Below are 72,089 nucleotides of genomic sequence, written 5' to 3'. Positions count from 1 at the left end.
CATAGTTTTTAATTAACTAACCCAAAACAGTCCGCGGTGTTACTACGACGGCGTAAATCCGGTTTTACGGTGTTTTTCGTGTTTCCAGGTTTTAAATAATTAAGTTAGCATATCATATAGATATATAACATGTGTTTAGTTGATTTTAAAAGTCAAGTTAGAAGGATTAACTTTTGTTTGCGAACAAGTTTAGAATTAACTAAACTATGTTCTAGTGATTACAAGTTTAAACCTTCGAATAAGATAGCTTTATATGTATGAATCGAATGATGTTATGAACATCATTACTACCTTAAGTTCCTTGGATAAACCTACTGGAAAAGAGAAAAATGGATCTAGCTTCAATGGATCCTTGGATGGCTCGAAGTTCTTGAAGCAGAATCATGACACGAAAACAAGTTCAAGTAAGATCATCACTTGAAATAAGATTGTTATAGTTATAGAAATTGAACCAAAGTTTGAATATGATTATTACCTTGTATTAGAATGATAACCTACTGTAAGAAACAAAGATTTCTTGAGGTTGGATGATCACCTTACAAGATTGGAAGTGAGCTAGCAAACTTGAAAGTATTCTTGATTTTATGAAACTAGAACTTTTGGAATTTATGAAGAACACTTAGAACTTGAAGATAGAACTTGAGAGAGATCAATTAGATGAATAAAATTGAAGAATGAAAGTGTTTGTAGGTGTTTTTGGTCGTTGGTGTATGGATTAGATATAAAGGATATGTAATTTTGTTTTCATGTAAATAAGTCATGAATGATTACTCATATTTTTGTAATTTTATGAGATATTTCATGCTAGTTGCCAAATGATGGTTCCCACATGTGTTAGGTGACTCACATGGGCTGCTAAAAGCTGATCATTGGAGTGTATATACCAATAGTACATACATCTAAAAGCTGTGTATTGTACGATTACGAATACGGGTGCATACAAGTAGAATTGTTGATGAAACTGAACGAGGATGTAATTGTAAGCATTTTTGTTAAGTAGAAGTATTTTGATAAGTGTATTGAAGTCTTTCAAAAGTGTATAAATACATATTAAAACACTACATGTATATACATTTTAACTGAGTCGTTAAGTCATCGTTAGTCGTTACATGTAAGTGTTGTTTTGAAACCTTTAGGTTAACGATCTTGTTAAATGTTGTTAACCCAATGTTTATAATATCAAATGAGATTTTAAATTATTATATTATCATGATATTATCATGTATGAATATCTCTTAATATGATATATATACATTAAATGTCTTTACAACGATAATCGTTACATATATGTCTCGTTTAAAAATCATTAAGTTAGTAGTCTTGTTTTTACATATGTAGTTCATTGTTAATATACTTAATGATATGTTTACTTATCATAGTATCATGTTAACTATATATATATCCATATATATGTCATCATATAGTTTTTACAAGTTTTAACGTTCGTGAATCACCGGTCAACTTGGGTGGTCAATTGTCTATATGAAACATATTTCAATTAATCAAGTCTTAACAAGTTTGATTGCTTAACATGTTGGAAACATTTAATCATGTAAATATCAATCTCAATTAATATATATAAACATGGAAAAGTTCGGGTCACTACAGTACCTACCCGTTAAATAAATTTCGTCCCGAAATTTTAAGCTGTTGAAGGTGTTGACGAATCTTCTGGAAATAGATGCGGGTATTTCTTCTTCATCTAATCTTCACGCTCCCATGTGAACTCGGGTCCTCTACGAGCATTCCATCAAACCTTAACAATTGGTATCTTGTTTTGCTTAAGTCTTTTAACCTCACGATCCATTATTTCGACGGGTTCTTCGATGAATTGAAGTTTTTCGTTGATTTGGATTTCATCTAACGGAATAGTGAGATCTTCTTTAGCAAAACATTTCTTCAAATTCGAGACGTGAAAAGTGTTATGTACAGCCGCGAGTTGTTGAGGTAACTCTAGTCGGTAAGCTACTGGTCCGACACGATCAATAATCTTGAAAGGTCCAATATACCTTGGATTTAATTTCCCTCGTTTACCAAATCGAACAACGCCTTTCCAAGGTGCAACTTTAAGCATGACCATCTCTCCAATTTCAAATTCTATATCTTTTCTTTTAATGTCAGCGTAGCTCTTTTGTCGACTTTGGGCGGTTTTCAACCGTTGTTGAATTTGGATGATCTTCTCGGTAGTTTCTTGTATAATCTCCGGACCCGTAATCTGTCTATCCCCCACTTCACTCCAACAAATCGGATGTAGTGACCCGAACTTTTCCATGTTTATATATATTAATTGAGATTGATATTTACATGATTAAATGTTTCCAACATATTAAGCAATCAAACTTGTTAAGACTTGATTAATTGAAATATGTTTCATATAGACAATTGACCACCCAAGTTGATCGGTGATTCACGAACGTTAAAACTTGTAAAAACTATATGATGACATATATATGGATATATATATATAGTTAACATGATACTATGATAAGAAAACATATCATAAAGTATATTAACAATGAACTACATATGTAAAAACAAGACTACTAACTTAATGATTTTTAAACGAGACATATATGTAACGATTATCGTTGTAAAGACATTTAATGTATATATATCATATTAAGAGATATTCATACATGATAATATCATGATAATATAATAATTTAAAATCTCATTTGATATTATAAACATTGGGTTAACAACATTTAACAAGATCGTTAACCTAAAGGTTTCAAAACAACACTTACATGTAACGACTAACGATGACTTAACGACTCAGTTAAAATGTATATACATGTAGTGTTTTAATATGTATTTATACACTTTTGAAAGACTTCAATACACTTATCAAAATACTTCTACTTAACAAAAATGCTTACAATTACATCCTCGTTCAGTTTCATCAACAATTCTACTCGTATGCACCCGTATTCGTACTCGTACAATACACAGCTTTTAGATGTATGTACTATTGGTATATACACTCCAATGATCAGCTCTTAGCAGCCCATGTGAGTCACCTAACACATGTGGGAACCATCATTTGGCAACTAGCATGAAATATCTCATAAAATTACAAAAATATGAGTAATCATTCATGACTTATTTACATGAAAACAAAATTACATATCCTTTATATCTAATCCATACACCAACGACCAAAAACACCTACAAACACTTTTATTCTTCAATTTTCTTCATCTAATTGATCTCTCTCAAGTTCTATCTTCAAGTTCTAAGTGTTCTTCATAAATTCCAAAAGTTCTAGTTTCATAAAATCAATAATACTTTCAAGTTTGCTAGCTCACTTCCAATCTTGTAAGGTGATCATCCAACCTCAAGAAATCTTTGTTTCTTACAGTAGGTTATCATTCTAATACAAGGTAATAATCATATTCAAACTTTGGTTCAGTTTCTATAACTATAACAATCTTATTTCAAGTGATGATCTTACTTGAACTTGTTTTCGTGTCATGATTCTGCTTCAAGAACTTCGAGCCATCCAAGGATCCATTGAAGCTAGATCCATTTTTCTCTTTTCCAGTAGGTTTATCCAAGGAAATTAAGGTAGTAATGATGTTCATAACATCATTTGATTCATACATATAAAGCTATCTTATTCGAAGGTTTAAACTTGTAATCACTAGAACATAGTTTAGTTAATTCTAAACTTGTTCGCAAACAAAAGTTAATCCTTCTAACTTGACTTTTAAAATCAACTAAACACATGTTCTATATCTATATGATATGCTAACTTAATGATTTAAAACCTGGAAACACGAAAAACACCGTAAAACCGGATTTACGCCGTCGTAGTAACACCGCGGGCTGTTTTGGGTTAGTTAATTAAAAACTATGATAAACTTTGATTTAAAAGTTGTTATTCTGAGAAAATTATTTTTATTATGAACATGAAACTATATCCAAAAATTATGGTTAAACTCAAAGTGGAAGTATGTTTTCTAAAATGGTCATCTAGACGTCGTTCTTTCGACTGAAATGACTACCTTTACAAAAACGACTTGTAACTTATTTTTCCGACTATAAACCTATACTTTTCTGTTTAGATTCATAAAATAGAGTTCAATATGAAACCATAGCAATTTGATTCACTAAAAACGGATTTAAAATGAAGAAGTTATGGGTAAAACAAGATTGGATAATTTTTCTCATTTTAGCTACGTGAAAATTGGTAACAAATCTATTCCAACCATAACTTAATCAACTTGTATTGTATATTATGTAATCTTGAGATACCATAGACACGTATACAATGTTTCGACCTATCATGTCGACACATCTATATATATTTCGGAACAACCATAGACACTCTATATGTGAATGTTGGAGTTAGCTATACAGGGTTGAGGTTGATTCCAAAATATATATAGTTTGAGTTGTGATCAATACTGAGATACGTATACACTGGGTCGTGGATTGATTCAAGATAATATTTATCGATTTATTTCTGTACATCTAACTGTGGACAACTAGTTTTAGGTTACTAACGAGGACAGCTGACTTAATAAACTTAAAACATCAAAATATATTAAAAGTGTTGTAAATATATTTTGAACATACTTTGATATATATGTATATATTGTTATAGGTTCGTGAATCAACCAGTGGCCAAGTCTTACTTCCCGACGAAGTAAAAATCTGTGAAAGTGAGTTATAGTCCCACTTTTAAAATCTAATATTTTTGGGATGAGAATACATGCAGGTTTTATAAATGATTTACAAAATAGACACAAGTACGTGAAACTACATTCTATGGTTGAATTATCGAAATCGAATATGCCCCTTTTTATTAAGTCTGGTAATCTAAGAATTAGGGAACAGACACCCTAATTGACGCGAATCCTAAAGATAGATCTATTGGGCCTAACAAACCCCATCCAAAGTACCGGATGCTTTAGTACTTCAAAATTTATATCATATCCGAAGGGTGTCCCGGAATGATGGGGATATTCTTATATATGCATCTTGTTATTGTCGGTTACCAGGTGTTCACCATATGAATGATTTTTATCTCTATGTATGGGATGTGTATTGAAATATGAAATCTTGTGGTCTATTGTTACGATTTGATATATATAGGTTAAACCTATAACTCACCAACATTTTTGTTGACGTTTTAAGCATGTTTATTCTCAGGTGATTATTAAGAGCTTCCGCTGTCGCATACTTAAATAAGGACGAGATTTGGAGTCCATGCTTGTATGATATTGTGTAAAAACTGCATTCAAGAAACTTATTTTGTTGTAACATATTTGTATTGTAAACCATTATGTAATGGTCGTGTGTAAACAGGATATTTTAGATTATCATTATTTGATAATCTACGTAAAGCTTTTTAAACCTTTATTGATGAAATAAAGGTTATGGTTTGTTTTAAAATGAATGCAGTCTTTGAAAAACGTCTCATATAGAGGTCAAAACCTCGCAACGAAATCAATTAATATGGAACGTTTTTAATCAATAAGAACGGGACATTTCAGTTGGTATCCGAGCGTTGGTCTTAGAGAACCAGAAAATTTGCATTAGTGTGTCTTATCGAGTTTGTTAGGATGCATTAGTGAGTCTGGACTTCGACCGACACTAATTGCTCCGACACTTATAACAAACTACATTGGCATAACTTGCTCCGACACTAATTGCTCCGCCATTACTCGTTCCGACACCATTTGTTCCTTTCGTTCTATTAACCCCTGGTCCGTAGACCTCACACTTCGCCGCGCTATGACCATTTCTTTTACACTTGTTGCAAAATTTGGTGCAGAACCCCGAGTGATTCTTTTCACACCTTTGGCATAGCTGCTTCTGATGTAGTTTGTTATAAGTGTCGGAGCAATTAGTGTCGGTCGAAGTCCAGACTCACTAATGCATCCTAACAAACTCGATAAGACACACTAATGCAAAATTCTGGTTCTCTAAGACCAACGCTCGGATACCAACTGAAATGTCCCGTTCTTATTGATTAAAAACGTTCCATATTAATTGATTTCGTTGCGAGGTTTTGACCTCTATATGAGACGTTTTTCAAAGACTGCATTCATTTTTAGAACAAACCATAACCTTTATTTCATAAATAAAGGTTTAAAAAGCTTTACGTAGATTATCAAATAATGATAATCTAAAATATCCTGTTTACACACGACCATTACATAATGGTTTACAATACAAATATGTTACATCGAAATCAGTTTCTTGAATGCAGTTTTTACACAATATCATACAAACATGGACTCCAAATCTTGTCCTTATTTTAGTATGCAACAGCGGAAGCTCTTAATATTCACCTGAGAATAAACATGCTTTAAACGTCAACAAAAATGTTGGTGAGTTATAGGTTTAACCTATATATATCAAATCGTAACAATAGACCACAAGATTTCATATTTCAATACACATCCCATACATAGAGATAAAAATCATTCATATGGTGAACACCTGGTAACCGACATTAACAAGATGCATATATATGAATATCCCCATCATTCCGGGACACCCTTCGGATATGATATAAATTTCGAAGTACTAAAGCATCCGGTACTTTGGATGGGGTTTGTTAGGCCCAATAGATCTATCTTTAGGATTCGCGTCAATTAGGGTGTCTGTTCCCTAATTCTTAGATTACCAGACTTAATAAAAAGGGGCATATTCGATTTTGATAATTCAACCATAGAATGTAGTTTCACGTACTTGTGTCTATTTTGTAAATCATTTATAAAACCTGCATGTATTCTCATCCCAAAAATATTAGATTTTAAAAGTGGGACTATAACTCACTTTCACAGATTTTTACTTCGTCGGGAAGTAAGACTTGGCCACTGGTTGATTCACGAACCTATAACAATATATACATATATATCAAAGTATGTTCAAAATATATTTACAACACTTTTAATAAATTTTGATGTTTTAAGTTTATTAAGTCAGCTGTCCTCGTTAGTAACCTACAACTAGTTGTCCACAGTTAGATGTACAGAAATAAATCGATAAATATTATCTTGAATCAATCCACGACCCAGTGTATACGTATCTCAGTATTGATCACAACTCAAACTATATATATTTTGGAATCAACCTCAACCCTGTATAGCTAACTCCAACATTCACATATAGAGTGTCTATGGTTGTTCCGAAATATATATAGATGTGTCGACATGATAGGTCAAAACATTGTATACGTGTCTATGGTATCTCAAGATTACATAATATACAATACAAGTTGATTAAGTTATGGTTGGAATAGATTTGTTACCAATTTTCACGTAGCTAAAATGAGAAAAATTATCCAATCTTGTTTTACCCATAACTTCTTCATTTTAAATCCGTTTTGAGTGAATCAAATTGCTATAGTTTCATATTGAACTCTATTTTATGAATCTAAACAGAAAAAGTATAGGTTTATAGTCGGAAAAATAAGTTACAAGTCGTTTTTGTAAAGGTAGTCATTTCAGTCGAAAGAACGACGTCTAGATGACCATTTTAGAAAACATACTTCCACTTTGAGTTTAACCATAATTTTTGGATATAGTTTCATGTTCATAATAAAAATCATTTTCTCAGAATAACAACTTTTAAATCAAAGTTTATCATAGTTTTTAATTAACTAACCCAAAACAGTCCGCGGTGTTACTACGACGGCGTAAATCCGGTTTTACGGTGTTTTTCGTGTTTCCAGGTTTTAAATAATTAAGTTAGCATATCATATAGATATATAACATGTGTTTAGTTGATTTTAAAAGTCAAGTTAGAAGGATTAACTTTTGTTTGCGAACAAGTTTAGAATTAACTAAACTATGTTCTAGTGATTACAAGTTTAAACCTTCGAATAAGATAGCTTTATATGTATGAATCGAATGATGTTATGAACATCATTACTACCTTAAGTTCCTTGGATAAACCTACTGGAAAAGAGAAAAATGGATCTAGCTTCAATGGATCCTTGGATGGCTCGAAGTTCTTGAAGCAGAATCATGACACGAAAACAAGTTCAAGTAAGATCATCACTTGAAATAAGATTGTTATAGTTATAGAAATTGAACCAAAGTTTGAATATGATTATTACCTTGTATTAGAATGATAACCTACTGTAAGAAATAAAGATTTCTTGAGGTTGTATGATCACCTTACAAGATTGGAAGTGAGCTAGCAAACTTGAAAGTATTCTTGATTTTATGAAACTAGAACTTTTGGAATTTATGAAGAACACTTAGAACTTGAAGATAGAACTTGAGAGAGATCAATTAGATGAAGAAAATTGAAGAATGAAAGTGTTTGTAGGTGTTTTTGGTCGTTGGTGTATGGATTAGATATAAAGGATATGTAATTTTGTTTTCATGTAAATAAGTCATGAATGATTACTCATATTTTTGTAATTTTATGAGATATTTCATGCTAGTTGCCAAATGATGGTTCCCACATGTGTTAGGTGACTCACATGGGCTGCTAAGAGCTGATCATTGGAGTGTATATACCAATAGTACATACATCTAAAAGCTGTGTATTGTACGAGTACGAATACGGGTGCATACGAGTAGAATTGTTGATGAAACTGAACGAGGATGTAATTGTAAGTATTTTTGTTAAGTAGAAGTATTTTGATAAGTGTATTGAAGTCTTTCAAAAGTGTATAAATACATATTAAAACACTACATGTATATACATTTTAACTGAGTCGTTAAGTCATCGTTAGTCGTTACATGTAAGTGTTGTTTTGAAACCTTTAGGTTAACGATCTTGTTAAATGTTGTTAACCCAATGTTTATAATATCAAATGAGATTTTAAATTATTATATTATCATGATATTATCATGTATGAATATCTCTTAATATGATATATATACATTAAATGTCTTTACAACGATAATCGTTACATATATGTCTCGTTTAAAAATCATTAAGTTAGTAGTCTTGTTTTTACATATGTAGTTCATTGTTAATATATACTTAATGATATGTTTACTTATCATAGTATCATGTTAACTATATATATATCCATATATATGTCATCATATAGTTTTTACAAGTTTTAACGTTCGTGAATCACCGGTCAACTTGGGTGGTCAATTGTCTATATGAAACATATTTCAATTAATCAAGTCTTAACAAGTTTGATTGCTTAACATGTTGAAAACATTTAATCATGTAAATATCAATCTCAATTAATATATATAAACATGGAAAAGTTCGGGTCACTACAAATTTGAACTGAAGTACTTGGTCTACTGGATGACGATTCTAAAGAAAAATCAACGGCGGTTATATTTGCTAAATGTCTTGATCGAGTTACAGGTGGTGAACGTACAAAAGGTGGTGAACGTCTTGCTCGGTGCATTCACTGAATATCCTATTAGTTTTAAAAAGGAAAGAAAAATTATAATAAGTTATCCAATTAATAGACTTTTCTGATTTTGCCCACGTTTCGAATAGCCAAAAGATGCAGCAGAGGGGCAGGATTCGTTTGGTCTCAATATAATTGAGGACTGTTTGGCTCCAATAACCCGGTCCACGTACAAATCCAACTATTACTACGAACCAAAAAATTTTGATGTCTATTAATTTAACCACTTAAAATAAATTTTCGTAATTTTAAGAAATTTAGATAAGAAGTAGAATAAAAATCTATGTCCTAAAACTAGAATAGCGAGAAATAAGAAAGAAAAAGAGTTCGTCGAAAAAGGTCGAAAAAGAAAAATGGTTGAAAAATAAAAGGTGACGAAAAAATAAAAGAAACTTATAAAACTTAAAAATACTTGACTAACCTAACCTTATTACTACAACTAACTTAAAATTATAATCGCAAATTGAGATTACTAATTGGAATGATAATTGATACATAGTAAAAAGTGTCTAAAAATATTAAAGCTTACAGGAAAAACTAAATCCCAAATAGAAATAACTTAAAAAGAAATTAAAACTTAAAAAGGCGTCGCAAAATTCTAAAGCACCTAAATCTTAGTCTAAAGAAAAAGCACTTAAGGAATTCTACGGCAAAGCCTAAAAATCTAGGAGTAAAAATGACTATGGCAAAAACTAAGTTCAAAATTAAATATGAGCAAAAAAAATACAAATATTACGCTAAAACGATTAAAAAGGGACAAAATATAAAAATATACAAAAAGTTGTAAAAAGTACAATTTTTATAAAAATATTATTTTTATATTATTTATTTAATAAAACTACTAATTTTACAATTTAATTAAATTAATTAAACTAAAAATACAAATTAATTAAAAAGTAAAAGTTAAAATAAAACTAATAATAATAATAATAATTATTAGGGGTTAAATAATAATAATAATTAATAATTATCCGTAATTAATGCAGGATTAGGGTTTTGTCGCCTGTCAGAATGTCTCCGCGAGTCGCGGTATTTATTGCATCAAACCCCGCGAGTCGCGGGGTTCAGAATTTCAACTCTGGAGCAGTTTGAATCGACGTGTTTTTTTTATTTATTTATTTATTTATTTTTTTCTGTTTTTTATATAAATAAAAGATATTTAAATAAAACTTATATTTTTTTATAAACTAAAATAAAAATAAAGAAACTTATAAAACTTAAATATTTAACAAAATCTTAAAAATACTTATATTTTTGTTTTTCTTTTTATATTTTCGAATATTTAAAACGTATTTTTACAAAAGCGACTTTTAATAAAAGTAAAATAAAAATCTTTTTTTTTTTTATATTAGCGTTCCGCTTCCGGCTTTTAAGAGATGTCCCCGGCAGCGGCGCCAAAAATACTTGATGTCAAAGCTAAGGGGTATAAAATACTATTAAATTTTAGCAGGAAATACTATTAAATACGATACAATTTTACACAAGATATTTATTTATTTATAGAATGGATATACTTAAACCTTGCTACAACACTTATAGGCAGTGTACCTAATCGTAAAGTAGTGTAGTTTTTAGTAAGTCCGGTTCGTTCCACAGGGAAATCTTTAAACAAAGCTTAACGCTATATTAGTTTACTTTTATAAAAATACAAATATATATATAAGTAATATTATTATAAAGGGGGGTTTTTACCGTTTAATGACCGGTTTGTCGATTTTAAAACTTTAGTCGCAGTTAAAACCTAATGTAAAATATTAAATAAATAAAAGACTTAATTTAAAGCGTAAAGTAAATAACGATAATGAAATTGCGAATAATAAAAGTGCGATAAAATAAACTTGCGATAACTAAAAAGTACGATAATTAAAAGTGCGATTAAATAACAATAAATAAAAGTGCGATAATTAGAAGTGCAATTAAATATAAAATAAAGGAAATTAAATATGAAATAAAAGAATTATGCTTATTTAAACTTCCGTAATCATGATGTTTGACGTGTTGATTTTAGTTTTATGCCCATGGGTTAATTGTCCTTTGTCCTGGATTATTTAATATGTCCGTCTGGTTTTTGTCCATAACAGTCCATCAGTCATAAATATAAAGTGCGAGTGTCCTCGTCAAATTATCCTTATACCCGAAGTTAAATATTCCAACTAATTGGGGATTCGAATTGTAACAAGGTTTTAATACTTTGTTTAATGAATACACCAGGTTATCAACTACGTGTAAACCAAGGTTTTACTACTTTGTTAACAATTACACCAATTACCCTTGAATGTAATTTCACCCCTGTTTTAATTATTCTAGTGGCTATTAATCCATTCCCGTGTCCGGTTAAATGAACGATTATTCGTACATATAAATACCCCGCCCATCGTGTCCGATCGAGTGTATATGGTAATTTATAAGGACGCCCAATTGTAAATCTTTATATTAACATTAACAAACTATCATTTAGTTAAACAAATATAAAGCCCATTAATAGCCCATAGTCTAATTTCCACAAGTGTCGTTCTTTTGTCCAAACCCCAATTATGGTACAAAGTCCAATTACCCAATTTTAGTAATTAGCCCAACATCATGATTACTTCGTTTTAAATAAGCATAATAATAACTTAGCTACGAGACATTAATGTAAAAAGGTTGAACATGACTTACAATGATTAAAAATAGCGTAGCGTTACACGGACAGAATTTCGACTTACACCCTTACAACATTCGCTAAAATACCCTTATTATTAGAATTATAATTAAAATTAAAATATAAATTATAAATATATATATATGTTTTACGTATGATAAGAGAAGAAAAAGATTATGAATTGCGATCAGAATTCGGTTGCTTTTATAGGAAAAGTCGAATTTTGGGGCTCCGCGACTCGCGGTGAAATCCTCTTCAAACTCCGCGAGTCGCGGAGGTTACTTTTACAGCTCAGAGGAGTTTGGCTCTTTGTTTACCGACGGTTTATAATATATATATAATATATATATAATTAATATAATTAATTATATATTATATTATATTTATATACATAGTTAACTTGTAACTTTTAGTCCGTTGCGTCGAGCGTTAAGAGTTGACTCTGGTCCCGGTTCCGGATTTTCGAACGTCCTTGCGTACAATTTAATATCTTGTACTTTGCGTTTTGAATCTTGTACTCTTGTAATTTCGAGACGTTTCTTATCAATAATTGGAACCTTTTTGATTGTCTTTTGTACTTTTGAGCTTTTTGGTCGTTTGCGTCTTCAATCCGTCGAATCTGTCTTTTGTCTTCATCTTTTATTATTTAAATGAATATCACTTGTAAATAGAACAATTGCAACTAAAAGCTTGTCTTTCTTGAGGAATAATGCTATGAAATATATGTTCGTTTTTAGCATTATCATTACCCTAGCTTCATCCCGCTCAAAAACCCATTTTTAAAAATAACTCGCTCATGACCTCGTCGTAGTATTTTATGTATAATAATAATACTACTAATATTAATATAATAAGATTAATAATAATCTTTAATAATAAAAATAATAATAATAATAATAATAATAATAATAATAATAAAATAATAAATAAATCATTACGGAGTATTAAGATAGATAGATGGATTGTAAAATGAAAATTGAAACCAGAATTAGAATTCGTTCGATATATATAGAATAATTATAATAATATAAATATAATATAATAATATAATAAAGTAATAATATAATAATAATATAGAATAAAACGTGGGATTTAAAAGCCGCCCATGTTTTGTCATTTCTACCGACAGTTTTCACGGACCGGTATTTCGTACTCTGTTGCTAATAATTGACGGGTAAAAGTATAAATAAAAAGAATTCCACTTTTTATAATTGAATACATATATCTATTTTGGTCTTAAGCTTTATAAAATTAGTTGTAAAAAGGTCCATTTATTTATAAAAATTACTATATACGTTCGATGTAGAGTGTACGTACTAGTCTGCTGATCATTCTATGCCACCGTGAATTATTGAATTCGTTTAATTCAAACGAATTAAAGAATTTTAATATTTTTAAAAGTCGTATTTATTAAATACTTCAGGGGTATTTTATGTAACTTATAATTAATAATTTGCTTTCATGTGAATAGTAATTTAATTAATTTCATTTCATTTACTATTCATATAAATAGTAAATGAATTAATTTCGATTCAACTATTTAAGTTACGTTGTTGTACGTTGTGCTTTACAACTTGTACATCTTTGATTTAACTTCGTGTCTTTTTAAAAACTAAAAAAAAATACATCATAAAAATAAAATGATTATATACGTAAACTTTTTAATTCGAAACTGCATCATTCAATAGTAAATTTGTATCATTTCGTATATAAATATTATTCGCATGTTTCCGTATATATATAGTTACGACGTTCGTGAATCGTCGGACAAACAGGGTGGTCAACTGTTATATAAAAACTCATTTTCAAAAGTTTTAAAACTTGTCAAAATTCATTGCTTATCATGTCGGAAACATTAAATCATAACGAGAATTTGGTTCAAATTAAGTCAAAAATTTTAGGTCGTCATATCGAGCAAAACAAAAAAGCGACTATTGCTCAAAGAATATGTTGAGTTGGACCGCACATTATGAGAACATGGAATTAGGCTAGACCTCCACGAGGTTGTGCCCTGAATGAGCTTTCGGAGCTTCATCTTTAATTTCGTCTTTTCCTTTTTCTGACAGGAACGATTCGTGAAAATGGACATTGGATGCAACCGAAATTTTCAGCACCAAAGTGACGACTAAACTGATCGATGATATTAAACTCGAGGGCTTCAGATCAAACCTGGAATATAATCGAAACAAAGGGCTACCTCAAAAAGTTGATATTTTCATGTGGAGAGCTATAATGAGGCGAATACGAATAAGATCGGAATTAGGCAAACGTGGGATAGATCTAGATACGATTTTATGTCCAATATGTAACAATAACATATGATCAATTAACCCATCTTGGTTGATTGCCCCGAAACAGCAAAAATTGGGAACTATTTGCAAAATGGTGGAACGTTAATTTTGCTTCAATACTCTCTTTAGAAGACGCCTTTATTGAGCATCAAAACTTTGCAAACTCGAAATGGGCAAAATCATTTGACAAGCCACAAAATGGACATGCACATATACGATTAAGAGATATAGAAATGACAAAGTTTTTCAGAACAACCCGTGGACAGCTAGCATGATCATCTCAAAGATTCAGATTCATAGTTATTATTACTTATAGAAAAGATCAAAGAAAGTCTCCCTTGACTGGCACCAATGGTTAATCAACCCCGATTTTTATATTCCGTCTACCAACGATAGAACTTGCGTGGGTAGTCTGTGACGATCGCTCCAAATCCATATGGACGAACACGTCATTCATCGATTTCATTGCGAGGTATTTGACCTCTATATGATACATTTTTGTAAATATTGCATTCTTTTGAAAAGGCACACCATAAATGAATATTTAAATCAAAGGTTTTCGATATCTGATGATTTCTACATATAGACAATCACCGTAATATAATAGTTTACAATAGTACTTCCGTTGACAATGCAGTCAAAATAAGATACATGGTGATGATTTGGTGAATGCAACGTTTCCTTGAAAAATATGCCATGTAAGACTCCATGCACATAGCTTGTCTAACATATAAGCAAACAGCGGAAGACTTCTAGGGAACCTGAGAATAAACATGCTAACAAGTGTCAACACAAAGGTTGGTGAGTTCATAGTTTTAATGTTTTGCATAATCTGTACATAAAGGTGGATCACAAGATTTCAGTTGTTTCATCCAGAAACGTTTATCAAAATATTCTATAAGATTGAGCACCCTGGTAACTAAACTTAACGAATATATAATTTATACCCTTTGTATAATCATCTTAATAATACACGCAAACCAACGTGTACGCTTCTCAAATAACATACGTCTGATAAAAGGTTAGTGCTCTAGCTCGGACGGGGATATCAAGCCCTATGAATCCATATACTGCTACTCGCGCCCACCAGTTCTTATAACTGGCAGTTACTAGTTACCAAAGCTAAGGGATTTTCGGTTCAAACTCAGTGTAGAATTTAGTATGTACTTGTATCCGTTGCGTTTAAAATAAAGTGCATGTATTCTCAGTCCAAAAATATAGATTGCAAAAGCAATTAAAAAGGGAGCATATGAAACTCACCTTAGCAGCACATAAAGTCGTTCACCGAAATGTGACCGAAACTCGGAATACCAAATAATCGTAGATCTCAACCTAGAGAACATATGTTGGTCAATAAATGTCTATCAAGCTAGGTCAGGTCATAGTGTATCACAATCCTAATGCTCGAGATCGACATACAAAAGTTATCAAAAGTCATTTCAAAAAGTCAATTTGACTCAATACTATAGTTGAATGATCATGTCAATCGAAACATTTTAACATTTCACATAGTTTCCCAATTCTTGTAAAATTAAACTATAGTTTTTATAAGGCTTTAAAATATGATAAAACAATTAGTTTTGACAATTGCTCAACAAGACGAGACGTGACTTATATAAAAATTCACTTACTCGATTAGTAATATTTGAAAATTCAATTTATCAATCTTATAAATAAGTTGTTTAAATATCAATTGCAGATTAAAAAGCAATTTCAATTAATGTTAATCATAATTCAGTTGACCATATCTTTAAATTCGTTCATCGAAATTACGCGATTTCTAAATGAAAAGTTATTGATTTTTCGCCAGCTTTCCAAAAACACGCATATCATAAACCTTTTATCAGTAATATATGTATTTAATTCGTGATTCATCATAAATTGTTTAATGACGAAATTTAGATTACAAGCATGCATAAACATATATACTTGAGCACTAGCCATGGATACACTATTAATATATAAAAGATAAGATATGAATGCTCACGTATCAATATTGTGATTCAATATAGCAGGAAAGTACGTAGACGCAACAGAGATGATAAACACTAGGTTTGACTTGCAAATAATACCCGCGAACATTACCCATAACCTCCATAACTATAACCCATAATTTCCTTAGCTTTAACTTACTTGAAAAACCATTTTGAAATCACTTGGACAGCACTCGTCGTAATATTTTATGTATAATACTAATAATAATAATAATAATAATATTAATACTATTGATAATAATAATAAGATTAATAATAATATTAATCTTAATAATAATAATAATAATAATAATAATAATAATAATAATAATAATAATAATAATAATAATAATATAAATATATATATTTATATATCGTGAGAGATAGAGTGTGAAAACTGAGCCAAAAGTCGAGCAATTTATACAACTTTTCCTGCCTCCAGCCACCATGCGATCGCATGGGTTTCGTGGGCAATGGCCATGCGATCGCATGGCTCCATTGTCCAGCTCACATTGTTTTGTTTTGTAGTTTGTCGACATAATTTTTAATTATATATATAATATATAATATTTATAATAATTATATATATATTTTATTATATATTCTTGTGCAACGTTGACTTGTAATATTAGTTCCGATGTCTTGTACGTTTACGTTCGACTTATGTCCCGCTTCCGGTTTCTCGAATGCATTTTCGTACGCTTAGAAAACTAGTACTTTTCGTTACGCGACGTGTACCTTTATCAAAAATTAAACTTAATCTTTGATAAACTATGTCACTCGAAGTGTGGCTTTAATCAATTAAGTGTTTTGGTTATTTGCTTCTATAAATCATCGTCTCGTAGTATATACATATACATATATACATTTTCATTTTGAAATAGTGTTTTACGAAAACAATGTAGCTTTTCGGGTACTGTATCAATTCGAAAATACTGTAGCAAATTAGTGTTTTACTGGTTCATTTTAAATGTTTTAGTTAACTTATCTAAATATCAATCGAATCAATAATCGAATGTTACTATCGTTTACTAAATAACTTGAAATCATATATATATATATATATATATATATATATATATATATATATATATATATATATATATATATATATATATATATATATATATATATATATATGCACATTAAGTTATATATATATTGTTCGTGAATCTTCGAGAACATTCAAAGAATAATTGATTACATGAATATAGTTCCAAAACTTGAGACTCAACATTACAGACTTTGCTTATCGCGTCGAAAACATTAAATCATTTAAAGATAAAGTTTAAAGTTGGTCAGAAATTTCCGGGTCGTCACATAGTCTAACTTCATCACCTTCTTACGACTCAGACTCTTCTCGTTGTCTTTAATTTTCGTCAATATTGTGTATAATCGTTAAAAGTAAACAGGGCTATGTTCCGTGGATGGACTAGTGTGTTAGGCCCAATTCTTATATAATTTAAAGTTATATAAATATTATTGTCTTGCTTTTAAAAACAATCCAATCAATATAACGAATTACAATATCTCTCATTGCAGGGGAGGCTCGGAGGGGAGCAAGGTGATCAACCGCTCAGGACTCATATTTTTTAGGGGCTCAATTTTTTTTATATGTACAGACGCGATTTGAGATTTGAGAAACATGAGAAGTATGAAAACATAACTGAAGCAGCGAATACGAAACACAATAAGTCCATAAACAACAATCAAATGCCACATAAAAAAAGAAATTAAAGTCTACTAGCACTCTAGCAAGATTTAGAAGGCTTTTTTAAAAAAAAAACTTATATTACTACTTGAGCCTAAGAGCCTTTTTTCCATCTTATTCTAGGCCTCTAAATTCTCAAGACCCGCCTTGTCTCATTATATTTATCAAAAGAAAAAAAAAAGTTTTACAATATTGAAAGGGCAATATTGTCATTCTTCGGTGCTCTTGGTAAAATCTCTACAGTCTACACCATAAAGAATTTACTACGAATTTCATGTATGAGCTGGAGCCACTGTATCCACGTCGGATGCACCTTCTCGTGTCAGGCCATGCCACGTCGGAAGCACCGGCACGTGCCAGTCAGCTTGCAACATTTGACACAGTGTTATTCAATTAATATTTCCTATTTCGGAGTGATTTCCATTTTTACCCTCTTACAACTCAAGGTCCACAGGTCCCACACCCCCCCCCCTTGTACAGCACCTTTCTATATATACAGGTTCTTCCTGCCATCTTCTTTCTTCAATCTCAACTCAGATCTTGTTTTTGTGCTGCAACTGACACAGCTTTTTAATTATTATATAATTCATTTTTCGTTTCGTTAAGAATTTGATCAATTATGGTGGCCATAGCAATAGCTCGTAGTGGTAGGGACTTACAGCGTTACAACTGCGGTCAACGCGTTGTTGTTGGGTTAGTCTCAATTCTTATAACAACAATTCATGGTTTTTGATCAAATTTTGTGATTTGATTTGGGTTAATTTTGAAATTGGGGGAAAAACATCACTTTTAGGGTTTGTGAACTACCAGTGAAATTGTTTAATAATTGTTGTGTATATGATCTGCAGATGCATACCTTACAGATTAAAAGGTGGAATTAAGGCATCAAGCAATAATCTTGAAGATGCACTCGAGGTGCTTGTGATAAGTGCTCAAAGAAAAGGCAAAGGAATGTTGTTTCCTAAGGTAAATTATAACTTCATATTTCAAATGAATATATAGCTACAACTATATATATAAGTACAATTGCATTTGTATGTGAATTATGTGTTTTTTTTTTTTTTTTTTTTTTTTTTTTTTTAACTTATGGGGTTTTTTTTAACAGGGTGGTTGGGAATTAGATGAAGAGATAAAGGCTGCTGCTTTAAGAGAAACAATAGAAGAAGCCGGTGTAACTGGAACTGTTGAGGTTACTTATTTGCCTAGTGAATAATTTGAGGGTTACAAAATAAATGAAATACTTATGGTTATTAATTTAAATGTTACAGGGTGAATTGGGAAAATGGTGTTTTAAGAGTAAAGGCAATGATGCATACTATGAAGGGCATATGTTTCCTTTACTTGTGAAGGAGCAACTTGACCAATGGCCTGAGAAAGCCATTCGCCAAAGATATTGGGTAAGTTTCAAAATGCAAAAATATTCGATTTTTTAATTAAATTATAAGTTTTTATTAGAAAGCTTTATGCTAACTTTTGTTTTGATAATATTTTTAATCAGGTGAGTGCAGCTAAAGCTAAAGAATCTTGCCAATATGGTTGGATGAAGGAAGCAGTGGACTTGCTAGTAACTCGACTCGAGTCAACTCCAACAAAGGTGGATGATATGGCAGTTTGATCGTCTCTAATAATTATAAGTACCCTGACTTGTAGATAGGAAGAGAGTTGAAGATGAAGTGCTTTAAAGATTGTACTTTTCGATCAAAAGATTGAACCAATTTGAACAATTTTGGTTCAAAACTTTTGATTGTCTTCACACGCACTCGCAACTCAAGAACCAAAAATATCTAACAAACTGAAAACCGAAAGTAGGGAATCCAGTGTATAATTCCTTGTTTCGTGTTTTGATCAGTCCCTTTTTTTTTTTTTTCCGTAGCCTTGAATTATATGTCAAGGCTACGGTTTTTTGTCACACGAGCTTTAGGAAGTACTGCGTGGATAAACCTACGTGACCCGAAGGCGGATAACTTTGGTGAATCGGGTCTGAGTTTTCTTTAATTTGGGAAGTGGTAATTCATGTTTTGAAGCAGTTGTTGCTCAAGAATGGAACTTTTGTATCGATTTTTTTCATGGATCATTATAATCTGGTTCATGGTCATCAATGGAAGTTTCATTCAATGCTAAGTGAATTTGTTATCAGAAAAATCTATGTCATTTTCAATGTATTTAGTTTTGAGATAGTATGTTATTGTTCAATCAAGGATTTCATGTATTAAGATCAACTAAGTATGATTAGTTATGTTAATTAATCATATATTTAAACTTATATCAATGAATTTCTGTAGCTTGATAACAATGTATATTGAATTATTATTTTACCTAAGGTGACTACATTCATTGGAGCCGATTTGGAACAATATAAAATACTTCTACATGGAAATAATGTGACTTTGCGCTAAATTCCTAATATGATAGTATGATGATTAAAAAATTGAATATGAAAGTTTCTTGCATTTTTTAATTAATGTTCATTGTGGCTTACGTTTGCAGAAATTGCCATTTATTTTATTTAAATTTTTGTTGGTAGGTCATCAATCTGAAACGTATTATGTTTTTAAAAGGTTATATGTACAACTTGGAAGTTAAAACGCCTCTTTAGTTTTTTATAAACACTAAAATATCAATTACATTGTCTTTTGTGCTTACCATATACTAGCACTAAGAATATACAATCAACAAGCAGCTATTAGTAATTTTAAACGAACGGTTAACTCGACAAAACCTTGGTCAGCAAACCTTGAGCTCATTTGAATCAAGCGTTAGATTAGACTTCCAAGTCTTAAATGTTTTATTTCCCCTGCTAAAATAACGAATACTATTAAAATTCGAAACATTCATCAATGAAAGAAACTATAAACCGATACTTCCAATTCAAAAAACGACTTGCTAAAGAAAATCAAGTATTGATACGGACACAAATGAAAATAACCAAAAACAAAATTAGGAAAATATAACTGGGGTTGTAGTGGTGGGTGGGTCAAACTGGTCGATTTACTGTCGAGATTTACTGCACGAATCACGTCGTTTACCTTAGAGTATACATAGTAGTGACGCTGATATGGCAAGATGATGATTTTACTTTTTTATTTTTTATTTTTAAGATCGTGGTGACGTGACAAAGGTAGTGAAATGAATGAAGGTTGCGGGAAAGGTGTTAGGAGGTTGTTACCTAATATGTTAAAGTAGGATTGAAAGTTGGTTGAAAATGTGATATAAAAGTTGAAGAAAGGTAGAATATATTTTTATTTTTTTTACATCAGTTTGAGATTACCCGGAGAACTAAACTACTCACGCGTTCGTCTCTCATAGTTGCATAAACCGCCCTCAACTATTGCCCTGGAGAAAACCCGAACCAATATGAGGGCATGTCGGTAAAACCCCCCACGAATTCGAAAGGTGACATGGGTGGATACTTCAGGTCAGGGATAACATTGTGTGCAATGTTGCAGCCTAAAGTAGTCGAACTTCTGACCTCTCGATAAAAAAAGTATGTCACTATCAGTTGAGCTACAACTCAATGTTAAAAAATTCTATTAAAATAAAATAATTGTCACGTCCGTGAAAGACTTACTTTATCTTTCGAATTCGAAAAAAAAAAAGTGTACATCTTACCTCCTCACAAATTGAGTATTATTGTTTCGGTTGATATGGTATTACCAACCACCAAAGTCGTTGTCCTATTTGATGAGATTGGTCGTCCGTGATATGAAAGCTACAATTCATGACGATCTACTTCCACACAAACTAAATATAGCCGTTTACTCATCTCCTTCCACATGATCACCCCAATCTTATACGTTATATTTATTTATTTATTTTTAAAAAAACAATCAACATTCACATTTATTCATTTTTACGTTATATTTATGAGAGTTGTCATCCATCAATTTATCTCTAGAAGGAACATTAGTACAATTGTAACATTATAGCCCGTAGCACTTTAAATAATATGGAAAAAATTTCATTGCCTGCTTTTAAAGAAACGACTACAAGTCTACAACACACCAAGTAAATAAATAGCCAACGAATAACGAGTTGTTCAAATTTGCTGATTAGTCCTCAATTCCTCATAGTAGCTTTTCTACTAAGATAGTCACTGTTATGGATGATACTGAATCAGATTATGTTATATTCACATCTGTATTCACTAAAAAAATGCATCCATATTTATATTCATATCATTAGATTTAATTCATCGATTATATATCCATATTCGTTGATTAAATGAGTTAATGAATATTCGCTGAATAATTCATCATTACATATTTTTTTCCCAACTTTATATAGTCAAAAGTCATGGCTTGTTACGGTCACAAGTCATTATGTTATACTTTATACAATAAAAAAAATCAAAAATCACAGTATATAACTTTGTAAATATATGTCACCATTTAACATATATCCAAACATGTAAATAAAGTTACTACTATATAATTACTTGAAAAGAAGTCGTAATACATATGACCTACATACTTTGAGTACCTACTTATTGAGAAATTGGTGAATGAGAATGAGGTAATTAGAATCCGTTTGACATGGTCAAATTTGATCGACATATAACAATGAAGTCTAAGTCTATGTCCTTTCTGTATGCAACTCATCATATCCTCGTTCGAAGGATACTCATTAGGAATTGATGGTGAGTGAATGTAGTAAACATTACATCCGCTAATTGTCTTTGTCCAAGACTATGATTTACATATTCATATAAGTTTATTATTATACATCGGTAGAATATCAAGTCTTAATCCGATCTGCACCACTTGATTGAGTTTTAGTTGGCTGCAACTCTAGCCATTATGAACGCCAAAAAGGGCCATTGATATTAGAAGTACTCCCAGATGTTACAATAGACATCAAGTCATTTGTTATTCGGTTACTGACCAAGTTATCATTATTTGTTGACGACGTTTCACTCTTTTCACATAATAAAAACCTGCAAACAGGACATTTGCCATGGCTTTTCACCCACGGCACGATGCATTCCTCATGAAACAAATGATGACATGGTGTAACCATTACAATTTCTTTCACTTGGAAGTCTTCCAAGCATATAACACATTTTTTATAATCATCATCGTCGTCGTTTCCATTCACTTGTTTATCTTTCTTCTCATTCCCATTCGATTTTCTAGCATTATTTTGTTTAGAAAAACTACCGAGTCTTTGTATTATCTTCTTCGGAATAGGATTGTAAATCTCTTTCTTAAGCTTCTCCAATGCTTTCCTTTGATCGGCTGATGGGATTATCTCAGAATCTTGTTGTTGGGAGTGTTGATGTACTCGTCTTGACTGCAAGTAAGTATCATTTGCCAAATTATCGTGGAACACTAGAAGTTGCATAAGAGGTCGTGGGAAACTGCAAATTTCAAAAGATTTTTCCGGTAAAATGGTTAAATGATCAAAGTACCGAATTAGGTAATTAAATCATGAAACGTCAAGGTGTTTGTGTATTGGTGGTGACCTGACTCCCATTAGGGAGGTCAGGGGTTCCACTCTCATGCGCTGCAAAATACTTCACACTTAAGATTACCCACCCATTTCATGGGCCTCAGACGTCTTGCGTTCGAGCCTCAATGCGAGGGGGCTATACCACACACGATGTCCGTATGGTTCGTCATGGGGGTTTCCTTTTCACGGGCGGTAGGACTATATTGGTTCGTCTCAAGAAATGATCGGGTGAGTGGGTTCCGACTTCTTGTTCGGACCCCCGTCAGTGGCTTCTAACCACCGTTCAATAAAAAAATCATGATGAATCTTCTTTTAAAACATTGGCGATTAAACTATTATTACCCTTATAACTAACTTAAAAATATAAAAAATCAAAAATTTTCACTCATTATATTCTAATGTAATTTTCCTTTATTCAACAAGTTTAGAATCGGCAAGTTCATGGGTACGAATTTATGCACAATTTAATTGATCATAAAACCACAAGTTTATATCACAGAAATATAGGAACCACCTCATTATGTTCGGCGGTATAGTAAAGATTCTGTCTTGCAGTGACAACAACCATTGATCTACAACACCACCCTCATCCTGCAAACAATTTATATAGTTTGAGTCAATACATCAAAAGTAAAAGAATAAAAACTGTACCATTAAGACATCTATATAGACTATATGAGTTGTTTATAACTAGTTAAGTGTTGTTTTGTAAATAGAATCTTTACTATCGTCGTAAATATGAATAATGTTTTTTTCTGCTCAGAATAATAAGTGAGGGTGTGTATTTAAATCATATGCGGCTTATTTAGACATTTAGGCTATAACGGGATCCTCTTTTAACCCTTTTAGCGTCTATTGCTATTGATGTTAGGAACCTGAAACATATTGTATGGATCACTATATATCTGAATGATTCCTTATTGTGATTGCATATCATATTTAACCCCTTTTTTGTACTATTGAAGTGATCAAGTGATAGCACTTTCTTTTATGTAATCATATTTGTCATGGTTATGTCACACATTCAATTAAACTGTACTATAAAATTTTAAGTCAAGAAAATAAACGAAGAAGATCCCAAGTTCAATTCGATCAAATATATTTCTATTATCATCAAACCTTAAAATCTAAATTATCCACTTTGATATTCTAACATGAAAAATATGAAAAAATTCAACATACTAACCAAAACAGGTGAAAAAGGACGTGGTGGTGGAGATACCAAATCCAAGTTGACCCGATTGTTGTTGTCGTACCACGCATAACGACTGTTACGGCGTGGTAAAGTCGGTTGCATATTGTTTGTATGGTTGCTCATATCGAGGTCGAGCTTTCAAGACTACAACACCATTTTTGGCACATAAATATTGCATAACACCATCTATTTAATGGGTGATATTGCATAAGGTTCAAAGGTAGTACGGAGTAATATTTACTAGAAGTGTTCTATCTACAAAGTATTTATGCCTTGCTTTCTTTCGCCTTTATTCGAACTCTATTTTTATTCTATGCTCTTCACCTTTTGTTGATTCTTTTTATATTGTTACGTTTAAGTTTTTTAGCGAACCGAACCGGGGTGTCACTTTTTTAAAACGATCAAACCGGCCCATCTCGACCCGATTTTAATGACGTCATCAAATAAACCGCGTTACATATTTGACCTTGAGTCACATATACCTATCCGCCCGTACACGATTTACAGATCACTCCTTTACTCTTCCCCGATCTACCTACCTAAAACAAAACCCTAATTTCACAAATTGATCAAACCAATGGCTTTAGAATGGGTGGTTCTAGGTTACGCAGCGGCGGCAGAGGCCGTAATGATCATCCTGTTAACTCTCCCGGGCCTCAATTCACTCCGCAAAGGTCTAATTTCGGTCACAACTAGTCTCCTGAAACCCTTCCTTTCAGTCGTACCGTTTTGTTTGTTTTTATTAGCAGATATTTACTGGAAGTACGAAACTAGACCTAGCTGTGAATCGCATACGTGTTCACCTTCTGAGCACTTACGTCATCAAAAATCAATCATGAAGAGTCAGCGTAACGCTTTGCTTATTGGTGCCGCTCTTGTGTTTTACTGGATCTTGTATTCTGTTACGAAGCTCGTTGTTCGTGTTGATCAGCTTAATCAACGAATTGAGAAGCTGAAGAATAAGGAGTAAGTATGATTTATCGATCGGATTGTTTTCAGTTCTGTGCGCGTACTTATTATTGTTGCTGGATATTGTTTTTGAATTTGAGGCTTTAGTGAATTGTATTACTATTACTGTTTACTACTTTAATTGTTATGATTGCTTGTGATATATTGTGTTATATTACAGTAGGATGTTACTTTGTTTGAACGATTTATGGGTGAAGTTGTCTGCATGATCGAAGGTTTATTAGGTGATCTTAGTGTTGAATTTTGTTGTGAGGAAAATAGGTTTTTATGTTAGGTGGATATATTTTAAGTTAGTTGATTAGGGTAGTTAGCTGAGAGTGCTTCTGCATAAAGTTTAGATAGCTTTTGGTGCTTATTTGCATAAGCTAGAATTACAATGTTCAATCTAGAATGTTAACTTCAAGTGACTTAAATTATGGGAAACTTATAAAGTTTGATAGTGTTTTGATCGATGTCATAACGAGGGGTGTCTACTAGTTTGGATTTTTTTTACAATGTACTGCCTAAATTGTATATGACACCACTAAAAATTTAATGACAGGACCCTATGTTTATAAAATTTATAGTTTTTTGATGGTAAACAACCACTCAAATTGTATACGACCCCTCTGGGTTTTCATCCTAGAATCGCCACTGGTTTTTATATATGGTATAACTGGTTTTTGTTGGATGAAGATGGTTATGATTAGGTAAAATGATGGGGCTCGAGTAACTTAACTTTTCTTTTGTTTTGTGGTGTGGTGCTTAAGTTATCCTAGTATTTCTATCGTTTTTTTGTGAGTTGGCTTCCTAGAAAGAAAAAAAAGATATTTCTATCGTTTTAAGCTCTACACAATTAGTTCTTTTGTTGTTCTTTAAATCCCCTCTTATTTTAAAAAGCTAAAGTATCATGCATACCACTACTTAGTGTAAGTTTTGTTTTTATGATGATGAAATTCTTTTTTAATAAAAGTGACGATCCCCTAGATTCAGCGGTCTCTTATTTGAGTGTATTGGTTTGATTGTTGGTCTGTCGAGATGTGTTTAGCTTAAGTGTATGGACAGTCTTTGGGTATGTGTAAAGTGACGTGTATAGAAATTTATAGTAATTCCGATTATACATACACATTTATCAACTTATATATTTAGTGTATATTTATATTTAGTGCAAAGCAAAAAACCCTCAAATTGAAGGCAATGCTCTTATATTATTTGGATAAAAACCTGTCAGCTATGTGATGATCTTGTCAAATGTGAACAATTACAACAATGGGTTTTTGTAAGTTTAATTTTATGGACAATACAATAGCTTTGGGGTTTTGTATAAGTGCCTATCTTATGCAACTGCAGGTTGTTAGCTTTCTTGTCCTTTATGGTGTAATTAAAATCTTGTTAGTTGTTACTAGTTCACTTTCTATGAAGCATTTATAGGTGTTTATAAGAGTTTGAATACACTTTAGACATGCTCCAACTATTGATCGTAGCCAATTGAAATTTAGGTTTCAGTTGTACTCTTTTTGCTTGTTAGAGATCTGGTTTCGAATTGTTGCATATATATCAGGCTCCATAGCTTCCCCATAGCGTGCACAAGATGTCACCGTCTCCAATCTGCCATTTAGAAGTAATAGGGCTGGGAAGATGATCTGTTATTGATGTCTCTGTACATGGTGCTGGGCAAAAGTAGACCAGTGCGTCAATTTTGTATCATTGAGACGCACTAGTAATTTAAAGATTTCAGTTGCAACTTCCTAACCTTTTCTTATTACTATATGTCTAACAGAAAAAAATGGTGAATAGTAACTAGGGGCATTTCATCCTTTCATTTTTTTTTTTAATCCTAATTACATTTTACTACACCAACAAAGACCCCCACACTTTTTTCAAATATTCAAATCGACCCCCCAAACAGGGGGTAAAGTATCAAATAACTATTTTGATAAAAAAATCTTAAATAAACTCCACTTAAATATTCAACGGGTCATATCTTCTCGCTCGCAACGAGTTAAATTTCTCCGACATCATCGTTAAACTCGAAATAATTTTAGGAACACAATGTCACTAACTATACGCAAAACGGACGCTTTTTAAAAAACGCTAAATATTTGGGGTACTTTTCAAACACGTTGATTTTGCGTTAAATTTTTAAAGGTCGATTACATAGCTAAACGCGGAGATGGACATATATTGTTAATTTAACATAAAATTTAAATCTTTCACGGGTTACACCTTTTAGTTCGACTCGAGTTGCGCTTCAACGACATCATTCTTTAGCCACGAAATAATTTTACCAATTAAACGCAATAAAATACATTGAAAACCGAACCCCCGACGCGAAACGAGGGTTCAACAACTAGTTATCATCATTAGTCACAATCACCATCAATTCACCATATTTGACCTTTTTTTCTCATTCATTTTTGTGCTACCATAGTACCATCAACTTCCTTTACTAAATAGATCACTAAACTTTTAAAAATTTGAATGCAAAATGATCTGCTAGTTATCCTCTATACTTAACGAAGTGGGACAAATAATAACATATAAGATTGATTGGGCTGGATCACTGAATGTTTTGTAGCTGCAGGATATGAATACAAGAATTTTAATCCTAAATAAGCCATTGAGAAACTGTTTCACCACTGAACTTTAATATATCTTCTTGATAATATTTTTAAGGGGGATAATATAAAACTACTACAATTACACATTAGCTACTTGTTCCATATATACATCAGTAATCTTTTTTAAGAGGTGAACTAACGATGTCTCATTAACCAAATGTATTACAATCACTTCATGCTTCAATCCTTTATGATGCTTCGGAAGATTACAGTGACAATGATTCCCATGAGGTGACTAAAAAGTCTCGAACCAGGAGACTTCTTCAACCAAATAACAAAACTCCAACGATAAGCTAAGACGCAAGTAGTCTACATGACTACATGATGTTTGCCTCTTGGAATGAGTACGATGCTTATATGATGAAAAGAACGAGAAATGAAAACAAAAGGTGGATTGCAGTGGGAGAAAGAAACGTATCCAAGCATCCAATTTAAGTGAAGAATAAAAAAGAAAATATAAAAAATTGTAAAGAAATTTAAAGGTACATAAATATGACCGTTGCATTGGGAAAACATGTTTCGACAACTTGAGCCCAGGAATCTTGTAACATTTTGCCTCTTCTTTGCTTGAGAATTCGGGTTAAAGAGTGATCCAAACACAATCACAATTTATCCCTAAACCATTAGTTTTAAAGAGTTGCACAATACAACATTATAATGCATTTTAGTGATGTACAAATGATTTTAGCGGTCGGATTATCGCCCTTTCAGTTTTGGTACTGTGTGACGTCTTTTAAGGCGAAAAACAATAAATTAAAAGATAGATCTGAAGATCTAAACTAAAATAGGTAATGTGTGACTTAATACCATATTAAGGCGTATTAATTATAAATTCTAATATCCAAAGAAATAATGAATTTATTAATTACATCTTAATATATGGTATAGAAGTATACATCACAACTTTATTTTTAAATGCTTATTTATACTTCCAAAGTTCTATAAAAAATGTCATGTTTAATTTTTTTTTTTTTTTTTTTTTTGAAATATAAGATATATAATGAATTGTTTAATTTGCCTTTTATTTAATGTTATAATTAATAACTGATTGGTATATTTAATGTTAAATTCTCATTAATAAAATGACATAATTGAAACTTTAATGAGTTTTTATTGTTATTTAGAGTTTGAGATAAACAAAATTAGTAAGTTGGACAGTTTAGATGTGACGGGAATAATATTTATTTATAATTTAAATTGATATCACTTTTTTAAACAGTGGTTTGGGATCGTCCATAGGGGACTAAACCATCCGCGCGATCATTTACTCCAGTTGCATAACCCGCCCCCAATTGCTACTCTGGAAGAAACCTGAACCAATCCGAGGGCATGACCGGTAAACACCCCATGCCCCAGCAACATAATATGCGAAAGGCGATTTTGAGTGGATTTTAAGGTTAGGGAATAACCTTTGTGCAATATTGTAGTCCCAGGGAGTCAATTTCCTGACCCCTAACAAAGAGTGTCAGACCACTATCACTTGAAGTACAACATAATGCTAATATCACTTTATTTTTATTAAAAAGCATTCTAAACATTTTCTATATAACATTTTTTATGTTCCCATTATTATTTTTGTTATTTTCGTTTGTCTAAAAAAAATTAATTTGCATAAAATAACTATATTAACAATCATTAAACTTCACAATTAACAAAAGGTCATTGACTTGGCAAGATCGGCGAACCCTGGACAAATAGGTTGTGAACCCTGGACAAATAGGTTGTGTGCTCAAGTTTAATGGTGGACACTTTGTATACATGTTTGTCTTTATATTCATCCCCGAATCTGACCCTTAAATAAAATTAAAATTATCTCCTAAAAGTATTAAAAGTATTTGATTTAAGATTTTTCTATTGACTAATCCCAGAGCGACTTCTCATTTTACGAGCAGCTCGAAGTCATTGCAGGTGAACATTCGTAGCCACGAGGTAATAACTGGAGTTGTCTGGAATCGAAACCATAACCTCCATTTTAAAAGGATGGATTATATTTCCAACTTTCAAATTGATAAATCCACATCATTTTTAGCTAATTCCCAAAAATATCCTCCAATACATTTCAATTAAAAGTTTATATAAGTAATGATTTAAGGATAGTATAGGTAATTTGTGTGAAGAATCAAACAATGGAGTATATAACAATTCTAAACACCCCTCAATCTATCTACTAGCACGAGTGCAGCATTTTACTTACAAATTTTACAATCCCCAACGGTGAAACTGAAAAAAGCTGATAGAAACATATCCAAAAGCCCCTACAAGCTAACGGCTATACCAATATACTATATATTGTTGTTTTGTTCTTTCACTAGGTACATATACACAAGTTAAATTCACAGCCGTTAGATCATCTGACACCCATCAAGAGTTCCTAGATCGATGCACAAAACCCATTCTTTCTCTCCCTTTTTTATTGAATATATATAACCCCGAATTCTTGTTTAAACTTTTCTACTCTATTCTACACTATATTTTTGCTTTGTGGGGTGTCTGTTGACTCATGTTGACAATTAGAGGTTTTAATTCCATGGGGTTTCTGCTGCTGGTATTGTTATCAGTCTTTCTTATTGTTTCTGCTGATGAAGGTAACAAGTTTTGATTACAGTCTACATTCATTGTTTTTTCACATTTGATTGCAAATTTGAGTAGTTAAAGAAAGTATAATGTTGTTTAGTTCCATAATAGTCTCTTAATGTAAACTGTGTAAGTTGTTCTTTTGTGTGCAAGCTAATTTGCTCTTAAGATTTTAGACTGTACATACTTTTGTTAAGATTGAGTGTTAGAGCGCTCCCAACGGCCCGTCCACGGAGCCGCCCACAAGCCCGCCCAGGTGGGCGCCGATGGCACCACCTCCGCCCAGCTCCCGCCCAGCTCGTCGCCCAGGTGCTCCGTCTCGCTGCTCGTCTATTTCAATCAGAATTGACGGAAGAATTAATGAATAAATGTACCGTAAAGCTCTTTTTTTTTTTTTTTTTTTTTTTTGCACTTGAAAGCCATGAAAATGGCTATGAAATTGGATCTACAAAGATGAAGGTAGAGATGAAGGTGTGAAGAAGGTGTGAAATTGGATCTGCAAGATGAAAATGGGTCCCACATGATTGGTAGTGTTTAATAACAATAAATAATTACTCCGTATAACTATACTATTATAGTAATATAATTATAGTAATATAATAATAATAATAATAATAATAATAATAATAATAATAATAATAATAATAATAATAATAATAATAATAATAAAAGTAATATAATTATGTTGTTTATTTAAAATTTATAATATATATAATAATAATTATTTGATAATATAAAAAAATTAAAAAAGATAATAAAAATATGGAAGGAGTAGTGTCTTTGTTGGGAGGGTTTAGTCCTGGGTTTAGTCCTGGGAAGGAAGTGGGATGGAGGTGTTGATGTGGCGTTGAATGGTTGGTTAGTCCTGGAAGACATTCTGTCATGGTTGGGAGCACTCTTACAGTATATATTAATTTGAGCAATTAGGGTGCAAGTAATTTGAACTAACAAAAAATGAGTTTTCAACCCAAGGAGTAAAGTTTCAATCTTTGTCTTCTATGGAGTATCTTCTTGTATTTGTTTGGTATTTCTGAAACTAAGTATTTTTAGAGGTATTCAATTAGTTATAATTGAATGCTGTCATTTTATAAATAATTACTCCGTATAAATTATAGTACTGTATACTGATACTACTTTGAAGTTACGGAGCATTATTCTTGTTTTATTTTACCACTGTTTTAGCTGTTCCTGTGTACTTTATTTTAAGTTGGAATCAAACTACCATAAAATACAATTATGTTTATTCATATTCATATTCATATTCATATTTATATTTCATATTTATATAAAAAAGACTAGGAAATTGTTACACAAATAGCAAAAGTTATGTTAAAAGTCTGTAATGTTATTCTTTTGACAGTTTTGGTTAATTTGAACTGGAACATAATGTAGGTTCATACTCTTTTGATGGTTTAGACTGTTATTGGGAAGGGGGAGAGCAGTGCGCCATGTGAGGTCCATGTGGAAATCATATGATTATGTTAATGTGTCCTTGTATAGAAGACACTTTTATATGGCTGGTTTTGTTTTTAACCTTACTGATTTACATTCGAATCATTCCAAGATAACTTACTGATTGGGGTCTGATATAGGTCTGAGACTCAAACCTCAGGGAGACGGTCAGAATCGGTCATTGGATAGTCCGATTAGACATCATACATATGTGTAAAAATATTTGGCGTCTTAGATGGTCCGAAAAGATAAAAACAATAATGATTTAACAACACAATTGTTATAAAAGTAATAATTGGATGATAATTTTATTATTATTATAGATATTGCATAGTATATTTTTTTGAGTATAAATAGGTGTGTTGAGTTAGAGTTTATTGTATGTATTTTTTGGTTAACAAAAACACTCTCTCTCTCTAGATTCCAAATGCCACCAAACTCTCATTGTACATTTTTCTATAAATAAAAAACCAATTACTCATACCTTTTGTTCAACCTTTGTTTTCTCCGTTTTACAGTATCTCTATCTCTATATACCTTCTACAGTCAAGAACCACTAAAGGTAGTTATAACCCTACTGAATTATAACACGTTATCAGCACGATTATCTCAACATTTATACTAAATATGGTTGGCTCTGCCACCTAACTAATATATGGTCGGTTATACCACCTAAATGATATATGGTCGACACTGTCGCCTAATTTACATTTATGTTATCTAACATTTATTTATGTATACTAACATTTACATTTATGTTATCTAACATTTATTTATGTATACTAACATTTACATTTATGTTATCTAACATTTATTTATACTAACATTTACAGTTATGTTCACTAACATTTATATTTATGTTATTTAAGTTATATATGGTCGGTTATACCACCTGAATTATATTTTCTGTAATCTAACTCTTATTAACTTCACTAACATTTATATTTATGTTAATAAGACCTCATGATTGTACGCAACACGTCATTTGACAACACGGTACTTTATGTACGCAACACGTCATTTGACAACACGGTACCATGGGTCGAGATTAATTCCGATCAATACGAATACGATGGGGTCTTTATATGTTATCTAACATTTATGATTACTTATGCAATTAATCATTATTTATTTCATGCATACTAATATTTATCCTTAAAAGTAAATCTTAAAAGTTAAAATAAGAAAAAGTAGTTTGTATTTTTATTAAAAGTAAATCTTAAAAGTTAAAATAAGAAAAAGTAGTTTGTATTTTTATTAAAAGTAAATCTTAAAAGTTAAAATAAGAAAAGTAGTTTTGTATTTTTATTAAAAGTAAATCTTAAAAGTTAAAATAAGAAAAGTAGTTTGTATTTTTATTAAAAGTAAATCTTAAAAGTTAAAATAAGAAAAAGTAGTTTGTATTTTTATTAAAAGTAAATCTTAAAAGTTAAAATAAGAAAAAGTAGTTTGTATTTTTATTAAAAGTAAATCTTAAAAGTTAAAATAAGAAAAAAAAATCTTGTCCTTTATATTACTCATACGCGTTTTGATATAGTGACTTTATTCGTTAACGTCAACTAACGACGTTACAACGGTCATATATACATAACGGTTGTTAACGTCAACTGACGACGTTACAACAACTATATTTTTCAAATATAAAATAAACATCTCCGTTTTCACATTTTCACAAATCAATCTTCATTTTTCAGATTACTACTCTCAAAAAGTTTTTGTAAAAATGATTCACACAAGGATGATTTTTCCTATTGTATTGGTCATATTAACTATCATCATTGTTGCTAATATACCACCGGGTGAACCTATATTCTATCATGCCCTTGTGGTTTTATTATTTATAATCATACCATTATTCTGTTATTTGCTACTTATGAATTTAAAATGATTCTAATTTCATTTTATTATTTGTCTATGAATAGAAGTTGATTATGATTATGATTTATGTTATTCATCTTTTTTGATAATAGAAAATGTCGAATTTGAAAAGGCTTAAATTTGCTCATTTAGAACAAGTGGGAACAACTACTTAACATGGGTTATGAATGTAGAAAAACATCTCGAATCAAACGGTATTTTAGAAACCCTGAATGAAAATAACAATTATTCCGAACAAGAGAAAGCAATAGTAAGTATTTTTCTTAGCAAACATATTGACGAGTCCTTAGAATCTACATATTATATGATCGAAAATCCAAGTGTATTATGGAAAATACTCAAAGATAGATACGATATTAATTATCAAAAAAAAAAAAATAAGAATAATAATAATAACGGTGATCCATGAAAGAATAAAATTAAAGATATTAGTAGACGCTCTTATAAGAATTCCGTAGATTCTTATTAATGATCTGGTAACGTGGATCATCAGTCTAGTATTTCTTGAATACATGAACATCTTGTTTAGCTCTACAAATAAGTCCCAAAAGAAAAGAAAACGAGAGTGAATCTGTTGACAAATCTTGATTAAATTAACCCTGAGCTACCTTGAGACTTGAATGGTTTGAATTTTCTAAGATGCCTAGTTTTTTTTTATGTATCACTCATAAATAAATGGTTTTAGACCATAACGCATATGTTTTATTAAGTGTTATCTTTTATGTACTTCATATTATAACTTGTTTGCATGTAATATAATTTGATTATCTTGCTGAAATATAACTCATTATTTGCTTATCTTATTTGAAGTTTTAGTATGAATCCTGCAGAAATACAACATCAATTAAATGGTAAAGTCCTATGTATTGCAGATAGTAGTAACATACACACTATGATCAAATCTAAGAAATATTTCATTGATTTAAATCAAATGAGGGAATTATAAATACTATATCAGCTCTTGCAAACTTGATATAAGAAACGAAAAAGGCAAAATTTCATATTACCAAATGGTACGAATTTTTTGGTAAACAATGTCTTGTTTTCTCCCAAATCAAAGAGAAATTTGTTAAGTTTCTCTGATATATATCATAATGGATATGATTATCAGTCAATGATAATCGAAAATGAGAAATATCTATGTAACACCGAAAAGCGCATAGGATTAAAAGCGCATATGATAAAAAGCGCATATGATGAAAAGCGCAGCGCATATGATTAAAAGCGCATATGATAAAAAGCGCATATGATGAAAAGCGCATCGCATATAATTAAAAGCGCATATAATGAAAAGTGCATATGACGAAAAGCGCAGCACATATGATTAAAAGCACATATGGTGAAAATGATATATGATGAAAAGCACATATGGTGATTAATGAAAATCACATATGGTGATTAATGAAAAGCACATATAGTGATTAATGAAAAGCACATATGGTGATTAATGAAAATCACATATGGCGATTAATGAAAAGCACATTGAGAAATAATCACCAATGTTTTTTGAAAGAATTCAAGGGTATATATATGGACCAATTCATCCATCATGTGGACCATTTTTCTAATAGACGCATCTAACGCATGGTCTCATTTTTGTGTGTTATCAAGCCATAATATGGCATTTGCAAAGTTTCTTGCACAAATTATTAAATTAAGAACACATTATTCTGATTACACCATTAAAAGGATGAGACTTGATAATGCTGGTGAGTTAACATCTCAAGCTTTTAATGATTATTATATGTCTACAAGGATTGTTGTTGAACATCCAGTTGCTCATGTGCATACACAAAATTAGTTTAGCTGAATCAATAGATAAACGCTTACAGCTAATAACTAGACAATTAGAAATGAGTACAAAACTCTCAATATTTATATGGGGACATGTAAATTTACATGATGTGACATTAATTCGCATTAAATCAAGTGCAAGTTATAAATATTCTCCATTACCAACTTAATTTTGGTGGAGACCAAATATCTTCCATCTTAGAACATTTGGTTGTGCAGTGTATTTTTAATTGAACAATCACAATAAATGGTTCCTCAAAGAAGGATTGAAATATATGTTAGATATGAAACATCTTCAATCATAAGATATATTGAACCCATGACGGGTGATGTTTTTACAGCAAGTTTTGTCGATTGTCACTTTAATTAAACATTGTTCCCTATATTAGGGGGAGAAATGAAATATAAATAAAATGATGTTTCATGGTGTGAACATCAATTAAGGAATATTGATCATCGCACAAAAGAATGCGAAAAGAAAGTTCAAATATAATGCATATGCAAGAATTTGCAAATTAATTACTTTATGCATTTAAAGATACAAAAAATAAGTGACTAAATCATATATACCAGCAGTAAATGCTTCAGCTAGAATTGAAATTACAAAAGCTGACAATAATGTCACTCATGAGTCTTTGCTACGGCAGAAACGTGGGAGACCAATTGGTTCCAAAGATAAAAATCCTCGAAAAAGAAAATCAGCAGATAATGAGGTAAAAGAAAGTGTTCAACAAGAACCACAAATCAATACTCCTTCTGCAGAGGATATTGATAAATGTAAATACATAAATTGCAATAAATTATGCAATATTATGAAACTGAAATGAAATGAAAAATCTTGATGAGATATTTTCATATAATGTTACAATGACATCATGAATAAAGATGATGATCTGGAACCAAAATCTGTCATTGAATATCAAAATAGACGTGATTGAACTCAACGGAAAGGAGCAATACGAGCTGAATTAGAATCGCTCAATAAAAGAAAAGTTTTTGGATCAATCGTTATCACTTTTAAAGATGTGAATCAATGGGATACAAATGAATTTTTATCCGAAAAGAAATGTGCAAATGAAGTTACAAGGCAAAACTAGACTTGTAACTCAAGATTTCCCACAAAGACCAGAAATGAATTAGGAGAAAAACTTATCCTCCTATAATGAATATAATTACTTATTAGATACTTAATCAACCTGGTAGTTATTTAAATGCATCTCATGGATGTTGTTACTACTTATCTGTATGGATCACTTAATAGTGATATATATATGAATATACCTGAAGGGTTAAGGTATCATAAGCATCTAATGCAAAACCCAAGGGAATATATTCCATTAAATCACAAAGATTTCTAAATGGGTTTATACAATCGGGACGTATGTGGTATAATCGATTAAATTACTACTTGATAAGAAAAGGGTATACATATAAACTTATTTGCATGTGTGTTTTATAAAAACAATGTTCGGATATGTGATCATAGCTGTTTATATCAATTATCTTAAATAAAGAAATCTATGAAGCCATTCAACTTCTAAAGAAAAATTTTAAAATAAAAAAAATCAAGTATTACGTTGATTTACATATTGAGCATATAACTAATGACTTACTTATACATCAAACAACTTATACCGAAAAGATTTTAAAATATTTTAATATGGACAAGACAAAAACCATTAAGTACTCATATAGTTGTTAGATCTTAATATTGATACTAATCCATTTCATCCTCTAGAAGATCATGAAGATCTTCTTGGTTCAGAAGTTCCATATTTTAGTGCAATTGGGGCTCTTATATATCTTACAAATTATACAAGATCTGACATTTCTTTTGCAGTTAATTTGTTGACAAGGTTCAGCTCAGCCCCTACCAAAAGACATTGGAATGGGATCAAACAAATAGTTTGATACCTTCGGGGAACTACTGATTTATAATTATTTTATTCAAACGAATCAAAACAAGATTTGGTTGGTTATGCAGATGCAGGTTATTTATCTGATCTACATAAAGCTAAATCTCAAAATGGATATGTATTCCTAAATGGAGGTACCGCAATATCATGGCGTTCTCAAAAACAAACACTTGTTGCAACATCATCAAATCATGCCGAAGTAATTGCATTACATGAAGCCAGTCGGGAATGTTTTTGGTTGAGATCAATGACACAACTCATTACTGATTCTAGTGGACTAGAACGCAATAAAAGTTCAACAACTATCTATGAAGATAATGTAGCTTGCATAACACAGATGAAAGAAGGGTATATCAAAAGTGACCGAACAAAACACATACCCCCTAGATTCTTCTCATACACTCAAAATCTCATTAAGGACAACCAGATTGAAATGAGATATGTTCAGTCCAGCAAAAACTCTGCTGACCTTTTCACCAAAGCACTTCCAACTGCTATTTTCAGAACACACGTTCATAATATTGGCATGAGGCATGTTCAGAAGATGTAACAACTCAGGCGTTGCCTACTTGAGGGGGAGTCAACTCTATGCTGCACTCTTTTTCCCTTAGCTAAAGTTTTATCCCAAAGGGTTTTCTTTAGCAAGGTTTTTAACGAGGCAGTACTAGTTATTCACTAATAAAATTATCATCCAAGGGGGAGTGTTATAAAAGTAATAATTGGATGATAATTTTATTATTATTATAGATATTGCATAGTATATTTTTTTGAGTATAAATAGGTGTGTTGAGTTAGAGTTTATTGTATGTATTTTTTGGTTAACAAAAACACTCTCTCTCTCTAGATTCCAAATGCCACCAAACTCTCATTGTACATTTTTCTATAAATAAAAAACCAATTACTCATACCTTTTGTTCAACCTTTGTTTTCTCCGTTTTACAGTATCTCTATCTCTATATACCTTCTACAGTCAAGAACCACTAAAGGTAGTTATAAGCCTACTGAATTATAACAACAATATCATTGTCACTTTCATTTTCATTCCTTCCTTACCCTCTCCTTAAACCAAACACATTTTAAATAACGAGAAATTAATTAAAGTATACGGAGTATTAAACTGGTAACGTTTGCTTTGCTATATTATATTGAAATTAAATATCACTTTTGTCTTTGTAGTCACAATAGGTCAAATGTTTTGGGGAATCATGAAATGAAGTAGTCCATGTTGTCATACCTTTAGGAAGCAAACAACGTAGCATTCGCATTTGTGTCATTTATTTAATCCTATTATATATAGATTCAATTCGATTACAAAACACAAAAAGACAAAAAAAAAAAAAAAAAATGATACTATTCATTTGAAACTTTTTTGCAATTTTGTCATTTTTTCCCCGGTTTTTCCATTATGTTAAATTTCACCCTCTTTTGATTAACTTTTTAACTTTTACAAACCCTCTAATTTATAAGATATATATTAAAAAAAACTATAAATTTATCAAAGTGAATACGTAGATTAGTTGGTAAGTGAAATCTAAAGGGTCGCAGGCTCGAACCTTGAGGTTGCCTTTTTTTTTTTTTTTTTTTTGGCTACCGATTTTGAGCCCAGCGAAGCGGGCCGGCCCGAATACTTGTTAACTTTAAACAATTAAACTTCTCAATATTACTATTACTATACTCAACATTACAACTTGAATTCTTTGATGCATAGTTTCATACTATCATAATATAATTTTATTTTTGTGAGACTACATGTAACGTTTATATTAACTTGATTTCAGGTGCATTTTTAGGAGTGAACATAGGAACTGACCTTTCAGATATGCCACATCCAACACAAATAGTAGCTCTACTTAAATCCCAACAAATCCGCCACGTCAGATTGTACGACGCTGATCGAGGCATGCTTGTTGCCCTTGCCAACACTGGCATCAAGGTTGCTGTCACCATTCCAAACGACCAACTCTTAGGAATCGGTCAATCAAACTCAACTGCGGCCCATTGGGTAGCCCAAAACATTGTAGCCCATTACCCGGCCACCAATATCACCACCATATGTGTCGGTTCGGAAGTATTCAATACCCTCCCGAATGCGGGCCCAATCCTAGTCACCGCCCTCAAGTTCATCCAAGGTGCCCTCGTGGCATCAAATCTCGACCGTCAGATCAAAGTATCAACCCCGATTGCATCCTCGATTATTCTCGACTCGTTCCCACCTTCACAAGCCTTTTTTAACCATTCATGGAATCCTGTTTTGGTTCCGCTTTTGAAATTTTTACAGTCTACCGGGTCGTATCTTATGCTTAATATATACCCATACTATGATTATATGCAATCGAACGGTGTAATACCGTTAGATTACGCGCTTTTTAACCCGTTGCCGGCTAACAAAGAAGCTGTAGATTCAAACACTCTTTTACATTATAGTAATGTTTTCGATGCAATGGTGGATGCTGCGTATAATGCTATGGCGTCACTAAACGTGACAAATGTTCCGGTTCTTGTAACCGAATCTGGTTGGCCATCGAAAGGTTAGCCGAATGAGCCCGATGCTACTTTAGACAACGCAAATACATACAACAGTAACTTGATCAAACACATTTTGAATCAAACCGGGACCCCGAAACATCCTGGGATCGCGATTTGTACATATATTTACGAGCTTTACAATGAGGACACTAAAAATGGGCCGGTTTCAGAGAAAAATTGGGGCTTGTTTGATGCGAATGGGAAACCTATTTATATATTACAGTTGACGGGTTCAGGGCGAACTTTTGCCAATGACACTACGAACCCGACTCATTGTACTGCGAAAGAAGGTGCGGACGAAAAAATGCTGCAGGCTGCTTTGGATTGGGCTTATGGGCCCGGGAAGGTAAATTGTTCTGCGTTGTTACAGGGTCAGGCGTGCTATGAACCGGATAATGTGGCTTCACATGCGACTTTCGCCTTTGATAGTTATTATCATATGATGGGAAAAGGCGAAGGGACTTGTGACTTTAACAGTGTTGCTATGCTAACCACCAACGATCCAAGTAAGGCTTAAAGTTAATCAAGATCTTTATTAGTTTATTATAATTTGAGAAATCTACATTAGCAAAATTACGCTGTAAATCGGTAATATTTACCTAAAGTTTCATGGATGGGCCTAAATTATATTTGACATGTATGACTCTAATGTTTGAAAAGTTGCGTCGTTGGTCTCTGAAGGTAACAGATGTTAGTTCCTTAATATTAGTCTACATCACGTAAACCTCTTAAAATCTCACAACACTAAGAGTGCGTTTGATAAAACTGAATGATTTAGCGTTGAATGGTTCATAATCTGAATGATTCAATGGTTCTGAATGAAGTTGCTTCTGAATGAAAATAACATGTTTGATAATCATTTGAACGGATAATGTGAATGACGTAAAATTAGTTTATTAACCTTTGACATGAATAAAAAATACAATATAATTGTTTAATAAATGTTCTTGATATAACTTATAATTACATAAAATTTAGATGCTTAATGGTTAAGAAATAGTTTCAGCTCTGAATGGTTCAGCACTGAATGACATTCAGCACCACCTGTCATTCATAGGTCAGAAACAAAAGCGATGAATGCTGAATGGTTCAACATCCAGCGCTGAACCATTTAACTAAGAGGTAAACAAACGCACCATAAACCTGCGATTACGCTGCATTTCATAATTAGGGTCAGACTAACGTTGGGGAACTAACGTCTGGTACCTTCAGGGACCAACGAAGCAACATTTACAAACATTAGGGTCATCGACGTCAGAAAAATACTTTAGGTGTTTGTAAGTTAACATTAGGGACCAATTGCGTACTTTTGTAAGTTAACATTTCTCTTATGTTTTGTTATTTTAGTTGCTGAATTCAGATTTTTTGTATTGTTAATTGGGTTTTGCAGGTCATGGATCTTGTCAGTTTTTTGGAAGGTAAATCGATAACTGGTCGTATAGTTTTAGTCTATTCAGAAGGTTTTGTTTATTTGGTGTTTGTAAATGCTAACATGTTGGTTTTGTGTGTGTAGTGATGGGATGAACGGCACGGTTTTTAACAGCACAATGTCAGATTATAATTCTACAAGCTCGTCGAGTTGCAGTATCGAAGGTGACTATGCTAGTATTGGTCTTATGATTAATGCTCTATTAGCGGTACTGTTCTTGTGAGAGTTTGTGGGGTCCAGTTCTTGTGGAGGCGTATTAGGTTCTCCAAATTTTGGCAGTTTCGAAAGGATGGAGATGAATGTTTCTGTACAAACGAGTTAGATTGAGATTATTTTGTTGTGGTTGAGGGTCTAACAGTAAGTGAGATAATTGATGAAGTATAATCTGAATTATTGATTATTGATTCTTTTTTTTTCTTAATCTAATGGTTGTTTCGTGAAAATTTGTACTACGTTCCAACTTATTTATTATCTTTGGATAAGAAACATGGAAACCTGAAATTAAGATAATTTTGAGCTTGAGAATGGACATAAAGTTGTTAAATGAGCATGGACATTTGCATGTCACAAATCACAATCATCGCGGCAGACGTATGCATGAACAAATTGTAATCAAGCTACTCGTACTATTTAAATGAATTATCACTTTGGATTAATAGAATAACAATTGTTTATACTTATTTTCGGCTAGCGGTCACAAATATAAGTAGAAGGTTCAAACACTTTAGTGGCGTGTGTTGCTAATTAATTGTTTTTCCTCCGGACAACTTCCGTGCAGACCCGAATCTAGATATAAGAATTGTCGGGTGGAGCAAGTCAATCTTCGAATCCAAATTGTGTGCTATGGTCTCAAGTTTTACAAAGAGAAAGTATTATGTGAGAAAAAAAATGTTCTCTAACACAAGCCCAAAGTGTCCAAAAGTGATAGCAGAAGTGCCTTATTTATAGACGTTGAGATCTTTTAAAAAACTTTTAGAAGGTTCGGACGCGTGTCATGCCAATATTGGTTAATTTGTCCGAAAAGTGCATAATTATCTAACTGATATATACTTAATTGATTTTTCTTGACGAAAAATGCTGGACACAAAATTGTTAAAATGTGTTTTACTCAATTTAATAAGCCTTTCATATTATATCTTCGTCTTGCAAGAGTAATTATGTCCTTATTTATGCGTGCAAACCATTATGTGTACCATTAACAATCAAATATAACTTTCAAAAGGGTTCAAGCTTCAGATAAATGACGAATTCGGGATTTTATGTTATATATAGTGGTAAAAATAAATAAATAAAACAGACAGTTCGTTAAAGCGGCTATGCTGGAGAAAATGACGAGTTGGTAGCGAGTCAAAACAATTCAAAAAGAAAATGATAGGACGTCAACGTGGTTAAATATCTCTGTAATGATTGTTTTGCATCTAAATTTGCATCTAAAAAAGCTTATATTATAGAGCAACTAAATATCAGATGTTCATTATATAATACTATAGTAAAAAAAAACAAAGGGATCAACTAGAAGCCGACTCCTAAGTCAAAGAAAAAACAAAAGAAAACTCACAAGGCTCGAAAAGTTTACAAGGAGTTAAGAAATTTAATGTGAAGGGGATCCGAAGATTAAATTTCTATGTTTTTAGTTGGTTCCGTCGTCGTTGTTTGTTAGGGTTTCCTTTGTCGTTTAGATTTCTAATCTAGTTGGCATTTTTGTTTCGGTCTTTAGGATTTGATTTCATTTCGTTTTGTCCTGTTTGTGTTTTGGCCTAAGTTACTGTAATTCGTTATCGAGGCTTCATCTTTCCTATGAATGTCCCCGAATTTTTATAAAAGTTATAGTTCTTTTGGAAAAAAAAAAGAATAATGGAATGAAATATAAGACAAAGAAAGAATAAAATAAAAAATGAAAATGATAAATGTAATTCTATGGATCACGTTTAAGTATATCACGTATAAATTAATTCTATAATTATACTTAACCGTTACCATTAATAATATTAATATCAAAATTATATAGGGAAAATCGATATTAAAAGAAAAATTATTTATCTTTCACAATTAATTTAAAGAGTTTTAAAATATAATATGGTATGTTTGGATCATCCAATAAAAAAGGATTATCACCAAAAAGTTCATTTTTTTGAACTTGTTTGCATGAGAGCCCCTAAAAAAAAGTTTGACAATTTGCCCTCGCAAGGAGCAAGATGCCTCTTGCTCCCTTGCGTCTTGCGTCCTTGCTACCTTGGTTTCACTTGAGAGTAAGGAGCAAGGTGCCTCTTGCTCCCTTGCTCCCTTGCTCCCAGGTGGAAGCAAGGACGCAAAGTGCCTCTTGCTCCCAGAAGGAAGCAAGGACGCAAGGTGCCTCTTGCTTCCAAGTGAAAGCACGGACGCAAAGTGCCTCTTGCTCGTTTACTTCCACCTGGAAGCAAGGGAGTAAGGAGCAAGGAGCAAGACACCTTGTTCTCATGTGGAAGCAAGGGAGCAAGAGGCACCTTGCTCCTTGCTCTCAAGTGAAACCAAGGTCGCAAGGACGCAAGGCGCAATGAAGCAAGATGCATCTTGCTCCTTGCGAGGGCAAATCGTCAAACTTTTTTTTATGGGCTCTCACGCAAACAAGTTCAAAAAATGGGCTTTTGGTGATAATGCTAATAAAAAACTCATTGAAGTCTATTGCAAACGTGAGTAATTGGGCTTTTGATGGGCTGAACATTTGAACCCTACCAAAACCCTACATCCCTTCTCCTACTTATATTCCCCTCTTTCTCGTCCTTCAATCATCATCATCAATCTTAACGCAGGTGATCAATCTCAATTAATCATCGTCCAGTCTTTTTATTATCGTTAATTATTATTTTATTATTTTTCCTGTTTCTCTTACAAAGCATCAACGACAATTCCATCTGTTTTTTCACTAGCAGATCATGAATTCACGTATAAAAAATACGATGCAAATATCAATTATTATTAAATTCAGTGAATTTTTGCGTTTTCTCTTAGATTCAAAAATTATCATTATTATTTAATTCTATTTTGGTAATCAAACTTTTAATAATCGTTCAATGTTGTTTTTTTTCCTTCAATCACACCGAACTTATGCCGATGATGATAGAATAAAAGGCTTGTTTCTCAGAGACATTCGCAGTGGCCGACTAAGATCTTTCGCCTTTCGCCGGGCTTGAGAGATTATGCTGTTTTATCCTTCCTTGGATGTCTGAGGCATTATTACTTTTAATTATTTATTTTTTATAACAAATTAATAGATAGTAATTTAATAATTAATACAGTTATACAATATTAATTGGTTAATGATGATGATCCAGAAGGCTTGTTTCTCAGAGACATTCGCAGTGGCCGCCTAAGAACTTTCGCCTTGTTTCTCAGAGACATTCGCAGTGGCCGCCTAAGAACTTTCGCCTTTCGCCGGGCTTGAGAGTTTATGCTGCTTTTATCCTTCCTTGGATGTCTGAAACTTACTTAACAATTGTTTTCACTTTATACGATTTAATCATGTTATTAAGAATCAATGGTAATGGTAGTTGCTAACGCTATTATCCTTTTTTTTTTTTTTTTTTTTTTGAACGGCAAGCTTGCATTCGCGTATCATTTATTTCAACGACACTCATCATTTGCACACACACGTTCGGGCAGGAAACCCGAATCATATTACAGGGATCCAAACTTTAAATCATCCCGAGGGGCAGGCGGGTATCTGGGTCCTGAATAGGTCGGTAAAACCTTTCCACGGGGCAACCCGGCTTATGGTAAGTAAGCCTACCACGGGTATTTTTAAAGAGTGGGACTCGAACTTGAGTCCATTCTCCCCCTTGACCTGGCCCCACCTAAGTGAAACCAAGGATACCATCAAGCCAAGATGTTGATGATAAACGCTATTATCGTTACTCTGTCAGCTAATCGGAATAAGACTGTATTTGATGTAAAGCGATATATACAAATTCGAAATTATATTTTTTTACGATAAATGCGAATTATGTTATATCAATTATCAAAGAGCTGTAACTTAAGAAATTCATTCGTCCGTATTGTTGATCTTGATGTCAAAAAGATGCTGTCGAGAAAATTGTTACTGAACTTTTTTTTTTTTTTTTTTTTTTTTAATTTCTCTAAATCTGAATGTTTTATAATGACATAAATACAATCTTATTAACTTTAAACACACTTAGTTTTACAAAATAAACCCCGGTGTCATTCAAAACTTCTAACCTGAAATGTTCCGTTCATATTGATTATAAACGTTCCATATTAATTGATTTCGTTGAGAGGTTTTGACCTCTATATAAGACGTTTTTCAAAGATTGCATTCGATTTTAAAACAAACCATAACCTTTAAAATATTACCACGATTATCAAATAATGATAATTTAAAATATAGCGTTTTCACACGACCATTACATAATGGTTTACAATAATATTACACAACAATATATGTCTTCGAATGCAGTTTTTAAACAATATTATACAAGCATGTTGACTCCAACTCTTGTTCATAAATTAGCATGCAACAGCGGAAGCTCTTAATAATCATCTGAGAATAAACATACTTTAAACGTCAACAAAAATGTTGGTGAGTTATAGGTTTAGCCTATATATTTATCAAATCGTAATAATAGACCACAAGATTTTCATTTTCATTTCTCAATAACATGCAATCTGCATAAAAATCATTCATATGATGAACACCTGGTAACCGACATTAACAAGATGCATATAGAATATCCTCATCATTCCGGGACTCACATCGGATATGATAAATCGAAGTACTAAAGCATCCGTAACTCGGATGAGGCTTGTTGGGCCAAATAGATCTATCTTTAGGATTCGCGTCAATTTGTGACAATTATCATAAACACCAATTCTTAGGCTACCAAGCTAAAAAGGGGCATATTCGGTTCGATAATTCAACATAGAATGTAATTTCGATCACTTGTGTCTATTTTGTAAAACATTTATAAAACTGCATGTATTCTCATCCCAAAAATAATAGATTTCAAAAGTGGGACTATAACTCACTTTCACGTATTTTCACTTTGTTGGAAAATAAGACTTGGCCACTGGTCGATTCACGAACCTATAACAAATATGTACATATATATCAAAGTATGATCGAAATATATTCACAACATTTTTATTACGTTTTAATGATTTAAGTTTGTTAAGTTAACAGTCCAACGTTAGTAATCTACAACTAGTTGTCCATAGTTAGATGTACAGAAATAAATCAATAAAAAATTATCTCGAATCAATCCACGACCCAGGGTATACAAGTCTCAGGCTAGATCACAACTCAAAGTATATATATTATTTTGGAATCAACCTCAACCCTGTATAGCTAACTCAAGCATTACTGCATGTAGAGTGTCTATGGTTGTTCCGAAATATATTATATAGATGGGTCGATATGATATGTCAAAACATTGTATACGTGTCTATGGTATCCCAAGATTACATAATATGTGACGATCGCTCCAAATCCATATGGACGAACACGTCATTCATCGATTTCATTGCGAAGTATTTGACCTCTATATGATACGTTTTGTAAACATTGCATTCTTTTGAAAAGGCTCACCATAAATGAATATTTAAATCAAAAGTTTTCGATACCTGATGATTTCTACATATAGACAATCACCGTAAATAATAGTTTACAATAGTACTTCCGTTGACAATGCAGTCAAAATAAGATACATGGTGATGATTTGGTGAATGCAACGTTTCCTTGAAAAATATGCCATGTAAGACTCCATGCACATAGCTTGTCTAACATATAAGCAAACAGCGAAAGACTTCTAGGGAACCTGAGAATAAACATGCTAACAAGTGTCAACACAAAGGTTGGTGAGTTCATAGTTTTAATGTTGCGCATAATCTGTATATAAAAGTGGATCACAAGATTTCAGTTGTTTCATCCAGAAACGTTCATCAAATTATTCTACAAGATTGAGCACCCTGTTAACTAAACTTTAACGTTACAATAAGTACCCCTGTTTTAACATACATGCAACCAACATGTACAATACACGCAATCCAACGTGTACTAAACTCAAATAGTATACGTCTGTTTTATAGTTCAGGCTAGGGTTTCTATACCTGGAACAGACGGGGATGTCAAGCCCTATGGATCCATATACTACTACTCGCGCCCACCAGTTCTTATAACTGGCAGTTACTAGTTACCAAAGCTAAGGGATTTTCGGTTCAAACTCGGTGTAGAATTAAGTATGTACTTATGTCCATTGCGTTTAAAATAAAATGCATGTATTCTCAGCCCAAAAATATAGATTGCAAAAGCAATTAAAAAGTGAGCAAATGAAACTCACCTTAGCAGCATATAAAGTCGTTCACCAAAATGTGACCAAAACTCGGATTACCAAATTGTAGTGACCCGAACTTTTCCATGTTTATATATATATTAAATGAAATTGTTATTTACATGATTAAGTGTTTCCAACATATTAAGCAATCAAACTTGTTAAGACTTGATTAATTGAAATAAGTTTCATATAGACAATTGACCACCCAAGTTGACCGGTGATTCACGAACGTTAAAACTTGTAAAAACTATATGATGACATATATATGGTTATATATATAGTTAACATGATATTATTATAAGTAAACATATCATTAATTATATTAATAATGAACTACATATGTAAAAACAAGACTACTAACTTAATGATTTTGAAACGAGACATATATGTAACGATTATCGTTGTAACGACATTTAATGTATATATATCATATTAAGAGATATTCGTACATCATAATATCATGATAATATAATAATTTAAAATCTCATTTTATATTATAAACATTGGGTTAACAACATTTAACAAGATCGTTAACCTAAAGGTTTCAAAACAACACTTACATGTAATGACTAACGATGACTTAACGACTCAGTTAAAATGTATATACATGTAGTGTTTTAATATGTATTCATACACTTTTGAAATACTTCAAGACACTTATCAAAATACTTCTACTTAACAAAAATGCTTACAATTACATCCTCGTTCAGTTTCATCAACAATTCTACTCGTATGCACCCGTATTCGTACTCGTACAATACACAGCTTTTAGATGTATGTACTATTGGTATATACACTCCAATGATCAGCTCTTAGCAGCCCATGTGAGTCACCTAACACATGTAGGAACCATCATTTGGCAACTAGCATGAAATATCTCATAAAATTACAAAAATATGAGTAATCATTCATGACTTATTTACATGAAAACAAAATTACATATCCTTTATATCTAATCCATACACCAATGACCAAAAACACCTACAAACACTTTCATTCTTCAATTTTCTTCATCTAATTGATCTCTCTCAAGTTCTATCTTCAAGTTCTAAGTGTTCTTCATAAATTCTACAAGTTCTAGTTTCATAAAATCAAGAATACTTTCAAGTTTGTTAGCTTACTTCCAATCTTGTAGAGTGATCATCCAACCTCAAGAAATCTTTCTTATTTACAGTAAGATATCTTTCTAATATAAGGTAATACTCATATTCAAACTTTGATTCAATTTCTATAACTATAACAATCTTATTTCGAGTGAAAATCTTACTTGAACTGTTTTCGTGTCATGATTCTACTTCAAGAACTTTCAAGCCATCCAAGGATCCTTTGAAGCTAGATCCATTTTTCTCATTTCCAGTAGCTTTATCCAGAAAACTTGAGGTAGTAATGATGTTCATAACATCATTCGATTCATACATATAAAGCTATCTTATTCGAAGGTTTAAACTTGTAATCACTAGAACATAGTTTAGTTAATTCTAAACTTGTTCGCAAACAAAAGTTAATCCTTCTAACTTGACTTTTAAAATCAACTAAACACATGTTCTATATCTATATGATATGCTAACTTAATGATTTAAAACCTAGAAACACGAAGAACACTGTAAAATCGGACATACGCCGTCGTAGTAACACCGCGGGCTGTTTTGGGTTAGTTAATTAAAAACTATGATAAGATTTGATTTAAAAGTTGTTCTTCTGGGAAAATGATTTTTATTATGAACATGAAACTATATCCAAAAATCATGGTTAAACTCAAAGTGGAAGTATGTTTTCTAAAATGGTCATCTAGACGTCGTTCTTTCGGCTGAAATGACCACTTTTACAAAAATGACTTGTAACTTATATTTCCGACTATAAACCTATACTTTTTCTGTTTAGATTCATAAAATAGAGTTCAATATGAAACCATAGCAATTTGATTCACTCAAAACGGATTTAAAATGAAGAAGTTATGGGTAAAACAAGATTGGATAATTTTTCTTGTTGTAGCAACGTGAAAATTGGTAACAAATCTATATTAATCATATCCTAGCTAACTTATATTGTATTATACATGTATTCTAATATATTATGTAATCTTGGGATACCATAGACACGTATGCAAATGTTTTGACATATCATATCGACACATGTGTATATATTATTTGGAACAACCATAGACACTCTATATGCAGTAATGTGGGAGTTAGCTATACAGGGTTGAGGTTGATTCCAAAAATATATATACTTTGAGTTGTGATCTAGCCTGATACGTGTATACACTGGGTCGTAGATTGATTCAAGAGAATATATATCGATTTATTTCTGTACATCTAACTGTGGACAACTAGTTGTAGGTTACTAACGAGGACAGCTGACTTAATAAACTTAAAACAGTAAAACATATTAAAAATGTTGTAAATATATTTTGAACATACATTGATATATATGTACATATTTGTTATAGGTTCGTGAATCGTTCAGTGGCCAAGTCTTACTTCCCAACGAAGTAAAAATCTGTGAAAGTGAGTTATAGTCCCACTTTTAAAATCTAATATTTTTGGGATGAGAATACATGCAGTTTTATAAATGTTTTACGAAATAGACACAAGTAATTGAAACTACATTATATGGGTGAATGATCGAAGCCGAATATGCCCCTTTTTATTAAGTCTGGTAATCTAAGAATTAGGGAACAGACACCCTAATTGACGCGAATCCTAAAGATAGATCTATTGGGCCTAACAAACCCCATCCAAAGTACCAGATGCTTTAGTACTTCGAAATTTATATCATATCCGAAGGGTGTCCCGGAATGATGGGGATATTCTTATATATGCATCTTGTTAATGTCGGTTACCAGGTGTTCACCATATGAATGATTTCTATCTCTATGTATGGGATGTATATTGAAATATGAAATCTTGTGGTCTATTGTTACGATTTGATATATATAGGTTAAACCTATAACTCACCAACATTTTTGTTGACGTTTAAAACATGTTTATTCTCAGGTGAATATTAAGAGCTTCCGCTGTTGCATACTAAAATAAGGACAAGATTTGGAGTCCATGTTTGTATGATATTATGTAAAAACTGCATTCAAGAAACATACGTCGATGTAATATATTTCTATTGTAAACCATTATGTAATGGTCGTGTGTAAACAGTATATTTTAGATTATCATTATTTGATAATCTACGTAATGCTTTTGAAACCTTTATTGATAAAATAAAGGTTATGGTTGTTTTAAAAATGAATGCAGTCTTTGAAAAACGTCTCATATAGAGGTCAAAACCTCGCAACGAAATCAATTAATATGGAACGTTTATAATCAATATGAACGGGACATTTCACAAATAACCGTAGATCTAAACCTAGAGAACATATGTTGGTCAATAAATGTCTATCAATCTAGGTCAGGTCATAGTGTATCATTATCCTAATGCTCGAGATCGACATACAAAAGTTATCAAAAGTCATTTCAAAAAGTCAATCTGATTCAATACTATAGTTAAATGATTATGATAATCGAAACATTTTAACATTTCACATAGTTTCCCAATTCTTGTAAAATTAGACTATAGTTTTTATAAGGCTTTAAAATATGATAAAACAATCAATTTTGACCATTATTCAACAAAACGAGACATGCCTTATTTAAGAATTCATTTACTCGGCTAGTAGTATTCAAAAACCCAATTTATCAATCTAGTAAACAGGTTATTTAAATATTAATTGCAGATTCAAAAGCAATTCCAATTAACGTCAATCATAATTCAGTTGACCATATCTTTTAATTCGTTCATCGAAATTACGCGATTTCTAAATGAAAAGTTATTGATTTTTCGCCAGCTTTCCAAAAACATGTATATCATATACCTTTTACCAGTAATATATGTATTTAATTCGTGATTCATTATAAACTGTTTAACGACGAAAATTAGCATACAAGCATGCATAAATATATTTACTCGAGCACTAGACATGGATACACAATTAATATATAAAAGATATGATATGAATGCTCACGTATCAATATTGTGATTCAATATTGCAGGGAAGTACGTAGACGCAACAGAGATGATAAACACTAGGTTTTACTTACCAATAATACCCACGTACATTACCCATAATCTCCATATCTATAACCCCATAATTTCCTTGCTCTATTCCGATTGAAAACCCATTTTGAAAGTGACACGCTCATGACTTCGTCGTAGTATTTTATGTATAATACTAATATTAATAATACTCCTAACCCTCAGATTAATAATAATATTAATCTTAATAATAATTATAATAATTATAATTATAATAATAATAATAATAATAATAATAATAATAATAATAATAATAATAATATAAATATATATAGAGAACATAGAGATAGATTGATGAAATGAAAAATAATTCGGCAGCAAACCTCGAGTTTTATACATCCTAACCTGTCCCCACCCACCATGTGATAGCATGGTTTATGTGAGGGGATGCCATGCGATCGCATGACTCCCATTTCCAGCTCACAATCCTTTGTCTCGTTATTTGTCGACATGTTTTTATATTATAAATATAATATATTTAATTTATATAATTAATTATATATTATATTAAATTCACATGCATAGTTGATTTGTAATTTTTGTTCTGATGACTCGTACGTTGTCACTCGACTTATGTCCCGGTTCCAGTTTCTCGAATGCATTTTCGTACGCTTAGAAAACTAGTACTTTTCGTTACGCGACGTGTACCTTTATAAAAAATTAAACTTAATCATTGATAAACTATGTCACTCGAAGTGTAGCTTTAATCAATTAAGTGTTTTGGTTATTTGCTTCTATAAATCATCGTCTCGTAGTATATACAGATACATATATACATTTTCATTTTGAAATAGTGTTTTACTGTAGCAAATAGTGATTTTCGAAAACACTGTAGCTTTTCGGGTACTGTAGCAATTCAAAAATACTGTAGCAAATTAGTGTTTTACTGGTTCATCTTAAACGTTTTAGTTAACTTATCTAAATATCAATCGAATCAATAATCGAATGTTACTATCATTTACTAAATAACTTGAAATCATATATATATATATATATATATATATATATATATATATATATATATATATATATATATATATATATATATATATATATTGTTCCTGAATCTTCGAGAATAGTCAAAGAATAATTGATTACATGAATATAGTTCCAAAACTTGATACTCAACATTACAGACTTTGCTTATCGTGTTGAAAACATTAAATCATTTTAAAGATAAAGTTTAAATTTGGTCAAAAATTTCTGGGTCGTCACATAATATATGTTAGAATACATGTGTAATACAATATAAGTTAGTTAAGTTATGATTTGTATAGATTTGTTACAAATTTTACGTAGCTACAACAAGCAAAATTATCCAATCTTGTTTTACCCATAACTTCTTCGTTTTAAATCCGTTTTGAGTGATTCAAGTTGCTATGGTTTCATAATGAACTGAAATTTATGAAACTAAACAGAAAAATTATAAGTTTATAGTCGAAAATATAAGTTACAAGTCTTTTTTGTAGAGGTAGTCATTTTAGTCGAAAAAATGACGTCTTGATGACCATTTTGAAAAACATACTTCCACTTTGAGTTTAACCATGATTTTTGGATATAGTTTCATGTTCATAAGAAAAATCATTTTCCCAGAAGTATAGCATTTAAATAAAAGTTTATCATAGTTTTTAATTATCCAAACCAAAACAGCCCACGGTTTCGCTACGACGACGTATGTCCGGTTTTACGGTGTTCTTCGTGTTTCCAGGTTTTAAATCATTAAGTTAGCATATAATATAGATATAGAATATGTGTTTAGTTGATTTTAAAAGTTAAGTTAGAAGGATTAACTTTGTTTGCGAACAAGTTTAGAATTAACTAAACTATGTTCTAGTGATTTCAAGTTTAAATCTTCGAATAAGATAGTTATATATATGAATCGAATGATGTTATGAACATCATTACTACCTCAAGTTTAGTAGGTAAACCTAATGGAAGTGACAAGAAATGATCTAGCTTCAAAGAATCCTGGGATGACTTGAAAGTTCTTGAAGTAGAATCATGACACGAAAACAAGTTCAAGTAAGATTTCTACTCGAATTAAGATAGTTATAGTTATAGAAATTGAATCAAAGTTTGGATATGAGTTTTACCTTGAATAAGAAAGATAACCTACTGTAAATAACAAAGGTTTCTTGATCTTAGATAATTACTTGGAATGGATTAGAAAGCTTGGAAGTATACTTGCAAACTTGAAAGGATTTTCGAAGTGTTCTTGAAGTGTTCTTCCTATGATGATTATAGCTTGATTCTTGAAGTAGTTTTTGATGAAGATGATGATTTGGTTACTGGAAAAATTCATTCATAGGTGTATGTGTGTGTTGAGAGAGAATTAGAAAGGAAAATGGAAATGAAATGAAGTGAATGGTGAGTGGTGAGTGGGGTTAAAAGGAGTTCTTGTTAGTTGACTAGTTCATGGTAGAAGTTAAACTTGATTAGTCATGCATGACATAATCAAGATTGGAATCCCATGCTAGTTCCTATTGGTATATACCCATAGTAAGTACGTCTAGAAGCTGGGTATAATACGAGTACGAAGACTGAATGAATATGAGTAGAATTGTTGATGAAAATGAATGAGAATGTAATTGTAAGCATTTTTGTTAAGTATGAGTGTTTTGATATATGTCTTGAAGTCTTTCAAAAGTGTATTAATATAACTTAATACACTACATGTATATACATTTTAATGTAGTTAACCCATTGTTTATTATATCTAATGAGATGTTAAATTATCATATTATCATGATAACATGGTGTATGAATATATCTTAATACAATATATATATATATATATATATATATATATATATATATATATATATATATATATATATATATATATATATATATATATATATATATTAAAACGTCGTTATAACGATAATCGTTACATATATAACTCGTTTCGAAACTCTTAAGCTAGTAGTCTTGTTTTACATATGTAATTCATTGTTAACACACTTAATGATATATTTAATTATCATTTTATCATGTTAAACATAGTGTATCAATATCTTAATATGATTCATATGTATTTAGTAAGACGTTGTTATAATGATAATCGTTATATATATCGTTTCGAGTTTCTTAATTCAATAGTCTCATTTTTATGTATATAACTCATTGTTAATATACTTAGTGTGATACTTACCTATGATAATTCTCATGTTAACTATATATATATATATATATATATATATATATATATATATATATATATATATATATATATATATATATATATATATATATATATCCATATATATATCATCACGTAGTTGTTACAAGTTTAAACGTTCGTGAATCGCCGGTCAACTTGGGTGATCAATTGACTACATAAACTCATTTCAATTAATCAAGTCTTAACAAGTTTGATTGCTTAACATGTTGGAAACATTTAATCATGTAAATATCAATTTCATTTAATATATATAAAATAAACATGGAAAAGTTTCGGGTCACTACATAACCCTTACTATTGCATCATCGTTGGACTCATGGGTCCTGTTTTTTTTTCCAGTACTAATTATATTTACATACTATTTTAGTGGTAGTTTACCTTCAATAACCTACAAATTCGAATAATATATGGGGTCCGAGTAGTTAAATTTAGTGATGTTTTTGTACAATTTAAAAGAAAAACTATAAATTTGAAAAATATATGGGGTCCTGCAGCTAAATTTAGTGGTGTTCTATACAATTTAAAGGGTATTTTCTACTAAAAATTTTCGAACTAAACCCCCGGGTATGCATGTAAAGTTGTCACTGGTTGGATCTAATAAAATATGCAGCTCTGGAGATTGAATCCCAAGTTTCTCGGCTGCAATGCAAGCAAATTAATGATCAAAATAAAAAGATTGTATTACCCCAATTGATAAAGCCCATTACAACAATCACCCAAAAACTCATACAATGAGCTAGCAAGAGATATGACAAATAAAAACAGATTAGCTTCCTGCACCAACACGAACCCGATCACGGAAACATTTGTTCCACACGTAGAGTTGATGGCTCTCACGTATTTTTGCATTTACTAACCATTGAAAAACTTTAAACTTATTTTGATTAACCGTAACGGTGCAACAAACGTAAACCCAATTAAACACTAATTCATTTCTAGCAATTCAAAACGCCCATAAAGCGACCGATTCAATTAACTTCCAAAATTTTCCGGCCTTGATGTCCAACCCATTAAAACAATCTTGAGAAAAACCAATGATCGAAGAAAGTAAAGTCCAACAAATGCCCCATTAATTAAATAAAGCCAGCGAAATCTTGTAAGACCAAGTGCAATGGAGGAGTAAATGATCAATCACGTGTAAATGATCAATCGATTCGACTTGTTCCAAACACCATCCACACTTATCATCCAAAACATCTCTAAGGCAACGTCTATAACTTAAGATTTCCATAACTTGTACGTCACCATGAATTGCTAACCAATGGAAAAAGGACAATTTTGATGGCATGTGATTGCTCCATACATTTGCCCAATCAAACTCTATATCAACATTAGAAGAAATCATTCCTCTTACTTGTATACACTTTTTCAATCGAATGCACCCATAATATCCCTTCTTCTTTGCTACTATAAAAAACCGTAGGCTCCACTAAACTCTTTAGAAGTTGAATTTGGATTTCCTCATACGCATCAAGCTCAGAAGGGCATTCGAAGTCCCATAACAGCGATCCATCAATATTAATGTAAGACCCGAATATTTATTGTACAGAGGTGTAAGTAGGGTACTTAAAGTGTGGATGATAGTGGGTGATTAAACAGAGGCAGAACCTGTTCAGACCACAGGTGCGTGCCGCACACTATTAAGTGTGTGCGTGGCGCACTCTTCCTGTTGAAAGATTTCTGTTTCTAATTTAAATTGAACGTGGGGCATTTTGTTCTTTTCACTTGAGGCTGGATTTAAAGCCACTAAAAGGCTGGGTGGAGTCTTTAATTCACATCCACCAACCTTATCATCTCTTACATTCAATTCTAGAGTGAGAAATCCATTTAGTGAGAGAAAGCTCAAATCAAAGAGGAGGAAGTTGATTTCGGGACAAAGCGTGTGTGTTAAAGTTGTTCATCTAATCACTAGCTACGTTTTGAGTGAGGTGGTATGCTCTAATCTTGATTTCCTTATTTTAATTTGTTTAAGGGTTAGGGTTAGGGTTAGTGATGAACATAAAACCTAATATTGGTGATTTTGAGGGTTCTTGGGTAAGATTGAGTCATGAAGACTCAATAATAACTAACCTAGAGTTTCAAAGTGTTAATTGGTGTTTATGAGTCTTAATTGGTTAGTTAATCACTAGCACACTTTGATATTAAGTAAGTGGGTGTTATTTGGGTGTGTTGATGACCCAAAATGGGTGTGCTAACCTTGAGATGGGTCAAAATTGTGACGACCCGGCAATTTTTGACCAAATTTAAACTTAAACTTTATATGATTTCGGCACGATAAGCAAAGTCTGTAATGTTGAGTCTCAAAAATTTTGAAACGATGTTCTTATATTCAATTGACCTTCGACTGCTCTCGACGATTCACGAACAATTAATTGTAAATAGATATGTGTGTATGTATATATAAATAATAATTTGAAATATAATTTAAAGTATTATATGTTGTTGTTATTAAAAATTAAAAAAAATTAAAAATAAAAATAGGATATTATTATAATTATTATTTAAAATATATTTCTATATATAAATAAAGTATATTAAAAATAAATATTAAATGATTGTAATACTCGTTTGATGTTTCGATTTATATTAAGCAAGTTTAATTCAAACTTATGTAATTTTAAAATAAACGGTGATACGAAATTGAGTTCTATAAATTTTAGGCTTATTAAAAATGTATTTATGAACTATTTGTTAAGTTTTAACACTTTTTATATTTCACCCATAAATGAGAGGGACAGTTAATGTAATTTTTATTTAATAAATTAATGATCGAATTTTATACCATAATGACCAAAATAAATAAATATAGTTAATGTAAAAATTTGGGATTTTTCTGAAGACCTTTATCCGCCACTGATTTTACAACGGTGTACGATATAGCCATCCGGGTAAAACTGTCGGTAGCAAAGTTACAAAGAATTCGGCTGCTGAACTGTGTATTACTGTTTCCTTTCTATTCTTCATGTGATTGCAAAAAAAAAAGTATTTTATTATTATTAATTAATTATTATTAATATTATATAAGTTTACATATATCTGTATCTTGTACATACAGAGTGTAGTTAACCCGCAATCACACCTTCTTCTTCATTCTTCTTCTGCACCCAACCGACCACCAAACCACACCCTCACCATGGTCCGCCATCTCACCACATCACCATCCGTCACCTTTGTTGAAACACCTCAACCGAAACCAACCTTGATCACCATAGTTCCACCACCACCGTAGTACACCACTGCTACCACCACCTACGGTTTTCCCAATCACCTAAACCGCCACCACAGGAATAAACACCACCATAAACCGTTGCCATGATTTTTTTTTCTTTTCTTTCTTTCTTTTCTCTCCTTTTTCCTTCGAACTGCAATTAACTACAACCATTAAATTATTCTTCTGATTGAAACAGATTGCTACTGCAGCCACGTCTGCTCTGTTGTAGCTATTCATGATAATATATACTGTTCAAACAACGTACCTAAGAACCACCATCGCTACTAACCTGTTACCGTTGCTGTTTCTTGGTTCCAGACAGCACCAACACCATCGAATACCTCTTATTCAAAACCGATGCTATATATATTTTTTTCTGGTGAAAACCCACACCTTACATCACCATTTTCATTCGTTTCCATTCACTAGTATGCTGCTACGCTGCTACCACATTCTGTTTTCTATTCGGTATAAACACTACCATGAATTATTACCAAGAAACCACCACAAGACAACCCTAAACCATTGAGACCCAACACTTTCATCATGTTCGATAACCACTCAAAACCCAAGTTATTGTTCGATGAAACCCTCACTATATTCTGTATTTCAGTTACGATTGACAACCCATAACACGACTATCGTTATGGTTCGAACAACCCTACTTCTGTTTTTGTTAACCTCTATTGCATATTTTTATATTTTTTTTCTTTTCTTTTCGTGATGTTCCAGCTGCTCGTCTTTCTATTTTTCGATTAGAACAAATCACAAATCCACGAATTGTTTATGCAAGATGATGATGAATTGTATCGTTGATGATACAAAAATTCGATTTTGATCGTTTGTTTGATCAGACGATGTTGATGGATCTCGCTTCGATTTGTTTGTTGTTGATGATGATGATGAGATGATAATGATGATGCTGTAACGATAAGAATGAAAACGAAATTCTAAGCTTGAGGTGGTGATGATTTGTTAAATGAGGATACACGTTATCACAGCTTCGTTCCTGTTTCAATTCATAAACGAACCGTAACCCTTATTAAATATTAAACGGGTTGCTTCTTGAATCCAAATTAAGCACACGATGGGCCATTATTTGTTTTGTTGGGCTGTGTAAAGCTTGTTTCGTTGGGCCATGAATTACTTCGGTTGGGCTGTTATAACAGCATGATAATAATACACTGTATTGATGAACGAATTCGAAAGATGTCAACATTATAAGAGGATACTCGAGTACTGATGAAATTCTTTGTGGTTGTTCTACCAAGTCAAACTGGAAATAAAATGTTGGGTGGTTTTCTGTTATTGGGCTTATGAAAATTTGTCTTGTGGACATAAGGTTGGGCCAAAATAATAACGGAATAATAATATTTGGAAACAGAATAAATCAGAAAAACATGGAATGGTTCATTGGTTTAGGGTGTGGGTGTTTAAACGAGAGGCCTCAGGTTCGAGTCCGGGCAGTGGCGTTTTATTTTTAGGAGCTTGTTTTCTTCAAATGTTGTATTCTAAAATTATTATTATTATTATTATTATTATTATTATTATTATTATTATTATTATTATTATTATTATTATTATTATTATTATTATTATTATTATTATTACTACTACTACTACTACTACTACTACTACTACTACTACTATTACTATAAGAATTATTATTAAGTATTATAAGTGTTTGGATTAAAAATTTGGATAATATTATGATCATATGTATGTTAAGTATAATAAATATAGATAAAATCATAGGAGTTGATAATAGATAATATTATGAATACATATAAAATAAAATTAAGTTATGAACGATATATGTATGTGTAACACATTTATTTATTTATTATAGTTATAATAATTATTATTAATTATAGTATTAAAATAATCATTTTCATTATTATTATTATTATCATTGAAATGATTTTTATATAAAAACATTATTATTTTTAATATTATTATTATTAATTTACATTATTATTAAAAACTATCATTATTATTATCATTACTATTTTAATTATCATTATTATTTTAATTATCATTTTTATTATTATTTTTATAACAAATAAATATTATACTTATATTACATATAATTATATAATAAACATATTAACATTATTTTTATAAATATTACATATAACAAATTATTGATAAAATACTAATATACGTATTAATATATCTACATGTATAAATATTAATCATTTTAAATATATACAAATTAAATACATATAACATATAAACTAAGATATAATAAACATAAATTTGTTTGATTACAAATATATGTGTTAATATATATTAATGATATAGGTTCGTGAATCCGAGGCCAACCCTGCATTGTTCAGTTTCGTCGTATGAATATTTTTACTACAAAATATTGGATTGTGAATTTCATTTGCTCCCTTTTTAAATGCTTTTGCAATATATATTTTTGGGACTGAGAATACATGCGCTGCTTTTATAAATGTTTTATGAAATAGACACAAGTAATCGAAACTACATTATATGGTTGAATGATCGAAGCCGAATATGCCCCTTTTGCTTGGTAGCCTAAGAATTAGTAAACCGATCTACTAATTGACGCGAATCCTAAAGATAGATCTCATGGGCCTAACAAACCCCATCCAAAGTACCGGATGCTTTAGTACTTCGAGTTTTTATATCATGTCCGATGGATGTCCCGGAATGATGGAGATATTCTTATATGCATCTTGTTAATGTTGGTTACCAGGTGTTCAATCCATATGAATGATTTTTGTCTCTATGCATGGAACGTATATTTATGAGAAATGGAAATGAAATTCTTGTGGTCTATTAAAATGATGGAAATGAATGATTATGATAGACTAATGAACTCACCAACCTTTTGGTTGACACTTTAAAGCATGTTTATTCTCAGGTATGAAAGAAATCTTCCGCTGTGCATTTGCTCATATTAGAGATATTATGTGAAATGTCCCGTTCTTATTGATTAAAAACGTTCCATATTAATTGATTTCGTTGCGAGGTTTTGACCTCTATATGAGACGTTTTTCAAAGACTGCATTCATTTTTAAAACAAACCATAACCTTTATTTCATAAATAAAGGTTTAAAAAGCTTTACATAGATTATCAAATAATGATAATCTAAAATATCCTGTTTACACACGACCATTACATAATAGTTTACAATACAAATATGTTACATCAAAATCAGTTTCTTGAATGCAGTTTTTACACAATATCATACAAACATGGACTCCAAATCTTGTCCTTATTTTAGTATGCAACAGCGGAAGCTCTTAATATTCACCTGAGAATAAACATGCTTTAAACGTCAACAAAAATGTTGGTGAGTTATAGGTTTAACCTATATATATCAAATCGTAACAATAGACCACAAGATTTCATATTTCAATACACATCCCATACATAGAGATAAAAATCATTCATATGGTGAACACCTGGTAACCGACAATAACAAGATGCATATATAAGAATATCCCCATCATTCCGGGACACCCTTCGGATATGATATAAATTTGGAAGTACTAAAGCATCCGGTACTTTGGATGGGGTTTGTTAGGCCCAATAGATCTATCTTTAGGATTCGCGTCAATTAGGGTGTCTGTTCCCTAATTCTTAGATTACCAGACTTAATAAAAAGGGCATATTCGATTTCGATAATTCAACCATAGAATGTAGTTTCACGTACTTGTGTCTATTTTGTAAATCATTTATAAAACCTGCATGTATTCTCATCCCAAAAATATTAGATTTTAAAAGTGGGACTATAACTCACTTTCACAGATTTTTACTTCGTCGGGAAGTAAGACTTGGCCACTGTTGATTCACGAACCTATAACAATATATACATATATATTAAAGTATGTTCAAAATATATTTACAACACTTTTAATATATTTTGATGTTTTAAGTTTATTAAGTCAGCTGTCCTCGTTAGTAACCTATAACTAGTTGTCCACAGTTAGATGTACAGAAATAAATCGATAAATATTATCTTGAATCAATCCACGACCCAGTGTATACGTATCTCAGTATTGATCACAACTCAAACTATATATATTTTGGAATCAACCTCAACCCTGTATAGCTAACTCCAACATTCACATATAGAGTGTCTATGGTTGTTCCGAAATATATATAGATGTGTCGACATGATAGGTCGAAACATTGTATACGTGTCTATGGTATCTCAAGATTACATAATATACAATACAAGTTGATTAAGTTATGGTTGGAATAGATTTGTTACCAATTTTCACGTAGCTAAAATGAGAAAAATTATCCAATCTTGTTTTACCCATAACTTCTTCATTTTAAATCCGTTTTGAGTGAATCAAATTGCTATGGTTTCATATTGAACTCTATTTTATGAATCTAAACAGAAAAAGTATAGGTTTATAGTCGGAAAAATAAGTTACAAGTCGTTTTTGTAAAGGTAGTCATTTCAGTCGAAAGAACGACGTCTAGATGACCATTTTAGAAAACATACTTCCACTTTGAGTTTAACCATAATTTTTGGATATAGTTTCATGTTCATAATAAAAATCATTTTCTCAGAATAACAACTTTTAAATCAAAGTTTATCATAGTTTTTAATTAACTAACCCAAAACAGCCCGCGGTGTTACTACGACGGCGTAAATCCGGTTTTACGGTGTTTTTCGTGTTTCCAGGTTTTAAATCATTAAGTTAGCATATCATATAGATATATAACATGTGTTTAGTTGATTTTAAAAGTCAAGTTAGAAGGATTAACTTTTGTTTGCTAACAAGTTTAGAATTAACTAAACTATGTTCTAGTGATTACAAGTTTAAACCTTCGAATAAGATAGCTTTATATGTATGAATCGAATGATGTTATGAACATCATTACTACCTTAATTTCCTTGGATAAACCTACTGGAAAAGAGAAAAATGGATCTAGCTTCAATGGATCCTTGGATGGCTCGAAGTTCTTGAAGCAGAATCATGACACGAAAACAAGTTCAAGTAAGATCATCACTTGAAATAAGATTGTTTTAGTTATAGAAATTGAACCAAAGTTTGAATATGATTATTACCTTGTATTAGAATGATAACCTACTGTAAGAAATAAAGATTTCTTGAGGTTGGATGATCACCTTACAAGATTGGAAGTGAGCTAGCAAACTTGAAAGTATTCTTGATTTTATGAAACTAGAACTTTTGGAATTTATGAAGAACACTTAGAACTTGAAGATAGAACTTGAGAGAGATCAATTAGATGAAGAAAATTGAAGAATGAAAGTGTTTGTAGGTGTTTTTGGTCGTTGGTGTATGGATTAGATATAAAGGATATGTAATTTTGTTTTCATGTAAATAAGTCATGAATGATTACTCATATTTTTGTAATTTTATGAGATATTTCATGCTAGTTGCCAAATGATGGTTCCCACATGTGTTAGGTGACTCACATGGGCTGCTAAGAGCTGATCATTGGAGTGTATATACCAATAGTACATACATCTAAAAGCTGTGTATTGTACGAGTACGAATACGGGTGCATACGAGTAGAATTGTTGATGAAACTGAACGAGGATGTAATTGTAAGCATTTTTGTTAAGTAGAAGTATTTTGATAAGTGTATTGAAGTCTTTCAAAAGTGTATAAATACATATTAAAACACTACATGTATATACATTTTAACTGAGTCGTTAAGTCATCGTTAGTCGTTACATGTAAGTGTTGTTTTGAAACCTTTAGGTTAACGATCTTGTTAAATGTTGTTAACCCAATGTTTATAATATCAAATGAGATTTTAAATTATTATATTATCATGATATTATCATGTATGAATATCTCTTAATATGATATATATACATTAAATGTCTTTACAACGATAATCGTTACATATATGTCTCGTTTAAAAATCATTAAGTTAGTAGTCTTGTTTTTACATATGTAGTTCATTGTTAATATACTTAATGATATGTTTACTTATCATAGTATCATGTTAACTATATATATATATCCATATATATGTCATCATATAGTTTTTACAAGTTTTAACGTTCGTGAATCACCGGTCAACTTGGGTGGTCAATTGTCTATATGAAACATATTTCAATTAATCAAGTCTTAACACGTTTGATTGCTTAACATGTTGGAAACATTTAATCATGTAAATATCAATCTCAATTAATATATATAAACATGGAAAAGTTCGGGTCACTACATTATGTAACGACCCGGAAATTTCTGACCAAATTTAAACTTTAATCTCTATATGTTTCCGACACGATAAGCAAAATCTGTAATGTCGAGTCTAGAAAGTTTGAAATCTATATTCGGGTAATCAAGTTACCTTTTGACCAAGCCTGACGATTCACGAACAATTGTGTGTAAATAAAAATGTAAATAAATATATATACGAATTCTATACATAAGTAACATTATATATGAGGTAATATATAAATACTTAGGATTTAATATATTATATAATTGGTAATATAATTTAATTAATAAATTTGTAACATATTAAATTTAGTTATAACTCTAAATGTAATTGCTATATTAAAAATTTCTATCATTACTTTCATTATTATTATTGTTAATATTAAATATTAACATAGGTATCATTAATATCATTATATAAAGTATATATATATATCTATATGTAGTTAGGTCAGTGTAAATTGTTATAATATTATTACTGTTAATATTATTACAACTAACAATATTATTGTACCAATAATAGAAATAATATTTTTATTATTAAAATCAGTATTAAGTATATAATTATTTTCAATAGATACTATATAGATATGAAAGTCAATACATATAACTTGTTATGATATTATTAGTATTTATATTATTATCATTATTAATATTCTTACTATATTATTATAATGAGTAGAAAAATTATGATTAAGATTATTATTATTACTCTTTTAACATTTCCATTATCATTAAGAATTATTGTTATTAATATAAATTATTATTATTATCATTATTTTTTTTATCTCATAAATAACATTATGATTATTATTATTATTAGCATTATTATTATTAATTGGTATTATTAGAATTATTATTATTTATTAATACAATTCATATTATTTGTATTATTGTTATTAATATATAAAATATAAAATATATTATATAAAATCCAAGGTACGAATTTAAAATCTGTTTTTATTATTCTTTTTCCCTTGATGGGATTTCTGTCGACGATTTTTTTTACAAACAGACAATTACCAGCGAATCTATTGCTGTAGAAATTGATCATAACTGCGATATATACATATCTCCTAACTTAATTCAAGAGGTAACACGGAAAGAAATTTCAGGAATAAACCAAACACCCTGTACGCAACATCTTTTTACCAAGAATCCAATTCTGAATCAATTAGAAAAATCTATAAATGTAGGGTGGTTAGAAATGATCTAATGGTACTTTCTGTAAGATTTCAAGTCTCAATTTCTTATTTTGATTTCGAATTTCCTGAGTCAAAGTTTAGAAAGTAAAAGTCAACCGATTGTTCTTCGCGAAAATTCAAATCGTTGTTAATGTTTAAGATTCAATTGATTATTCAAAAAGCTTCTAGGAACGTTTTACTATCAATTTCATTTTATAACTTTAAACTAAAACTGTCTTAAATTTAAAATCACAACTTGAGTTATTATTATTTTTTTTGTCGAACGCTACTACTGTTTCTTTTATTTTTTTCTGTGTTGTGTCGTGTCTGTTTAATTAAAGTAACAATCATAAGCGTTTAGGTGCTGTTATAAAATCCCAAAACAGATTTGAAAGTTATTGAGATGATGGACTTAGTGTCTGTTTGTTTAATTCATTGAAGAAGAAGAAGAAGATAAATAGAAAATGGTTATATATAAATATATTTGGCTCGTAATGATTATCAGAAAAACAGAATTGGAGCATTGGTTAGGAGAAGTGTCGGGTGTTCTAGAGGTCACGGGTTCGAGCCTGGTATGGGGCTTTTCTTTTTTAGGGACTCTTGTTAAAGGTAGTATTTATTTTTAAAACTTATTATTATCATATTTATTATTATTATTAGTAGTAATTATTATTATTATTATTATAAGTATTATAATAATTATCATAACTTTAGTTAACAATTATTATTACTTATTATTATTATAATTATTATAAAATTATTATTATTATTCTTATTATTAGTAGTATTATTTTTAGTGACATTATTATCATTTTTATCATTATTATTATTATCATTATTTTAGTAAGTATTATAATTATCTTTTAAACATGCAAACGATATTTGTATAAAAATATATATTTTACATATAACTATATCAATATTACCTACCATCGTGTTAATTGTTATTCATAATAATATAACACAATATTTAAATCTATAACATTTGGATTAACAATTATATTATTATAGTAAAATAAGTAATATAGTGTATATTGGATATATATATATATATATATATATATATATATATATATGTATATATATATGTATATATATATATATGTATATATATATATATACACACATATATAAATATAAGTTGTTGGATTGTGATTACATGTTTTAACATACATAACTGATATAGGTTCATGAATCCAAGGCCAACCTTACCCATGTTCAATGATGTTATATGTATTTTTACTACAAAATACAGTATGGTGAGTATATAGTCCCTTTTAAACTCTAAATATTTTGGGATGAGAATACATGTATTTTATGATTTACGTTATGGACACAAGTGATCAAAAATAAATTCTATGTTGAGTTGTACCATGGCATATTTCTTTATACTTGGTAGCTAATATTTACACGAGGAATGTAAACGCGAATCCTGTTGATAGATATATCGGGCCTGACAACCCCAACCGGGCTGGACGACCAGTTTTCAACGGTTGCACAGTACTTCGTTTCTGTATACTACACTTGGTACGGTGTAGTGATTATTTAAGAATATGCTGCGTTGATTTAAATGTTAAGTATGGTTACCACGTGCTCAACTACTTTTACATACACTTGCTAGTGTATTATGTTTAAATATATGAAATCTTGTGGTCCATAGTTATAACGCTGCTAGCATCAAACCTATATCTCACCAACTTTATGTTGACATTTTAAAGCATGTTATTCTCAGGTCTTGAAAGGAATCTTCCGCTGTGCATTAACTCATATTAAAGATATTATTTGAAGTCGATCATCGCAATGGGACCAACTGTTGAAGACTTTGTCCGAGTGGATTAGGACCGGTCATTTCAGTTGGTATCAGAGCGGTGGTCTTAGCGAACCAGGGCTGCATTAGTGTGTCTAACTGATAAGTCGTTAGGATACATTAGTGAGTTTGGACTTCGACCGTGTCTGCATGTCAAAAGTTTTGCTTATCATTTCTAGTCGAAAATCATCTGCTTATCATCCTTAGGAAATTACCTGCTTATCATTCTTAAGTCTAGACACGTCTTACTGCATTTAGTGCATCGATAGTATATAGACAAAATTCATATCTTAGCGTATCTGATAAATCATATCTTAGCACATCTGTAGACTTGCTTGACATATGCCATAAATTCCTCTGTAGTCTACGAAATCTTTAGGATTATATATATATATATATATATATATATATATATATATATATATATATATATATATATATATATATATATATATATATAGATATTCTATATAGTTAGAATATCATCCGATATTTGAAAATCATTTCACATCAAAGATCCCTTCCATCCACCAAATTGCCCTCTTGGCAATGAACCTGAAGCACTTACCGGCGAACCTGTTTAAGAAACCATTTTCTCTCTTATTTCCAGAGTATCTCGTCACGATTATATACTACATCAAATCCTAGATTTCATTCATCCGTTCGTCCGAACCGACAATCACCCTAGTGTAATAGAAGAAGTCAACGAGCTTCGCGCTCGGGTAGTGGCTTTGGAGAACATGGTGCGAGGGTTACAAACACCAGCAGCATCACCAGCGTCAACGGCATCACCATCATCAACACCAACCGTATCATTACCACCACCAACAACCACATCTGTATCACACGCCTCAACATCATAATCTATGCCTCGGATATCAACTTCACACACCTCAATAACCCCATCTGTACTTCGACTATGATCTTTGTTCTACATATCATTCTACATCGATTATCTTCGCTTTACATATCGTTCTACCTCATTTATCTTCATTCGACATGACGATTATGTAATCTCTAATGTTTTGGAGATCATGTAATCTAGTAATAACAATAAATCAAATGAGTTTAATATCTTATTGACTTATTAAATCCATGATTACATCCGAAGAAAATATATATGCAATTATATTTTCATAAAGATTGTAATTAAAAAAAAAATTCTTTGGTACAAACTGTTAATGATGAAAATATTTTAACGGGTAGGTAGTACCCGAGGAATATTTAGATTTCACATTAATAAGTTACAATGTACATCCTTCGAATCTGATTCAATGGTCATTTACTATCCTACTTACAACTACCGATATACGTATCCGTTCACCACAGAACAACCATTTCCATTCAAATTACATATTTGGATTTTGACCTATCAGAATCCAACAAGTGGCATAACGAAGAAAACATTGGACAAAATAAAAAGTGTTAGAAACAAACAAATTAACTATGATGAATTTTGTTAAGATCCCACGCTAACTGTTCCTAGCTAACTGTTCCCAGCTAACTGTTAATTCCGTATTACATTTTATCGCAATTTAATTATCACAATTTTATTTATGTTATTTACTTTTATGCACTTTAAATCGGGACACGTGTACACAATACGTCGGATTAATTCTAAGACAATATGTTGTACACGGGTCATGATATATATTTATTTATTTTACGCGCTTTAAATAATGAGACACGTATACAAGGTTTCGACTTATCATATCGACCCATCTATATATATATTTCGGAACAACCATAGACACTCTATATGTGAATGTGGGAGTTGGCTATACAGGGTTGAGGTTGATTCCAAAATATATGTATGGTTTGAGTTGTGATCAATACTGAGACCGGTACACGGGTCACCATACGTATTAATTAATTCGAATATTATATATTAAATTATATATGAATATATTAGACTATTGGACTATTGGACTGCTAACTTTGGACAGTTAAAATGAATTAAAATATTGATTATAACATATGAAACTAAACAATTCTTCAAGTTTGCCACTTGATTTCATCTTAAAGCCTCAATTGTATCTTGACGATTCCAATCCATGTTCAAATCTTTCATGATTCTTGGAAATACCTCAATCGAGAGAATGAACCAACTGTACTTCATCTACGGAAGAAAAGAATGATGCATATAGTTATGCACCTGAAAAATTCTCGAAAATTGAGTAAACGTTTAGCACATATCTGTGCTAGCTCCTTTGGCGTTATTATTACCCAAAATAACTTTGCAATTTCTTTCCAAATTAGCCAATTTTGTCACAGCTTCGGCAAGTCAACTCCGACTTTTCATTCGAAACAACCTTATTATAACCTTGATATACACGTGCTCATTCATTATTACCAGAGAATCTTTTATATTCCACCATATTACCATTAGCGTTTAATCATCTAAAAACACACATCTCCTTAAACCACTTCGGTTTGATAACCGATGACCCAGATCAGTAAACTTTGAAAATGCTGACGAAGCAGCATGTTGTAGATGATCTTAATGGCCAAAAGTTTGATGATAAAGAAAGGAGTGTTAGGAACGCTCGATAGAAAATTTAGTACCGAAAAGCGGATTATGGAAAATTATGAAGAAAGCCGTGGATAAATCACAAAGAATAGTTTGCCTTCAAAGAATCCAAATGATTCAATGCCTGCTGAAACCGTTAGAAAGAACCCTACTCCTTATTCTAAACCTTTTCAGATGATATTCTTCATCATCATCTTATCTTAGATATTATAAGATATCTTCATATCTTCCGTTATATATATTCTCCATATTTCTGGAGATATTTTCACAACTATTCTTATCTGAGATCATGTATCTCTCCGTAATATCTGCATTACAACATAAAAGAAACTGTGTTAGTTTCTAAATTCTGAAACCTCCGAGTTTAAAATATGAATGTTTGTAGTAGTGTTGGAAATTGATGCATGAATTAGTATAATATAATGACACTTGATCAACGTCATTATATTACAGTAAGTCATGTTGAGTTTCTAATAGAATGTGATGATTCACAGTACCATCATCATGTGCCATGTTACACGGCTCTTACATTCTATATAAATTCTAAAAATATCAAGAAAATATTTCTTGATGATTCGGTCTTTCCCAGGATATTCTGGTAATTTGACAAATTAAAATCGTGTCATTACCGATTCTTTCTTAGAACATTAACTATGTTCATTTCGAATTTCATACCTACGAATTTCGGATCATTGCTCGCTTGACTTGAGGACGGGAAGAAGAAACGAAGGGACAAAGTCCCGAAATAAAAATTGGAGTAAAAATCATAGCAAATAGGAGAGAGTATTAACTGTGGATGACGATGATTATAGAAGACAGAAGCAAGGACATCGAAGTATAAGGGAAGATATAAAACCCAACAACCACCCAGAAATTACAAACCGTGTATATCAATACGTATTGCAACGTAAAGACACGGGAGAATTAAAAACATTATAATTCCGAGGAAATGATAGAAGTGAATAGATTCTTCCGGTGGTAGATGAAAGAGAAGAATGAAAGATATGAAAGTTAGAAGTATAACAAGAATCAGAACGGGATGGAGCATTTTAGAGAATACTTTGAGGTATGAATTGAAGGAGAAAAGATAGGTAATGTGAGGTATGGAAGTAAGGAAGGGAAGGAGGTGGATTTATGGAGAAATATCCAACAAAGAAATCAAAACAGATTGGCGCATTAAATTAAAGAAGATCATAATTTCCTTATTCGCCGAAGAATCAAATCTTTTAGATTACCAAGATTTTCTTTTAATCCCTTAAAATCCAGAAATTCACTTTGACTACGTCAAAAGTTAAATCTTTATCTAAATCTCTTGTGACAGCTTCACTCGTATGCTTCACATAATCAAATTGCTCTACCACTATTACTAAATGGTGATAAAACTCTAGTTATCAACTCATATTCGTCATAAAAACATTTTATTGTTAGTCGTGACGATCTCGATCAAATTTCGGGGACGAAATTTCTTTAACGGGTGGGTACTGTAACGACCCGGAAATTTCTGACCAAATTTAAACTTTAATCTCTATATGTTTCCGACACGATAAGCAAAATCTGTAATGTCGAGTCTAGAAAGTTTGAAATCTATATTCGGGTAATCAAGTTACCTTTTGACCAAGCTTGACGATTCACGAACAATTGTGTGTAAATAAAAATGTAAATAAATATATATACGAATTCTATACATAAGTAACATTATATATGAGGTAATATATAAATACTTAGGATTTAATATATTATATAATTGGTAATATAATTTAATTAATAAATTTGTAACATATTAAATTTAGTTATAACTCTAAATATAATTGCTATATTAAAAA

At 31.2% G+C, this 72,089-nt stretch overlaps 4 protein-coding genes, 1 non-coding gene and 1 pseudogene across 5 annotated transcripts; 5 read left to right on the top strand and 1 right to left on the bottom strand.

Moving 5' to 3' along the window:
* Positions 1–18,505: 18,505 nt before the first annotated feature.
* Positions 18,506–20,089, top strand: LOC139896655 (nudix hydrolase 17, mitochondrial-like). The gene is made up of 5 exons (XM_071879301.1): positions 18,506–18,661; positions 18,817–18,934; positions 19,074–19,157; positions 19,237–19,365; positions 19,467–20,089. Exons 1-5 carry the CDS (start codon positions 18,588–18,590, stop codon positions 19,581–19,583), a joined length of 522 nt encoding a protein of 173 aa, XP_071735402.1. The 5' UTR covers positions 18,506–18,587; the 3' UTR covers positions 19,584–20,089.
* A 2,290-nt stretch (positions 20,090–22,379) lies between these two features.
* Positions 22,380–24,821, bottom strand: LOC139896654 (uncharacterized). The gene is made up of 3 exons (XM_071879300.1): positions 24,603–24,821; positions 23,931–24,007; positions 22,380–23,324 (listed from the first exon to the last, which is right to left on the bottom strand). The coding sequence occupies exons 1-3, from the start codon at positions 24,732–24,734 to the stop codon at positions 22,763–22,765; spliced, it is 771 nt and encodes a 256-aa protein (XP_071735401.1). The 5' UTR covers positions 24,735–24,821; the 3' UTR covers positions 22,380–22,762.
* Positions 24,822–25,092: 271 nt separating this feature from the next.
* LOC139896653 (uncharacterized) lies at positions 25,093–25,720 on the top strand. Its single transcript, XM_071879299.1, has one exon. The coding sequence runs from the start codon at positions 25,189–25,191 to the stop codon at positions 25,579–25,581; it is 393 nt and encodes a 130-aa protein (XP_071735400.1). The 5' UTR covers positions 25,093–25,188; the 3' UTR covers positions 25,582–25,720.
* A 4,981-nt stretch (positions 25,721–30,701) lies between these two features.
* Positions 30,702–41,972, top strand: LOC139900302 (glucan endo-1,3-beta-glucosidase 2-like). Its single transcript, XM_071883090.1, is given in 4 exon segments — positions 30,702–30,765; positions 39,573–40,826; positions 41,711–41,738; positions 41,834–41,972. Coding segments are annotated over 4 exon segments (1,479 nt in total). The 5' UTR covers positions 30,702–30,707.
* Positions 41,973–44,834: 2,862 nt separating this feature from the next.
* Positions 44,835–44,959, top strand: LOC139903707 (small nucleolar RNA SNORD14). Its single transcript, XR_011778507.1, has one exon. It is a non-coding gene; the product is annotated as a small nucleolar RNA SNORD14 (small nucleolar RNA).
* Positions 44,960–45,040: 81 nt separating this feature from the next.
* On the top strand, positions 45,041–45,211 carry LOC139903709 (small nucleolar RNA SNORD14; annotated as a pseudogene).
* Positions 45,212–72,089: the final 26,878 nt, after the last annotated feature.

The sequence above is a fragment of the Rutidosis leptorrhynchoides genome, chromosome 3 (genome assembly GCF_046630445.1).
Source record: "Rutidosis leptorrhynchoides isolate AG116_Rl617_1_P2 chromosome 3, CSIRO_AGI_Rlap_v1, whole genome shotgun sequence".
Classification (NCBI taxonomy): Eukaryota; Viridiplantae; Streptophyta; class Magnoliopsida; order Asterales; family Asteraceae; genus Rutidosis; species Rutidosis leptorrhynchoides.
Note: the sequence above shows the minus strand (reverse complement) of the source record. Positions and strands in the feature narration are given on the sequence as shown.

Bases quoted from the DNA above. Each gene is read 5' to 3' on its own strand.
- LOC139896655 (XM_071879301.1), top strand. From the start codon at position 18,588: ATGGTGGCCATAGCAATAGCTCGTAGTGGTAGGGACTTACAGCGTTAC. The intron at 18,935-19,073 runs GTAAATTATAAC...TTTTTTTAACAG, and splicing joins AAGGAATGTTGTTTCCTAAG to GGTGGTTGGGAATTAGATGA. The intron at 19,158-19,236 runs GTTACTTATTTG...TAAATGTTACAG, and splicing joins GTGTAACTGGAACTGTTGAG to GGTGAATTGGGAAAATGGTG.
- LOC139896654 (XM_071879300.1), bottom strand. From the start codon at position 24,734: ATGAGCAACCATACAAACAATATGCAACCGACTTTACCACGCCGTAAC. The intron at 24,008-24,602 runs GTTAGTATGTTG...AATTGTTTGCAG, and splicing joins GTCCTTTTTCACCTGTTTTG to GATGAGGGTGGTGTTGTAGA. The intron at 23,325-23,930 runs GTGGTTCCTATA...TGAAATTTGCAG, and splicing joins ATACCGCCGAACATAATGAG to TTTCCCACGACCTCTTATGC.
- LOC139896653 (XM_071879299.1), top strand. From the start codon at position 25,189: ATGGCTTTAGAATGGGTGGTTCTAGGTTACGCAGCGGCGGCAGAGGCC.